At 45.2% G+C, this 72,089-nt stretch overlaps 1 long non-coding RNA gene across 1 annotated transcript; it reads right to left on the bottom strand.

Annotated features, from left to right (window-relative positions):
• Positions 1 to 29,290: 29,290 nt before the first annotated feature.
• LOC142496070 (uncharacterized) lies at positions 29,291 to 33,513 on the bottom strand. Its single transcript, XR_012801895.1, has 3 exons — positions 33,378 to 33,513; positions 31,515 to 32,012; positions 29,291 to 29,431 (listed from the first exon to the last, which is right to left on the bottom strand). It is a non-coding gene; the product is annotated as an uncharacterized LOC142496070 (long non-coding RNA).
• Positions 33,514 to 72,089: the final 38,576 nt, after the last annotated feature.

The following is a 72,089-nucleotide window of genomic DNA, read 5'->3' on the forward strand; positions in this document are numbered from 1 at the left end:
TGTCCATTTTAGGGACCTTTGCCAAGGGGAAAATTGGGACAGCTTGCGAGCTGTGTATTAACCCTTGTCCGTATACAGGCATGTGCTTACAGGTGTGCCATACGTGACAGACTGGATTGCACATTTAAGGGAGATGGGGTCAAACTATCCTTCTGTCTCCACCTGTAATGGTAACATGACTCTGAGGTGTAAGGACAGGTTAATCAAGTCCTGGGTTTCAGGTTTATTTCAAAACAGGAAAGCCAAGGATGCAAATCCAAATAGGCTTTAGGAAGGTGTCCTAATATTAACACTAACTAGAGTAATACAATTATTGAGCACAAGACTGGCTCAAACTATCCTCTCTGTGCTGCGAGTCCTGTACAGTGGCAGCCGCCTTTATCCTAATGCGGCCGTAGCGGCGCAACTCTGATAACCGCGGGCAGATGCAGTATATTTTTTTTTACGGAATATGTTCCGGTATTTTAGCGCTCGTAATATTATCGTATTATTAGCGCTGTCTGCAATATTGCAATACCATCTAAAAACTCAGGTGGGCGTTCGCGAGCTGTTGTCTTCAAAGCCTAATACTGTAGCAGTTCAACCTACGTCAGTACACAGTCTGCATGTGCGCGCGCAGTAATTGTAAATTTGCATATTTATACATGCATGTACAGTGCTGTATGTCTCATTTGAACATTGTTGAAACGCATAGGCGTGTACTGTAACAGTATCACATTTCGGCGTACTGTATATCCCCTCGCTCGACCCCGCACACACACCGGCTAATGTACTGAACTGCAGGGTATTTCAACTTCTTATCTACAGTACACCTCTCCCCTACCATTCCTTTGAATGGATGGCTTTCTGTCTTCAATCACATTCCTGTCATCACATTCCTGCATGTATAACGTGCAGTGCAGTGCAGAGCCTGGTTTGATTTATTCTTCTGTGTTGATTATTAATGCTCATTGTGGGAAAAAAAGTTCAAGACTGACCAAAAAAGCAGTAGCTTGTGTGATTTTTATGTATTTGGGGGTGTGGGAATCAAATTATTATGGTGACCTGACTGTTGAAAATATGTCATGTCTTTGAACTACAGTACAGCTAATCCTTCATGCAGCTGTACCCTGTACCCCCCTCCCCCACGCACACACACAAGGCTCGCACAAGGATTTGAACCTCTTATCGACAGACACCTCTCCAGAGCCATTCCATTTCTAAAGCTTGCCATTGTGTTTTTAATCTTCCGTCCCTAGCCAAGCATCACCTCTCTGCACCTGCGTGTAATCCTCTTTGGGATGGGAGCTACAGTACATAGCTGATGATTACTGCGCATGCATCTGTAAGTTCACCACTGCTTGCTTGCAAAGTTCAAGAGTGAGTGACCAAAAACAAAAATATTTTTTTTTCTCTTCTTTTTTTATTTTTATTTTCTCCACAAGCCTGCCTAAACCATCTTGATATTATGATTTTCAATCTGTGCTGTAGCTTGTGTGATTTTTATGTATTTGGGGGTGTGGGGATCAAATTATTATGATGACCTGAGCATCACCTCTCTGCGCCTGCGTATAATCCTCTTTGGGAAGGGAGCTAGCTGATGATTACTGCGCATTCGCCTATAACTTCACCACTGCTTGCTTGCAAATTTAAAGAGTGACCAAAAAAAAAATATTTTTTTTTCTCGTCATTTTTATTTTCTCAACATGTGCCTGCCTAAACCATCTTGATATTACAATATTCAATTGGTGCTGTAGCTTGTGTGGTTTTTATGTATTTGGGTGTGTGTTTGATCAAATTATTATGATGACCTGACTCTTGAAAATATGTCATGTCTTTGAACTACAGTACAGCTAATCCTTCATGCAGCTTTACCCCCCTCCCTCCCCCCCGCAGACACACAGAAGGCTCGCCCAAGGATTTCCACCTCTTATCGACACCTCTCTCAAACCATTCGTTAATTTTCCTATTGTTGGCTTTCCCTTATGTTAATCTGATTATGTAACCAATTATTAAAAAGGTTACCAATTCTTAAAACTGTATGTCTTCATGAAGAATCCCCCCCACACACATTCACAGTGAATTTAAAGTTCAAAGAAATAAAATCTTGATGTAATTAAATATACGACGACAAAAGAAACAGCGCAAAAAACCTCATAGTGTAGTATATAAAAAATTATATTGTGATAAAACAGGTGAGTATTGCACGTACATCAGTTTAAAATTATACTAGCAGTACATGTATATGGACATGTTAAAAAATCAGCAACAGATGGTGGGTAACGGTCACCAGATGGAGTCTCTTCTCCTCTCACGTCTCCCTTGGATACTCTCTGCACAGCTCAGACCGCCGTGATGTAGGGCAGGGTAGGACTGTAAAGCTACTGTCGCCACTTGATGACGTCATTGACGCGCGCTCAAAGTGGATGCCGTACATGCAGACAGACACCTGAAAGCCAGTGAGTGAGAGCCTGCTTTCCCGCAACAGCTGCCATGAGTACGCCGTGGGACAGCCGAATTTCATCGGGTTGCTGTGTCCACGCCGTGGGGCTGCTGCCCTACACCACGGCGGTCTGAGCTGTGCAGAGAGTATCCAAGGGAGACGTGAGAGGAGAAGAGACTCCATCTGGTGACCGTTACCCACCATCTGTTGCTGATTGGTAACATGTCCATATACATGTACTGCTGGTATAATTTTAAACTGATGTACGTGCAATACTCACCTGTTTTATCACAATATAATTTTTTATATACTACACTATGAGGTTTTTTGCGCTGTTTCTTTTGTCGTTGTTCCTTTAGCCTTGGTCTGTGGAGCCATTCCACGAATCCAGCAGCATACCCTCACACTTAAAGTAACAGGTTTATATTTAAATTGTATCACTGAATATTCACTGTTTAAGCACATATTCACAATTATTAGAGCGCCGTTCACCCTTTGTTTGTAATTAAATATGTATTTTATTTTATCAGGAAAGAAAAATACAAATAATCATTGAGAGAGGGGGGGTTTGTGGGAATCATGACTGTAGATTCACTATTGAAGTATGCAGAAGAGAAATAACAAAATAGTACAGCACAGTTGAAAATTGAGGCCGGTGGATAATCATGAATAATGCACATTGATAATAATAAAATCAAATTTTCCATCTTCATCTTCTTCCTCATTCTGTGTAGATCATTGAGAGAGGGGAGGTTTTGTGTAAATCATGACTGCACTTTAGATACACTTTACTGTACACACAGTTCACACAATGTACACATGATACCCCCCTCCCCCTTTCCATCCTTTATTCTCTGAAAAGACAATAAAAGAAAAAATTAGTGCAGTTATGTGCATATTATGGCATAGTGTACTGTATAGCTACTCCATATTGGACTACAGTATGCAGATAGTACTGTCAAACTAGTCTATACTGGAACTTCTGTATACTGTAACTTCTGTTAAATACTTTGTAATCAGATGGCTAGTGCTGCTCTCTCAGGAAAGAAAAAATGTGTGCCATACTTACCTGTATCATACAGTACTTGGTGTGCCTGTACGTACCATACTACAGTACAGTACCATACCATACTACCTTCCTGATGCTTGCCCATTACGCTCGATCACAATGGGCAGCACAGTAGCAATATGGTCAATATATTTATTGCATCGTTCCACGGTGAGTACATCGTTCCAAAAACTCATTATGCCTTGCGCCAACTCATCCTTTTTGGAGGGTTTCACGACTTTTCGGATATGATCCTTCAGCTGATGCCAGACCATTTCGATAGGATTGAAGTCTGGCGATCTGTCATTGGAGGGGGAAAAAAAGGACAATTAGTTAAAGAGATACACAGTAAAAACAGTGGGAAAAAATGAGACACGGTTACCGCACTTACTCTGCTGGCGTCTTCACCCAGTTGATAACGCAATCAAGAATATGCGCTGTTTACGCGGTATGCTTCGGATCGTTGTCCTGGTAGAAACAGTGACCATCTGGGAACTCGCGTGTGATGTATTCCACAATCTCAGGCACAATTTGCTCTTGGAAAAAAGCTTTATTCATGATTCCTATAACAAGAAAAGAAAAGTGCTCAAAAAACTACACACTAGTACAGTACAGTGCATAAGGCAAAAGCGTGTGACTTATTTTACCTTCAAAGATGACAATGCATCCTGGTCCACGCCTAGAGATGGCACCCCACACATGCATCTTCACTGGGTGTTTTGGACGCGGCTCCATAGATATGCGACCTTTTTTGTGGAATGCAAAGATGGCAAATCTCTCCACCGATACAGTAGACTCGTCAGTGAAGATGCAATCCTGGAAAGTTTCTCCACTGTCGATCCATGCCTGGGCCTGGACCACTCTCTTGATCTTGTTAACGTCCCTTATCATAGGGTATGCTCTGTAATGACAAGGGATAATTTTATAGGTACAGTACAGTTTCTTAAACAACACTTTAACCTCCTGTACTGTCCAGTACTAACCTCACACGTCAATATTTCAATCCAATTCTGCGTCTCATCTTCTTTATGCTGGTCTCGGATACAGTGTGATTGTGATTTTGCAGCAGAGTGTATTTGACCCTTAAGGCACTCTTCTCATCATTCTCTTCACTTATTTTGTCGACCAGAAGAGTTGTCTCCCTACAGTGTAAAGAAAAACAACAACCCTGTAAGTTACAGTGCAGTAGGCCACAAGTACAGCAGGCCACAAGTACAGCACATCATTTACAGTAAACAATATAAGATAGATATAATGTATGATGTATCCAGGTCCCCTGTCGGTGCGGGGGCGGGCGCGAGTACAGCGCGTCTCCCCGTTGATGTGGCCGGGTTGCCAGGGACGCGAGCGGGCCGGTTGCCGGGGACGCGAGCGGGACGGTTGCCGGGGAAGCGATCGGGCCGTGATCGCGTCGCGAGGGTCCCGGCGGCTCGCGGAGCAGGGCGCCGCCATTATTAGCACTATTGCGCATGCGCAGGAGCTGTATAGCGTGGCAGGACACAGAGAGGTCGCGCATGCACAGGGAAGAGCAGTCCACCCCCAGGGTGCACAGGGGCAGAGCCACATGACCCCAGTGAGCCAATAGGGCTACAGCATCTCCCTGCAAGGAGATTGATAAATTTTCGCGGGCTTGCAGGCCCTTTGGCAGTTGGTGACCGGAGCAGCTAAGGGAAGGAGGTAGGGTGCAGGAGTCAGTGACTCCCTGCACTAGGCCAGCAGTCCCCTAGGCCCCAGATAGCCCTGAGTCACAGTAGCTGAGTTTTATAGGGACAGGCCCTAGGTTAGGGACAGGCCCTAGGTTAGGGACCCTGCCCCATTAGCTATTTGTTAGTTAGGGACACAGCGGATGCTGCGTTTCCTGCTGAGAGACTTGGGTTCAAGTCTCTGTCACTAAAGAGAGCTGGACTATCTTCAGGGTGGGATTGGCCCCGACGGATCACCACGCAGGAGTATCCAGGATATCGTGTAGGAGCTCGTCTGATCCTTTGCGAAGCCCGTTGCAGGCCCGAGCACTGGAGTGCTCGGCAGGTAATCTGTAACATCAAGTGCACCAACAAATCCTATTACCAGACATAGTGGCTGCGCAGTCACACACACATTTATATGACTTGGTTGTGCGGGACATTGTGTGGGGTTACTGGACACGGGGTGGGATCATTTGGGTAAGTGTTGGCGTCCGCCATGGCACGTGAAGTGTTGGCGTCCGCCGTAGTGCGTGGAGTGTTGGCGTCCGCCGTGGCGCAAGAGTGTTAGCATCCTGCGAGACGCAGTAGTTAGTGTCTCCTCTAGGGAGGGACACCTGTTGATGTTACAAGCACGTACGTTCTTATGCTCGCAAGTAAAGTCATTGATTGGTTACATACGTTGTGCTGGTTATTTATATGTGTCCTGCGAGGAACCATTCCTGCTCTGCTGGGAACCATCGCAGGTGGAGGCTCTGCACCGTGTACAGGGTTACTCTTAATATAATTGCCCCAGGTTCCCCGTGGCGGAAGCTAAGCCCTCATGTGAGCCAACAGGTAATGCACCACACCTGGTAACACTGAGTTCCCCGCACCCACACTATATCTGCGATTGGGTGGGGTGGAATATCCGTTACATTTGGAGGCGCTGCTGAGATTTCACTGGGGTGCCCTATTTACTTGTATCAAATTGTCCGATTTAAACCGCCATCATGTCCGTGCCGTCAAAGCAGGACATCCATGCTTGGGCCTTAGCGCATCAAGTATCCCCAAGACGCGCGCTTGCAGTGACGGGAGTAGCAAATGATACGGACTTATCCACAGTGTGCACACAAGTAAGAAATTACACGGGGTTAACCACCGCCCGTGTGGTAGACTATAAACTGGATGCTGGAGGCCGGGGGGTTACTTATCTCCTGATCACCATGCGTGACATATGCTTAGAGACTGTTCCCCAGGTATTAAACCTACCCGAGGCCGCCGCAGAGGACTGCCTCATGATCTATCCTGACACCCAGGCTTCCGAAGAAGCGTCCACCAGTACTGGACCACACACAAGCCAGCGAGTGACCAGTACGCCTCACAGGGTAGACCCCCCTAAGGTCTCTTTCACCCCGAGCGGGTTAGGAGGTGTCGCCAGCTGGACGAGGAGCCCACCCACATCACCTACCCCTGATAGACGGCCTGGCAGGCCCCCAACCATGCCTAGCGTAGGAACTGGGACCAGTAGTCAGACCCTTAGTGGAGATATTTCCGTGAACACGATAGCCTCCCAACTAGTAGAAGCTGTAACCATTTCGGCCCAAGCACAGAACTACCGGAAACTCAAGGCCTTTTCTGGGATTTTGCCGATGCCGGCGGGAGAAGAAGGGATTGAGGCATGGAGGGACCATACGCTTCAAGCAATAGCGGAGTGGTCGTGCTCCGAAGCCAGCGAAAGACAGAGGCTGGTCGAGTGCCTCCGAGGCCCAGCCGCCCGGCTGGTACGGACGCACCGAGACGTGGAAGGAGAAGTTACTGCACAGGAACTAGTAGAAATGCTAGTTCAGTCCTTTACCCGAAAAGATGACGAGGATGAGCCAATGGCTCAGTTCAAAGCTCTTCGCCAAAAAGAAGGACAGGATTTATCTGCTTTCGTTTGCGATCTACAGCTGTCACTGGGGACCCTCCTGAACAAAAATATAATTTCCGCCGCCGAAGCGGACCGATACCGACTCAAACAGCTACTCAAGGGGTTGTTGCCTGATCACAACATAGCTATAATGATGTGGGCCGCACCGATCGCTGTAGTACCCCCTAAATACGTGGACTTAATGGAGTACATCAGAGAACATGAAGTGCAGCGACATTTCCATGAATCCAAAAAGACCAAAGCTTCCATCAAGGGTGACTCCGCAGTTCCCGCTGAACCAACGGGTAAGAAATCTTCCACCCTGAAGGAGGAAGTGACTCACCAGTCGCCTGCCAGGGAAGGCCATGCTGCCGAGAGGTCTTCTTCCACGTACAAGGTTCGCCCGGAACGTCGCGATGTAGTTTGCTATACCTGCGGGAAGAAGGGCCACTTCTCCAACAATTGTCCGGAAAGGGAGGACCCTCCAGAGGAAAAACCTCCCGATAGAAGAAACCCAGCCCGGTCAATGGTATGCCGAGTACAAACGGCCGAGTCTGATTCCGAACCCCCTCCTAGAACCCCAGAGGGCCCGCCTGACGCCGGCTCCGGTGATGCCGTATCCCCAAGGGAAGCTTACAGTCAAGTAGGCCCCGCGGCCATCATGCGGGTGGTAGTGGAAGGGATCTATGCATCGGCCCTAGTGGACATGAGATCACAAGTGACCATTATATATCGCAAGTTCTATGACCAGCACCTTAGACACTGTCCCCTAAGTTCGGCCGAACATATGAAGGTTAGGGGGTTAAGTAATGAAGACTACCCCATCGATGGGATTGCAAGGGTGCAACTGCAAATACTTCAACTGAACACCGGCAATACACACCCCATGCATGTAGCGGCCATGGTATGCCCGGAGCCCCAAGATCAGTGCAAGTATCCAATCATCTTGGGAACCAACACTGATATAGTGCAAGCGGTAATCCGAGCATATCTGAAAGAGACTAACGAGTGGCCACTAGCTCCCTTCCTACAAGAAGAGTGCTATCGGGTATATGCCCTGGAGAGTCACGGGGACCTCTACAATCGTCAACGCGGACTGACGATCATATTACCAGGGGGAGTGCAACGGATGGCCGTCTGGTGCTGTTATCCCGAACGAGATGGGAGCGATCAGCTTTTCTCTCTGGAAAGTACCCCTGAGGAAGAAACTCGGAGAGGGTATAGGGTACTACTCGAAGTGAGGGAGTGGACGACTAAGATCCCTCTACGAACCCATGTGTATGTGCAGAATCTCTCCCCCTTTCCGATGGAATTTGATGTCGACCAGAAGTTGGGTTGCATATATCCTGTCAGCCCTGTAGAAACCACGCCCCAGGTGAAGGCGGCGGCCGTGAATGAGCGGTTAGTCGATCTGGATTTCAACTTCGGCGAGTCGACGCTGCCCACCAAGTGGAAAGAACGGCTGACAACCCAGTTGAATCAATGACGACGTGTTCTCCACGAGTGAGATGGATGTGGGGTGCAGTCGCAGCGCCCAACATACCATTCGACTGAGTGATGCCACCCCGTTCCAGGAACGCTCTCGTCGCATCGCCCCGCGGGATGTGGACGATGTGAGGAACGTCATTCAAGACATGGAAACCACTGGGATTATGACGGAGTCTCGGGGGCCCTACGCGTCACCCATAGTGGTGGTGCGGAAAAAGAATGGGTCCGTACGACTGTGTGTCGACTATCGAACTCTGAACAATCGTACGATACCGGATCAGTACAACCTTCCTCGCATTGAAGAGATCCTGAATGCTCTGAATGGAAGCCAATGGTTCAGCGTGCTCGATCTACTATCAGGTACCTATGAATGCAGATGATCAGGAGAAAACAGCCTTCGTCTGCCCCTTTGGGTTTTACCAATTTACATGTATGCCCCAAGGTATATGTGGGGCCCCTGCAACCTTCCAACGACTGATGGAGAATACTATCAGGGACATGAGCTCTCGGGAGTATCTCGTCTACCTGGACGACATCATTGTCTTCGGAAGAACTCTGGAGGAGCATGAAGAAAGGCTGCTTAAAGGAATCGACCGTCTTGGGAAGGAAGGGCTGAAATTGTCCCTAGACAAGTGCCGGTTTTGTCACACTTCAGTGACCTACGTGGGACACATCGTGTCGACTCAAGGGATTGCCACCGACCCAGCCAAAGTAGAAGCGGTCGTGAACTGGCCGCGTTAAGAGAATGTCACAGAACTACGATCCTTCCTGGGGTTCTGTGGGTATTATCGTCGCTTCGTGGAAGGGTACTCTAGTAGAGCAAACCCCCTGAACAACCTGTTGAAGATATACCCCGAAGAGACCGGAAGGAAGGCCGTATCGGCTCGCCAACCGTTTGGTGATAAATGGACGTCGGAGTTTGAACAGTCCTTCCTGAAATTGAAGAAATGTCTGACCGAGGCGCCGGTGCTGGCATATGCTGATCCCGAACAACCATACGTTCTGCATGTGGATGCCAGTCTCAATGGACTGGGTGCCGTCCTGCACCAGAAGCACCTCAAAGGCCTTCGGCCGGTCACCTATATCAGTCGCCGTCTGACACCCAGTGAACAGAGATACCCCGTCCACAAGTTGGAGTTCCTGGCTCTCAAGTGGGTGATCACCGAGAAGCTCCACGATTACCTTTACGGGGTAACGTTTGAGGTAAGGACGGATAACAATCCCCTCACATACATCAATACGTCGGCCAAATTAGATGCAGCAGGACACCGATGGCTGGCCGCTCTGAACAATTACAGCTTCTCCCTGAAGTATAAGCCGGGACCATTGAATGTCGGGGCTGACGCCCTCTTCCGAAGGCCAGGGCTACTTGCTACTCAAGATGACGAGGAATGGGAAGAACTCCCAGGACCCGGAGTGCGAGCTATGTGTAGCACTGTCGCCATCGTTAACGACCAAGCGGCCTTCTCAGAATTACGAGTGGCAGATTCATTGGGATGCCAGTCGCAGGCTGTCCCAGCCGCATACTGCAACCCAAAGGGGATGAAAATAACGCACGACAAGGTGCTACGGTGGAAAGATCTGGTAGACTACCAAATACGAGATCCTGTCGTCAGTATCATTAGGCAAGCCGTTGAAAAGAAGAACCCAGCCTTTCTGAAGCGTGCTCCCAATGACTTGGTGGCCTTGCTCATGCGGGAAGTGGACAAATTCAAAATAGACAATTGCTTACTCTATCGGGTGGTGCAATACCACAACCACCCGGATAGGCGACAACTAGTCCTCCCTAAGAACTTGCAATACATGGTGTTGAAGTCCCTACATGATGAGCATGGACATCTCGGAATAGAGAAGACCTTTGGGTTAGTCAGAGACCGTTTTTTCTGGCCCAAGATGTGAGAGGCCGTTGAACGCCACTGTCGCCGTTGTACTAGGTGTATACAGCGCAATACCCTGCCCACCAGAGCAGCCCCTATGGGCCATCTGAAGAGTTCTGGCCCAATGGACTTGTGTGTATGGACTTTCTGTGCATTGAGCCCGATAGCCGGGGAATATGCAACGTGCTGGTCATCACGGACCATTACACCCGGCCTTCCCCACGGAAGATCAGAAAGCCATCACAGTGGCAAAAATATTATGGGAGAAGTACTTCGTGCACTACGGTCTTCCCAACCGCCTTCACTCCGACCAAGGGCGGGACTTCGAGAGCACCTTGATCAGAGAACTGCTCAAAATGTTGAACATCGCCAAGTCACGAATGACCTCGTATCACCCCGAAGGAGATGCACTGTCCGAACGCTTTAATCGAACCTTACTGGACATGCTCGGAACACTACAGAGTGCTCAGAAAACTGAATGGAGTAGAAACGTGGAGGCCCTGGTGCATGCCTACAATTGCACCAGACACGAGTCAACTGGATTCTCCCCATACTTCCTCATGTTTGGGCGAGAGGCGAGGCTGCCAGTGGACGTACGTCTTAGAGTTTCGACGGATGGGATACACAATGCTACCCATTTCAAATACGTGCAAAGACTTAAAAACAGTTTACAGCAGGCCTATCAACAGGCTGAGAAGTCTACAGCTAAGCTGAATGCTGGAAATAAAAGGCGATACGATCATAAGGTCAAATATCGGGAACTTCGTCCTGGGGACGCTGTGTTACTTAGAAATCTGTGAGTCCCGGGAAAACACAAATTAGCTGACCGATGGAGACATGGGGTATATGAAATAGAATCTCAGATGCCTGGCCTCCCGGTATATCGCATCAAAGACACTGAAGGCCGGGTAAAGGTATGGCACTGTAATCATCTTCTCCCCATTCCACAAGTGGGAGATGAGGACGCAGAGATACTGGCCACACCGCTCAACGGTGAGTCCGACTTATCAGAGCTGGGTCAAGAGACTGTCCATAACGAGACCCACTCTGAAACTCCTGAAGTTCCTATGGAAGTACCCTCTCAAAGGGACTACTTCACAGAAGGGGCATCTCCTGGAGGAGCTACGGGTAAAGGGCCACAAAGGCCAATGCCTACTAAGGTGGCACCAACAGGCCAGCCTTTGTATGCACAGAGCCCGTGCTTTGTGCCTAACAGAGACTGTTCAGAGACATTTCTCCCCTCAAGGGAAGAGGCTGAGCCTCAGGACTGTGTTTATTACTCCCCCGAGGGAGTTGCAGAAGAACAGCTCCGTAGGAGCCAAAGAGTCAGGTATCCTCCAAATCGGGTAACCTCTGATCAAATTGGGGCACCCCATTATGAGGCTCAGCAGTGGTCTCGTAGCAGAATGCAGTCCGTACACTGCACAATACACTGCACTGTACTGTATACTGTAGGCAAGCTCAGTACATCACAAGAGTATTAAACCAATACATGCTGTATGGGTATAGAATACACATATGTACCGGAATACATGTAGAATAAATGCATACTTTTTATTTTTCGGGTTTATTATACAGTATATATATAAAAAAGTATTGTATATGGTCTGAAAACAACAGCATACTGTTTCAGGTTTTCTATGAAGCTCTCAGTTACAGTATTCTATCCTAATCAATAACAACGGCCACTAAACTGATGACTCCGGTGCGTGTTTTTTTTTACACAAAGCGATATTATCCATCGAAATCCCTCCATTTGCCGTTTTCCGCATGTGAAGATAAAGTTTTCTTATCTGAGGAAAAACAAAAGTACAAGTTTTACTGTAAGGGACAGTCAGTCCCCTAAAGAAGTTCCCACAGTCAGTCCCACCAATAATTTCCTCGGGGAACGTTCTCCTGTTCACATGCCTACCGTCGATGTGATGACACGCATATGCGTTTCAAGAAGGTTCCAATGCGCATGCGTCTAGCTTTGCACCAATTGTTCAGTATCTACTGTAGAAGCTGCTCAGCCAATGATATTGCTTACAGGAGAATCGCTTGACTGTGCATTGATGTTGATATTTCAAAAACAGAATAAAATACGGCAACATTACTCACCATAGACTTTGCCAATCAGCTGGCGCCGAGCCACTACCAGTCCCGTATTCTTGATTCTACACGTAGTTGACAGGTGACAACAGGACTACTACACCTGTAGTCAGCTGATGAGGCTGGAAATCGCTTTGGTACATGCAAGCTTGCTGGAATCTGTACGAGAAATCCGGCTCAGGCTGCAGATATCCGGGTGGGGACAGACAGCAAGGGTTGCCGGTCACCAGGTTTTCACTGACGGTCGGACCGTTATTGGAAGCCAGTGCTGGTGCAGGCGCATTGCTTGCCTGCGACTGACGTTTCTTAGTTGGTTTTAACATGACCTATCGCCTTTTGAAGTCTCCATGATCAAAGATACATTTGCTACACACCAATACCCTCTTTTAACGTACCGTGTGCGGGATCAAACGAAAAAAACACGGATCGATACATAACTTTTTCCTTATTGCACGCTTCCACACATGAGCATCTGGTGAAAATTTGTAAAAGTCATAGTTTTCGCTAAAATAATGATAAATTTGACCAACTGTTGCCATCTTATCATCTGTTGCATTAATCGCGGCCCATATTAAATAAGCGTACGTTATGTCGGGTTTTTGGAACACGGACCGCTGTGGCGCACTTATGTTGGGACTCGCAGGACAATAAAACAATACCAGACACTGCGCATGTATTTTTTAATATGAAAAGCCTAAATTGATACATTATTGTAACTTCTTCAGTACCAAGGTCAATTTACAATGGGCCACTGTCACTGTGGTATTTTTTTCAAACACCTGCAAGTCGACACATTACTGAAGCGCATGCGCATTACAACTCATGAATATCTGCCATCTGGCGGATACGCGAAGAATTGCAACCAATTAAATCTGAACCATTATCAATAAAAACATCAATAAACACATCAACCTGCGGGTGACTCCGGCATGAATGCAACATGAATGCGGCATGAACGCGGGGAAGTGCGTGGCATTCGGAAAAAATCCCTGAAAAAGATCGGAGAATAAAAGGGGCTGCGGCTGTAGTTGTAGGTTTTTGCCCAAGACCACTTTACAAATTCTCTGGCAGCAAATCTATATATATATATATATATATATAAAAGTGAAATCTGGTTTGTCTGTGGGTCTGCCACGCCTCTCACTCTCAGCCTCCCGCTCTCATTGGCCTGCGGGGTTGGGTGACGTCACAGCCAGGGCTTCGTAGGCTATGAGACTCACACCAAGTACCAATAGGTCTGTCGTGCGCATCAGTGCAATTGACCAGGTCTAGATGCTTCAGACACTGGAGCCATGCGAGGGAGTTATGCCAGGCCACGGAAGTAACCGGTGCAGGGAGAGGGGTGTGATACTTCACCTGCTTTCCTCCGGTTTGGGGCCCACTCTCCTCGTTAGCTCCTGCGTGCCGCCGTCAAAGGGTATCAGGAAACTGGAAGGAAAACGGCGCTACTGCGCATGTCCGGAAAAAAGCTCCCAGAGTAATCTTCACACAACTTTATTAAACACACACAGGGCTACACCAGCATCTCCCCCTCTATGCGTTTCACCCTACACAGAGGGCTTCGTTTCGGAGTGGGGAGAGGTGGTGACAGCCTCTTAAATAGCCTAAAAGCCCGCGAAAGCGGATTAAAAGATTTTAACCACTTCAGTACTAAACAGTTTTTTCAGGAGTCTCATTACAAATAAATCCTCATATATGCATTGTTCCCTTAGGACATCTCTAGGTACATAACATGCCAACCCAGGGAATAGTCAGATAATAAACATACATAAAGATAAGACTGTTTGGCTGCATACTGAAGGTGTATAAATGCATTTAAAATGCTAGAAACAACACTGCAAGAAAAAACATTATCCCCATTCCTCCTACATGAAACCAAACTAGTATAAATCCATTATTTAAACATATAAGGACTTCATGATCTACATAAACCATAGTTATTCAACTCTATGCTGTTTGGCCAAGGAGTGCTGGGAAGGGTTTGCAAGCAAGCAAAAAAGGGGGGGGGGGGGGAAGGGAAGGAGGGGGGGGGTGTACTGTGAATTTACTGTTATCCTTCGCTTTGTCTTTTGTGTTTGTCCGGTCTCCCTCCCCCCCCACCCTCCCCCCCTCCTTCCCTTCCCCCCTCCCCCCCCCCCTTTTTTGCTTGCTTGCAAACCCTTCCCAGCACTCCTTGGCCAAACAGCATAGAGTTGAATAACTATGGTTTATGTAGATCATGAAGTCCTTATATGTTTAAATAATGGATTTATACTAGTTTGGTTTCATGTAGGAGGAATGGGGATAATGTTTTTTCTTGCAGTGTTGTTTCTAGCATTTTAAATGCATTTATACACCTTCAGTATACAGCCAAACACGAACACGACCGCCACTGACCGGGGTTAGGTGGCTGAACGGACACGCGTGCCGCCGGGAACATTTTCGGGACCAAGGTGAAGGGGGGGGGGGGGGGGGACAAGTGCCGGGAATGGAGTGCCGCACCCGCCCACTCTGCTTTTCTCCCGCGGACCACCCACTCCCTAACTCCCATCGCCACCCACCCACTGCCTCCCACTCACTCACCCACTGCCTTCGTCCCACCCACTCACCGTATCCCACCCACCGCCTCCCACCCACCCACTCACCGCCTCCCACCCACCGCCTCCCACCCACTCACCGCCTCCCACCCACCGCCTCCCACCCACTCACCGCCTCCCACCCAGTCACTGCCTCCCTCCCACCCAGTCACTGCCTCGCACCCACCGCCTCCCAGCCACCCAGTCGGAAAATTAAATCCCGGGCAACGCCGGGTATCTCAGCTAGTGGTTTCATAAAAATAGATTCAATCTTGTAATAATAAAACATATAGCCATTCAACACCATAGATTTAAGATAATTACACATCATTCTACTCCATACCCTCCAATTGCACCTATTTAGCAGGTACACTACACTTTTGAGTTATGTAAGACCAGGTTTACCTATTAATCCTTTGAGTGCCAGAGGGACTACAGTCCGGAAAAAGAGTTCTCTTCCATTTCCCTATATTTCAGATCGCGTCCTGAGCTCCATGAGAACACAGGACACGATCAAAGCTGGGAAAATAAGCACTCTTTGGTCAAGACATAGCCACTACGTCATGGGAAACCCAGAGTGCCAGATCCCATGGCGTAGTGACTACGTCTTCGGGCACCCAAAGCAGTGGTGGGATTCAGCCGGTTTGCACCGGTTCATGCGAACCTGTTCTTAGGATTTCTGAACCGGTGCTTAACAGGCAGCGGCGAGAGATGGTATGCGGCAGCGGGCTTAATGTATTATCCGGTAATAGAATCACTTGAGTGAGAGTCAGAGCAGGACTGCAGGGGAGGTGCAGCATCTAGCAGTCTGACCCGGAACTTTCTGTCTTCTGCTATAGAGCGCTCCTCACCACATGCAGTTCTCTCCTGCTCTGACTCAAGATATTCTACTACAGTACTAGCTAATTCTTTTAGCTGGGGGAGCCCTCCCCGTGACTGTGTCCTCCCAGGTAGGCATGGAGTAGGACTGAGAGAGATGTGAGGGAGGCTGGGAGAGACGTGGGGGGGGCAGCGTAAGATGTTAGGGGGGCTGGGAGAACCGTGTGGGGGGCCTGGGAGAGCCGTGAGGGGGGCTGGGGGAGACGTGATTGGGGCTGGGAGAGATGTGAGGGGGTTGGGAGATATATGAGGGGGCTGGGAGAGATGTGAGGGGGGCTGGGAGAGATGTGAGGGGGGCTGGGAGATATATGAGGGGGGCTGTGAGAGATGTGAAAGGGTTTGGGGGAGATTTGAGGGTTTGCGGGAGATGTGAGGGGGGCTCTGGTCTCTTCCCTCCCCTCCCCCCGTGCAGTCCTGTTCAACGGAATAAAACGTTAAAAAAAAAAAAAAAAAAAACACAAAACACCCCCCCCCGATGAGAGAGCCTGTAGCTAAAAAAAAAATGAATCCCACCACTGACCCAAAAGGTAAGCTGCATAGGTTAAGGGACTTCCATAGGACTTGCTTAGGAGTGCCTCCCTACAGTACAGTACAGGCATACCCCACTTTAAGTACACTCACTTTAAGTACACTCGCGAGTAAGTACATATCGCCCAATAGGCAAACGGCAGCTCACGCATGCGCCTGTCAGCACGTCCTGAACAGCAATACCGGCTCCCTACCTGTACCGAAGCTGTGCGCAAGCAGGGAGACTATAGAGCCTGTTACAGATGCGTTATTTACATCAGTTAAGCACGTATATAACGATTGCAGTACAGTACATGCATCGATAAGTGGGAATAGGTAGTGCTTCACTTTAAGTACATTTTCGCTTTACATACATGCTCCGGTCCCATTGCGTACGTTAATGCGGGGTATGCCTGTACTGTACAAGTAGAGGAACTACAATAGAACTTATTTTTTATGTACAAAAATGTTGGCGGGTCTATCTATGAAGTTTCAGTTACATCCAGCTTTTATTCCCATCATCAATGGCTTCCTACACCTCCATTTATTTATACAAATAAAATATAAATTCCATTAAGTCTCACTTGGTCTAGAACCCCCAAAATGTTACTTATTTGGTCCATGGACGCTTCATTACATTGTGAGCTGCAGCAAATGTGAAAATACATGCACCCTACAGTAAAGGGGTAAACGTAATATTAATTTCCCAGCTAGCACTACAAATCTCATTCACTTAAAATCTTACTGTCCTAAAAATAAAGTTTTAACATTTTTGAATCTTTTTTTTTTTTTCCCTCGCGCAAGTGTTGCTGGGAGTTGTAGTCTCCTCTCCCCGCTGTTTCCTTGTCTGCCTGCACGTAGACCCGCAGCGAGCACAAAATCTGATCAATCCGGAGGCTGGAGCGGTGGTTCCCGTCCCCTGAAAGCACCCACTCCCAAAGTAACTCCAGAAGCAGCGCGGTGTGCATTTTGGGCTCTGTTGCGCGCGGGTGCCGGCAGCTCCTGGGTCAGGGTTCGGTCCTAGCCTCTCTGAGTTGCTTTGCATAGGAGCAGCGAAGCTCTTTACTGGTGTGTGTGTGATGCGTAAAAGTTCTGGTGGTCACACTGGCTGGCGCTCTGTAGTCTCGGTTCAGCCACTGACTGTAGGTTTGCAGCATGTTGACACTAGCAAGCTGCCAGGAAGATCTTTTAATCGGTTGAATTCATCCTTCTGTCTTCAAGGTTTGATTTACTTTGATAATGGATGTGCATACATATGTATTTACTTTCACTGGTGTGCAATGTTCTGGAAAAGGAATCAAATGCATTGGAAGGACTTCTTGTGTTGACTCTTTCGCTGCCAGCGGGGTAATGTGTGCGTGTCTTGCCTCTCTGGTAGTGAATGTGTTCATTTAGTTAGAAGACTAATGTACCAAAACTGTGGTTTAGCTTTGCTATGTTGATGTGATTGACATGATTTTGATCCTGTGGCATGTTGTAGGTGGGTATTGTAAGTAGGCTGATTCCTCGGTTCTTGACAGGTATTTTCTAAACTGGCTTAATCTCTGTGCTGCTGACCCCCACTTTTAACATATCCCAGTTCCTCTTGTGTCATGGTTGCTGATGCCATCACAACATAATGGTAGTAGTTTCATCCAATGGCTTGAGATCCATCCCCATTTGGATTGGTGGATTGTTTGTGTATAAAGTGACAGCGAGGAGAGAATATGACGACATAGTAGGGAATTTCTCAGATTGCTCAAGATCTTAATTCGCTTAAATGGATTTGGAAGCTTTGGTGGTTTTACATGTGGCATTGGTCACTTGTGTGTTTTCATCTGACTTCTCATGACCCGTGATTGTAGCTTTAATGCTGAACCACGGAACCAACTTCCTCTTTTGGTGGCTTCATTATGTGACAATCCTAGTCTTTTGTGAAATGAAAACGTGCAGCCATTAGTGACCGTATTGGTAATTTCAGTCCTAAAGTTTGGGTAATTGTTCTTTTGTGTGGCAATAGTGCATTGCAGAAGTTCACTGTAGTGTCAGATAATTCAACTAAACGACACTATTGCAGAATTCCTTTGATTTATATTTACCTGTAATGTTAAAACAGTCAAATAATACATTGGATGCAAACCAGAGAACAGACGTGTGTGTGACAGGAGGAAGCTTTATATCACTGTACTAGAGCATATGAGTTTGTCAATTGGGTTGGGCTTAGAAAACAAATGCACTGAGAACCCTCAACAGGGATTTGCTGAGGACTAATGTTGTAATGTGTTAGTCATCCATTATCTGCCTCTTTTCACAGGTTCCCACTGAAGACGGGTGTTGGCATGATGCTGGGTAATTGTGAGTGATCTGTAACTTGTAGTTGCAGAGCACCAGGGTGCAAGCCCCTTGCGGGGGGGGGGGGGGGGGAAGTCAAGCATCTCAACTTGCACTGTGCTGGAACATCTTTCCCGCACGGAAGTACAACGTTATCCTAAAGAAAAAACTGTGTTCAATCAGGAGGATGTTTCTTTCCAGCAAATCCTAGATCCCAGAGTTGCATCGTCCACCTTCCATCGCTTCACCTCCTGAAGACGGATGGGCTGTCAACTGCTGTAGGATGCCTGTGGGGCTCGCAGTAATGAAGTAGTGGGCTGATACAGCAGCCTAATTGCCAGGATTACAACGCTGCCTTTTATTTGCCACCGTAATAAGGCAAGGAACAGCAGGGTGAACATGGCCAGCCTCATTAGCAGCTTGATCCTACTATTTCTTATTTTCCAAGACAGCTGTTACTGTTTCAGGAGCCCTAGATCTGTCTTTAAGAGGTGAGGAAAGTTTAAGCTTATGTGAGTGGATATAGATATAGATTTTTTTTTTAAGTAGTCCACTTTATTTGAGACACAGATGTAATTGTTTTGCCCTCAAGTCTTTTTGGTGATATTGATTTTTTTCTTAATTTGTGTGTGTACAGTATGTGTGTGTGTATGTGTGTATGTGTGTGTGTATGTGTGTATATATATATATATAATTTTTTTTATTATTATAAACGTGTTGGGTATATGATCAGTTGCTGCTCACTGCTGTGCTTCTGTATGATGAAATCCGCACATTTAGATGAATACATTTGTCCTCTGATGGTGTTTAAAAATGAGCTGTGATTGCTAGGAAAACATAAATGTATCAGTCTCTATAATTATTACATTAAATATTTATACGCACATATATTATTCACTACAATATTCTCTGATTATTCCATTTCGTATGCATCTTTCTCTTCCAAAGGCCTGTATTATTTCTGAAAAGCTTTGTTATTTAAGGAAGTATTATTTTTTACAGCCACTATACTCATGTCTATTTTGTACAGTGTATTAATAGATCGAGAGTATAGATGATCTACAACAAATTTAAGCAAATGCATGCCAGTTAAGAATTGGTTGGTCATGAGTTCCTAATGTCAACAGATTTCATGCAACAATGCAAACTTCTTGCCAGTTTATATTTACCCATTGAATTTCAATTCCCAACATATTTGGCGCAGAATGCAATTCTGTAATATTGTTTTATTTATTAATGCCATTTCTACATATATTAGCATAGAAAATATCTGTACCCCTGAGAAACTGAGAAACCAGTTTATTTAGATAAAGCAATTGCTTTAATTGTCTGATTCACTGGTCCATCGTGATCTAGCAACCATACGCTTACTTCAAATCCTCTCTCTGTCCCTTAAAAAAAAAAAATATTATATTATATATATATATATATATATATATATATATATATATATATATATATATATATATAGCAAATGGCAATATTACTGTGTAATTTGCATGTCATTATATATATAATTTATCATTCTATAAATAAAAGTTCTGGCAGAGCAGGAAATGAAAACCGGAGTAGAAATGCTAGAGAAGATTACTTTAGATGCAGAAAGCAGGTATTGTTTGAACAAACATAAATGACAGACATCCTGTGATAGATCCTGATGTTCCATGAACAGCTCTGTTTTATTTATTATGCTTATGTAAATAATATTCTAGTCATGTGCTCATATTAAAATGTTTTATGATGCAAGATCTTTACTCATGCTCCTTTTAGGTTCATCATTAAATCACAAAATGGGTTTAAACTGATGTGAAGGGGTCAACTCATGTCTATGTTGGCATAACTAATTACTTTAATAAGGCATTAAATCATCTACAATGATTAGTCAAGACAATTATAAGATGTGAAAGCATCATAGAATCCCAAATCTAACATTGGTGTGCGTCTTTCTAATTCCATTGAGCTCCATGCTGAAAATGAACAGTTTGGCTGTCCAAGCTTCTTCTACAGCATTCTGGAAAGTGAAAGATACTGCTGCAAACTTCACTGCGTATTACAAAAAGTATCAATGAGTGTGAACTGTTTGCAGCTGTCATATTGCCTCTAGTCTAGGTTTAGGAGCCTAATCAAACCTATTCCTATTCTTCTGGATCCCGTTACCAAGATGGTTTAATGATTTATTTGTAATAAGATAAATAAATAAATAAATACAGCTATCTTTTATATATTGTCCTATTATCTACTTATATCACAGCCTCTACCTCTGTCACAGCTCACAGCCTTCATTGTCTATGCACTTAGAATTTCCAGTTTTAGTCCTTTTTACTAACTAATACTGTACTTCACTTTCTAAATGTTGTCTTCTCAGCATGTGTACGGTTTGCTACTTATATCTGAAGAAAAGATATTGAACTCGTCTTAATTACTTGATTTGTAGTTACAAAATAGAGCTCATTACTGTGACTTGTAGGCATGTAGAACAGAGTTCATGATGGAATAAAAAAAAGAAACTTAAAATGTTTATTTTTCATTATTTTTTTTTATTGAAGGTATAAGGAACCATCCAGATCTCTTTCCAATGACTGCTTGGGAACAACACGGCCAGTAATGTCTCCAGGCTCGTCAGATTATACACTGGATATACGAATGCCAGGGGTAACACCAGCAGAGGTGAGGAGTAATTGTTGTTCATATTGTGCTATGATATTGGGGGAAAGAGAACACCTGTGAAACAATGAACGGGATAAGGTCTCCGGTATGGTTAGCACAAAAATAAATGCAGATATACAACTTTGGTAAGGATGGGCGCAATTACTTCTATTACTTTCTTACCACTTCATTGCAGCAGTTTTCTATCAGTGTGTTAACATTTTTGTCAGAAATGACTAACAAATAAAATATGTATTCACAAAGAGAAATTATTGTTGAAAAATAATCAGACATTTTTTGTATCATGTGCTTTTCCACAACTGTATTGTATAGTCTACAAAGGTATAGTTCAATTTCTTGCAATTTTTTGTTGCAATTGAGCAATCCATGCAATATCCTGTGTTAAAAAATAAAAAAAAACCATTTCTTTAGTATTAAATTATGCTTACTAAAAAACAATTTTTGAATTCACTTGTTAATGCCATTTTTAGTGAGTTTTAATATAATGAGCATCCTTTGATTTCTATAGCGGGTTTTAGCACACATCCCCAGCAGTGCAAGATTTTTTTGTAACACTTTCCTGTGTGTGATCATTTGTTACCAATATCACCAACAGTTTGAGCTGTAAACTGTAACAATAGATAATGTTATCTTGGTAATAAAAGGATACATTGTAGCTGCTGAGTTACACGGACTGAAGGATTGATTGAAACTGAAAGGCAGCTGTTTAGTGAACCCTGGGAAGCAGGATTTTGCTGATCAATCATGGGAGAACCAATCAATCATTCATTTAGGTCATTTGTTTTCAATAAAGGTAATGAAAGTGTCCATATATTTATTTATTTAAAGTACTGTTTGGATTGCCTCTTTAAATCTTAATCATGTAATCATTCATTTAGATGATTTCTTGCCTTACAGGAATCCTTGTTTTTAATTGTTGTGTCCAGCCTTTTAGAAGCACTAATGTTCCATTTTCAGTCTGTTTTCCTGTTATACGTCTGAATTAAATTAGCTCTAAATAACTAGCCTCTCATTACCCCTTCTGCAATAATATATTCAGTAGGAAAGTTTCGAGCACTACATTTCATGGTGAATTGTTTTTCAGACTGCTCGGCGGGAAGTAAAAGCAGCAAGATGTGAAATCTTATATGGATTTTTAAAATAAATCAGTTCTAATAATACTAAATGTATTATTAGAATTATTTTTCAATTCTTAATACCATTTTTAATGAGTTTTTAACGCATCCTTTGATTTTCTATAGCGAGTTTAGCCCACCTCCCAAGCAGTGCAAGATTTGTGATAATTTGTTGCCAATGTTCCCAGCAGTTTGATCTGTAAATTGTAACAATAGATAATGTTACCTTGGTAATATAAGGATACATTGTAGCTGCTGAGTTACACTGACTGAAGCAGCCATTATGTTGGCCAAAAAATCCAGGATTTTATAACAGGTGCATAAGCTTATAGGGGTTCATGTTAAACTGGGCAAGAGGCAAAAAGTGACTCAATGGGAGTGCTCATTTGCATGTCATTACCCAGAATCCCTAGCTGCAATGGAAGCACTGTATGCGAATAAATAATTGGGAAAAGCTGGGCTGCAGTGGTATTCTTATTTGCTATACAAAAAGTAATAAATATGGCAGGCCACTGGTTTGCCTCAAAAGGGCTGCAGATTGTTCGCTCACCACTGCGGCCTGGTTTAACAATGATTGCTTTGGATATCCATACATGACATGTGGATACTTACCTCCGTAGGTCATGCCGGTAAGCAGTCCCGGCTGGGCGAGCAATATGGCAGGTTAAAGATCCAGCATAACACAAGCCAATAGGAAGCGGCTTTCTTTTGGCCAGCATGATGGGGGATGTTTAAACATGCACAAGATCTCGGCAGCATCTAGGGAGGTAAGTATCTCGGGAAGCCAGGGGTCCCTGGAGCGGAAATGACCAGAGACCCTCTGCTTCCCACTTTTTTTTTTGGTGCAAAATACCTTATGCCCTCATGTCAACAGACACCCCCTTATACATATTATTTCTATTGGTTAATTTTTCTCCCAAGAGGGAGTACACAAAATGGTCTAAACGCACGGCAGAATTAGTGATTCCGCAGTTAATCTATTCTTTTTTCCCCCCTATTTTTAGTTTGCTGCCATAGTAACAATAGCTGCACATCTTAGCCAATACATTCCTTTTGTCCTCCATATACTGTATATTTTGTATCCAATTGGCATTGCCCTTGTTTATTTCTAGTTAGTTACTATTTTAGCATGTTTTCGATCATTTACACCCAGTCATGTTTCCCAGTAAAGGTCCATGTCCCTGCATTGCGAAAAAGAAAAAAAAAAGAGAGATGTGTCTGAGTTTTGCAATACAATCTTTGTGTGTTCAGGCTGCTTCCGGCTCTTCCATTCCCTTTGGAAAACATGCTGTTTTTACAATGTTTTGGATATTGCTTGTAGTAGCTACATTTCTGATGAGAACTCCAGACAACCGTACTCTCTAGGAGCTCTCAATCAAACCTAAATCTTATACTATATTAGTGAAAGCACTGTATGCATGCCTGCCTGTCTCGATGTCCGGTGTCCCTAGGGGAAATCTCATTGGTCCCTTGGGCCGCCCGCCCCCGCACACCTCTCATTGGCCTGAGGCGGAGTGACGGGCCACACACACACACACACACACACACACTCTCCACCCTCCTCAACGCACACACACACACACACACACACACACACACACACACACTCCACCCTCCTCAACACCCCCCCCTTAACACACACACTCCACCCTCCTTAACGGCTGCCCGGCCTTGACCCCCCCACCCCCCGCCCTTCCCGGCGGCTGGCCCGCAACAACGGAACCCCCCCTATCACCACTCCGCGGGACCTCAACATAACCCTCTCTCCCGGTGCTCCCTCCCACAGACTGCTCCCCCCCCCCCAGAGCACGCTCTCGCCGCTCTCACCTTCAGGCCTAGAGGCCGCGCCTCCAGCTCACCATCCCTGCGAGCGCTGCTCCGGCTCTCTCAGTCGGGAGCTGTACGGGCCAGCTACCCACAGCACCTCCTCACCTGAGCGTCTCAGCTCCGCCTCGCCGGGGGGAATGGAGCCCGCCGAGGAACCCGAGGAGGAGCGTGGCCCGGTGCGAGGTAAGTAACCGCAGGGGAAGGGATCTTTCACCCCCCCCCCGGCCCTTCACCCCCCCCCGGCCCGGCTTCACCCCCCCGGCTTCACCCGGCCCGGCGCTTCACCCCCCCCCCCGGCCTGGCCCTTCACCCGGCCCGGCCCTTCACCCCCCCCCGGCCCGGCCCTTCACCCCTCCCCTCCCCTTCACCCCTCCCCTCCCCCCCCAGCCAGACCTTCACCCCCCCGGCCCTTCACCCCCCCCCGGACCTGCCCTTCACCCCCTCCCGGACCTGCCCTTCACCCCTCCCCCCCCGGCCATGCCCTTCACCCCCCCCCCCCGGCCATGCCCTTCACCCCCCCCCGGCCATGCCCTTCACCCCCCCCCCCGCTCATGCCCTTCACCCCCTCCGGCCCTGCCCTTCACCCCCTCCGGCCCTGCCCTTCACCCCCTCCGGCCCTGCCCTTCGCCCCCTCCGGCCCTGCCCTTCGCCCCCATCCCCACCCTCCTTGCTCTTCGCCCCCATCCCCACCCTCCCTGCCCTTCGCCCCCATCCCCACCCTCCCTGCCCTTCGCCCCCATCCCCACCCCCACCCTCCCTGCCCTTCGCCCCTGCCCTTCGCTCCCACCCTCCCTGCCCTTCGCCCCCACCCTCCCTGCCCTTCGCCTAAAACCCTCCCTGCCCTTCGCCCCCACCCTCCCTGCCCTTCGCCCCCTCTCTCCCTGCCCTTTGCCCCCTCTCTCCCTGCCCTTTGCCCCCTCGCCCCCTCTCTCCCTGCCCTTTGCCCCCTCGCCCCCTCTCTCCCTGCCCTTTGCCCCCTCGCCCCCTCTCTCCCTGCCCTTTGCCCCCTCGCCCCCTCTCTCCCTGCCCTTTGCCCCCTCGCCCCCTCTCTCCCTGCCCTTTGCCCCCTCGCCCCCTCTCTCCCTGCCCTTCGCCTAAAACCCTCCCTGCCCTTCGCCTAAAACCCTCCCTGCCCTTCGCCCCCACCCTCCCTGCCCTTCGCCCCCACCCTCCCTGCCCTTCGCCCCCACCCTCCCTGCCCTTCGCCCCCACCCTCCCTGCCCTTCGCCCCCACCCTCCCTGCCCTTCGCCCCCTCTCTCCCTGCCCTTCGCCCCCTCTCTCCCTGCCCTTCGCCCCCTCTCTCCCTGCCCTTTGCCCCCTCGCCTCCTCTCTCCCTGCCCTTTGCCCCCTCGCCCCCTCTCTCCCTGCCCTTTGCCCCCTCGCCCCCTCTCTCCCTGCCCTTTGCCCCCTCGCCCCCTCTCTCCCTGCCCTTTGCCCCCTCGCCCCCTCTCTCCCTGCCCTTTGCCCCCTCGCCCCCTCTCTCCCTGCCCTTTGCCCCCTTGCCCCCCTCCCTGCCCTTTGCCCCCTCGCCCCCCTCCCTGCCCTTCACCCCCTTCGCCCCCCTCCCTGCCCTTCGCCCCCCTCCCTGCCCTTCCCCGCCTCTCCACGCCCCCCGCCACAGCAATCACGGGCAATGCCGGGTTTATCAGCTAGTGAATGTTATTTTTACAAATGCAAACACCTTCCAACTCCACTTTCTTAGACAAAATACAAAGTACATAGTTCAGGCACAAAACTCTAATAACTTATTGATTAAAGGGAGGCTTCCTCAGATAAACAGAAAGCAATAAATTGTCTGTCTTATTTATTTTATTCTTGCACTAACCCCACTGGAATTTTTTTTAATGTGATATAGTTACATAGTTACATAGTTACATAGTAGACGAGGTTGAAAAAAGACTTCCGTCCATCAAATTCAACCTATGCTAAATTTAGACAACAGATATTTTATCATATACAGTATCCAGAGGAAGGCAAACAAAAAAACCCCAGAGTCACATCATCCAATGATATCTCATAAGGGGACAAATTAATTCCTTCCTGACTCCAAGAATTGCCAATCGGATTAATCCCTGGATCAACATCCTTCCCATGTATACTTATTTAGTATATCTAAAAAGATGTCCAACCTTTTTTTGAACAAATCTATTGTATCTGCCATCACAGTCTCCATGGGTAATGAATTCCCCATTTTAACTGCCCTTACTGTAAAGAACCCTTTCCTTTGTTACTGGTGAAATCTCCATCCCTCCAACCTTAAGGGATGGCCCCGAGTCCTTAGTACTGCCCGTGGGATGAATAGTTCTTTTGAAAGCTCCTTGTATTGTCCCTGAATATATTTGTTTATAGTTAGCATATCCCCTCTTATACGCCTCTTTTCTAATGTAAATAAATCTAATTTAGCTAGCCTCTCATAAGTTAGATTGTCCATCCCCTTTATTAATTTGGTGGCTCTTCTCTGCACTCTCTCTAGTTCCATAATGTCTTTTCTTAGGATTGGTGCCCAAAATTGTACTCCAGATTCAAGGTGTGGTCTTACTAATGATTTGTAAAGGGGCATAATTATGTTTACTTCCCTTCCATCATCTAAGAAAATCTAATACACACACACACACACACACACACACACATACACACACACACACACACACACACACGTGTCTTAGGCAGGTCTGCAACCCTGCCATTCAACATTATCACCCAGCATACAGTGTTTCCACAGCAGCAAGGGATTCTGGGGAATGACATGCAAATGAGCACACATATATAAATAATGCTAGAGAGGGTTCTGAAGAATTAAATGCTGAAATAATCTTGCACACACTAGTAGAAGGAAGCTAGGTAACAACGAATTATATGATTGCCGAAAATGCATGCACTTATAGAAGAATTAGTAATCTAATTAGATAACCTGTCCAAGATTTTCATCTAATTAAAAACAGAAAGAGAAATCATGAATCAGAGCTAATCAAAAGTGTACGTGTTGGTTCAATAACAATAACCTAAAGAACAAAATGCTGCTGGCCAAGTGAGGTATCATCCAAGAAGCATTAATGAGCTAAACGTGCCTGCAGACTAACAATATTGGAGATAACTTGCTATCAGCTTCTGTATAACTTCAAGAAGAGAAACTTGTTCATCATGTGCCACTGCTGCACAGAGGGGGTTGTTTGATCCAATTAATATGCTACTATGTGCAGCCTACTATGGTCTTGCACTTATTTCGTTGTGCGATAGCTGAAGGTCTATAGGTAAACTTACACGCCTCCAGATTTCTTTCCACATTAATGGAAACCCCTATTATTTTCTCAATAGGAAAAAAAAATTCCATCTGCAACAATGAGTCATCATCACCTACTGCAGCATAACAACAGGCTTCTCCATCTCAGCCTCTGCATCCCTTCAGAGGGAAAGGACCATCTCTTATTGACACACACACACACCCATTTGTTTTCTTCTTATTTGTATATGTAAAGCCTGTGACAATGTATAATTCTACATTCTACGCTGGCAATTGTTTGGTGCACCTGTTATAAAATCCTGGATTTTTTGGCCAACATAATGGCTGCTTCAGTCAGTGTAACTCAGCAGCTACAATGTATCCTTATATTACCAAGGTAACATTATCTATTGTTACAATTTACAGATCAAACTGCTGGGAACATTGGCAACAAATTATCACAAATCTTGCACTGCTTGGGAGGTGGGCTAAACTCGCTATAGAAAATCAAAGGATGCGTTAAAAACTCATTAAAAATGGTATTAAGAATTGAAAAATAATTCTAATAATACATTTAGTATTATTAGAACTGATTTATTTTAAAAATCCATATAAGATTTCACATCTTGCTGCTTTTACTTCCCGCCGAGCAGTCTGAAAAACAATTCACCATGAAATGTAGTGCTCGAAACTTTCCTACTGAATATATTATTGCAGAAGGGGTAATGAGAGGCTAGTTATTTAGAGCTAATTTAATTCAGACGTATAACAGGAAAACAGACTGAAAATGGAACATTAGTGCTTCTAAAAGGCTGGGCACAACAATTAAAAACAAGGATTCCTGTAAGGCAAGAAATCATCTAAATGAATGATTACATGATTAAGATTTAAAGAGGCAATCCAAACAGTACTTTAAATAAATAAATATATGGACACTTTCATTACCTTTATTGAAAACAAATTACCTAAATGAATGATTGATTGGTTCTCCCATGATTGATCAGCAAAATCCTGCTTCCCAGGGTTCACTAAACAGCTGCCTTTCAGTTTCAATCAATCCTTCAGTCCGTGTTACTCAGCAGCTACAATGTATCCTTTAATTACCAAGATAACATTATCTATTGTTACAGTTTACAGCTCAAACTGCTGGTGATATTGGTAACAAATGATCACACACAGGAAAGTGTTACAAAAAAATCTTGCACTGCTGGGGATGTGTGCTAAAACCCGCTATAGAAATCAAAGGATGCTCATTATATTAAAACTCACTAAAAATGGCATTAACAAGTGAATTCAAAAATAGTTTTTTAGTAAGCATAATTTAATACTAAAGAAATGTTTTTTTTTTATTTTTTAACACAGGATATTGCATGGATTGCAACAAAAAATTGCAAGAAATTGAACTATACCTTTGTAGACTATACAATACAGTTGTGGAAAAGCACATGATACAAAAAATGTCTGATTATTTTTCAACAATAATTTCTCTTTGTGAATACATATTGTATTTGTTAGTCATTTCTGACAAAAATGTTAACACACTGATAGAAAACTGCTGCAATGAAGTGGTAAGAAAGTAATAGAAGTAATTGCGCCCATCCTTACCAAAGTTGTAAATCTGCATTTATTTTTGTGCTAACCATACCGGAGACCTTATCCCGTTCATTGTTTCACAGGTGTTCTCTTTCCCCCAATATCATAGCACAATATGAACAACAATTACTCCTCACCTCTGCTGGTGTTACCCCTGGCATTCGTATATCCAGTGTATAATCTGACGAGCCTGGAGACATTACAGGCCGTGTTGTTCCCAAGCAGTCATTGGAAAGAGATCTGGATGGTTCCTTATATCTTCAATAAAAATATAATGAAAAAAAAACATTTTAAGTTTCTTTTTTTTATTCCATCATGAACTCTGTTCTACATGCCTACAAGTCACAGTAATGAGCTCTATTTTGTAACTACAAATCAAGTAATTAAGACAAGTTCAATATCTTTTCTTCAGATATAAGTAGCAAACCGTACACATGCTGAGAAGACAACACATTTAGAAAGTGAAGTACAGTATTAGTTAGTAAAAAGGACTAAAACTGGAAATTCTAAGTGCATAGACAATGAAGGCTGTGAGCTGTGACAGAGGTAGAGGCTGTGATATAAGTAGATAATAGGACAGTATATAAAAGATAGCTGTATTTATTTATTTATCTTACTACAAATAAATCATTAAACCATCTTGGTAACGGGATCCAGAAGAATAGGAATAGGTTTGATTAGGCTCCTAAACCTAGACTAGAGGCAATATGACAGCTGCAAACAGTTCACACTCATTGATACTTTTTGTAATACGCAGTGAAGTTTGCAGCAGTATCTTTCACTTTCCAGAATGCTGTAGAAGAAGCTTGGACAGCCAAACTGTTCATTTTCAGCATGGAGCTCAATGGAATTAGAAAGACGCACACCAATGTTAGATTTGGGATTCTATGATGCTTTCACATCTTATAATTGTCTTGACTAATCATTGTAGATGATTTAATGCCTTATTAAAGTAATTAGTTATGCCAACATAGACATGAGTTGACCCCTTCACATCAGTTTAAACCCATTTTGTGATTTAATGATGAACCTAGAAGGAGCATGAGTAAAGATCTTGCATCATAAAACATTTTAATATGAGCACATGACTAGAATATTATTTACATAAGCATAATAAATAAAACAGAGCTGTTCATGGAACATCAGGATCTATCACAGGATGTCTGTCATTTATGTTTGTTCAAACAATACCTGCTTTCTGCATCTAAAGTAATCTTCTCTAGCATTTCTACTCCGGTTTTCATTTCCTGCTCATGTGTGTGTTTTTCCAATCTAATAAATCTGCCAGAACTTTTATTTATAGAATGATAAATTATATATATAATGACATGCAAATTACACAGTAATATTGCCATTTGAGATATATATATATATATATATATGTATATATATATATATATATATTTTTTTTTTTTTAAGGTACAGGGACAGAGAGAGGATTTGAAGTAAGCGTATGGTTGCTAGATCACGATGGACCAGTGAATCAGACAATTAAAGCAATTGCTTTATCTAAATAAACTGGTTTCTCAGTTTCTCAGGGGTACAGATATTTTCTATGCTAATATATGTAGAAATGGCATTAATAAATAAAACAATATTACAGAATTGCATTCTGCGCCAAATATGTTGGGAATTGAAATTCAATGGGTAAATATAAACTGGCAAGAAGTTTGCATTGTTGCATGAAATCTGTTGACATTAGGAACTCATGACCAACCAATTCTTAACTGGCATGCATTTACGCAAATTTGTTGTAGATCATCTATACTCTCGATCTATTAATACACTGTACAAAATAGACATGAGTATAGTGGCTGTAAAAATAATACTTCCTTAAATAACAAAGCTTTTCAGAAATAATACAGGCCTTTGGAAGAGAAAGATGCATACGAAATGGAATAATCAGAGAATATTGTAGTGAATAATATATGTGCGTATAAATATTTAATGTAATAATTATAGAGACTGATACATTTATGTTTTCCTAGCAATCACAGCTCATTTTTAAACACCATCAGAGGACAAATGTATTCATGTAAATGTGCGGATTTCATCGTACAGAAAGAAGCACAGCAGTGAGCAGCAACTGATCATATACCCAACACGTTTATAATAATAATACATTTTTTTTTTTATATATATATATATATATATATATATACACACATATATTATACATACATACATACACACACACATACACACACAAATTAAGAAAAAAATCAATATCACAAAAAAGACTTGAGGACAAAACAATTACATCTGTGTGTCAAATAAAGTGGACTACTTAAAAAAAAAATCTATATCTATATCCACTCACATAAGCTTAAACTTTCCTCACCTCTTAAAGACAGATCTAGGGCTCCTGAAACAGTAACAGCTGTCTTGGAAAATAAGAAATAGTAGGATCAAGCTGCTAATGAGGCTGGCCATGTTCACCCTGATGTTCCTTGCCTTATTACGGTGGCAAATAAAAGGCAGCGTTGTAATCCTGGCAATTAGGCTGCTGTATCAGCCCACTACTTCATTACTGCGAGCCCCACAGGCATCCTACAGCTGTTGACAGCCCATCCGTCTTCAGGAGGTGAAGCGCTGGAAGGTGGACGATGCAACTCTGGGATCTAGGATTTGCTGGAAAGAAACATCCTCCTGATTGAACACAGTTTTTTCTTTAGGATAACGTTGTACTTCCGTGCGGGAAAGATGTTCCAGCACAGTGCAAGTTGAGATGCTTGACTTCCCCCCCGCAAGGGGCTTGCACCCTGGTGCTCTGCAACTACAAGTTACAGATCACTCACAATTACCCAGCATCATGCCAACACCCGTCTTCAGTGAGAACCTGTGAAAAGAGGCAGATAATGGATGACTAACACATTACAACATTAGTCCTCAGCAAATCCCTGTTGAGGGTTCTCAGTGCATTTGTTTTCTAAGCCCAACCCAATTGACAAACTCATATGCTCTAGTACAGTGATATAAAGCTTCCTCCTGTCACACACACACACGTCTGTTCTCTGGTTTGCATCCAATGTATTATTTGACTGTTTTAACATTACAGGTAAATATAAATCAAAGGAATTCTGCAATAGTGTCGTTTAGTTGAATTATCTGACACTACAGTGAACTTCTGCAATGCACTATTGCCACACAAAAGAACAATTACCCAAACTTTAGGACTGAAATTACCAATACGGTCACTAATGGCTGCACGTTTTCATTTCACAAAAGACTAGGATTGTCACATAATGAAGCCACCAAAAGAGGGAGTTGGTTCTGTGGTTCAGCATTAAAGCTACAATCACGGGTCATGAGAAGTCAGATGAAAACACACAAGTGACAAATGCCACATGTAAAACCTCCAAAGCTTCCAAATCCATTTAAGTGAATTAAGATCTTGAACAATCTGAGAAATTCCCTACTATGTCGTCATATTCTCTCCTCGCTGTCACTTTATACACAAACAATCCACCAATCCAAATGGGGATGGATCTCAAGCCATTGGATGAAACTACTACAGTACCATTATGTTGTGATGGCATCAGCAACCATGACACAAGAGGAACTGGGATATGTTAAAAGTGGGGGTCAGCAGCACAGAGATTAAGCCAGTTTAGAAAATACCTGTCAAGAACCGAGGAATCAGCCTACTTCTTACAATACCCACCTACAACATGCCACAGGATCAAAATCATGTCAATCACATCAACATAGCAAAGCTAAACCACAGTTTTGGTACATTAGTCTTCTAACTAAATGAACACATTCACTACCAGAGAGGCAAGACACGCACACATTACCCCGCTGGCAGCGAAAGAGTCAACACAAGAAGTCCTTCCAATGCATTTGATTCCTTTTCCAGAACATTGCACACCAGTGAAAGTAAATACATATGTATGCACATCCATTATCAAAGTAAATCAAACCTTGAAGACAGAAGGATGAATTCAACCGATTAAAAGATCTTCCTGGCAGCTTGCTAGTGTCAACATGCTGCAAACCTACAGTCAGTGGCTGAACCGAGACTACAGAGCGCCAGCCAGTGTGACCACCAGAACTTTTACGCATCACACACACACCAGTAAAGAGCTTCGCTGCTCCTATGCAAAGCAACTCAGAGAGGCTAGGACCGAACCCTGACCCAGGAGCTGCCGGCACCCGCGCGCAACAGAGCCCAAAATGCACACCGCGCTGCTTCTGGAGTTACTTTGGGAGTGGGTGCTTCCAGGGGACGGGAACCACCGCTCCAGCCTCCGGATTGATCTGATTTTGTGCTCGCTGCGGGTCTACGTGCAGGCAGACAAGGAAACAGCGGGGAGAGGAGACTACAACTCCCAGCAACACTTGCGCGAGGGGGAAAAAAAAAAAAAAAAAAGATTCAAAAATGTTAAAACTTTATTTTTAGGACAGTTAGATTTTAAGTGAATGAGATTTGTAGTGCTAGCTGGGAAATTAATATTACGTTTACCCCTTTACTGTAGGGTGCATGTATTTTCACATTTGCTGCAGCTCACAATGTAATGAAGCGTCCATGGACCAAATAAGTAACATTTTGGGGGTTCTAGACCAAGTGAGACTTAATGGAATTTATATTTTATTTGTATAAATAAATGGAGGTGTAGGAAGCCATTGATGATGGGAATAAAAGCTGGATGTAACTGAAACTTCATAGATAGACCCGCCAACATTTTTGTACTTAAAAAATAAGTTCTATTGTAGTTCCTCTACTTGTACAGTACTGTAGGGAGGCACTCCTAAGCAAGTCCTATGGAAGTCCCTTAACCTATGCAGCTTACCTTTTGGGTCAGTGGTGGGATTCATTTTTTTTTTTAGCAACAGGCTCTCTCTCATTGGGGCGGGGTGTTTTGTGTTTTTTTTTTTAACGTTTTATTCCGTTGAACAGGACTGCACGGGGGGGAGGGGAGGGAAGAGACCAGAGCCCCCCTCAAATCTCCCCCAAACCCTTTCACATCTCTCACAGCCCCCCTCATATATCTCCCAGCCCCCCTCACATCTCTCCCAGCACCCCTCACATCTCTCCCAGCCCCCTCATATATCTCCCAACCCCCTCACATCTCTCCCAGCCCCAATCACATCTCCCCCTGCCCCCCTCACGGCTCTCCCAGGCCCCCTACACGGTTCTCCCAGCCCCCCTAACATCTTACGCTGCCCCCCCCACGTCTCTCCCAGCCTCCCTCACATCTCTCTCAGTCCTACTCCATGCCTACCTGGGAGGACACAGTCACGGGGAGGGCTCCCCCGGCTTAAAGAATTAGCTAGTACTGTAGTAGAATATCTTGAGTCAGAGCAGGAGAGAACTGCATGTGGTGAGGAGCGCTCTATAGCAGCAGACAGAAAGTTCCGGGTCAGACTGCTAGATGCTGCACCTCCCCTGCAGTCCTGCTCTGACTCTCACTCAAGTGATTCTATTACCGGATAATACATTAAGCCCGCTGCCGCATACCATCTCTCGCCGCTGCCTGTTAAGCACCGGTTCAGAAATCCTAAGAACAGGTTCGCATGAACCGGTGCAAACCGGCTGAATCCCACCACTGCTTTGGGTGCCCGAAGAAGTAGTCACTACGCCATGGGATCTGGCACTCTGGGTTTCCCATGACTTAGTGGCTATGTCTTGACCAAAGAGTGCTTATTTTCCCAGCTTTGATCGTGTCCTGTGTTCTCATGGAGCTCAGGACGCGATCTGAAATATAGGTAAATGGAAGAGAACTCTTTTTCCGGACTGTAGCCCCTCTGGCACTCAAAGGATTAATAGGTAAACCTGGTCTTACATAACTCAAAAGTGTAGTGTACCTGCTAAATAGGTACAATTGGAGGGTATGGAGTAGAATGATGTGTAATTGTCTTAAATCTATGTTGTTGAATGGCTATATGTTTTATTATTACAAGAATGAATCTATTTTTATGAAACCACTAGCTGATATACCCGGCGTTGCCCGGGATTTAATTTTCCGACTGGGTGGCTGGCAGGCGGTGGTTGCGAGGCAGTGACTGGGTGGGTGGGAGTGACTGGGTGGGAGGGAGGCAGTGACTGGGTGGGTGGGAGGCGGTGAGTGGGTGGGAGGCGGTGAGTGGGTAGGTGGGAGGCGGTGAGTGGGTGGGTGGGAGGCGGTGGGTGGGAGGCGGTGAGTGGGTGGGACGAAGGCAGTGGGTGAGTGAGTGGGAGGCAGTGGGTGGGTGGCGATGGGAGTTAGGGAGTGGGTGGTCCGCGGGAGAAAAGCAGAGTGGGCGGGTGCGGCGCTCCGTTCCCGGCACTTGTCCCCCCCCCTCACCTTGGTCCCGAAAATGTTCCCGGCAGCACGCGTGTCCGTTCAGCCACCTAGCCCCGGTCAGTGGCGGTCGTGTTCCCCCCCCCCCACACCCCTCGGTCCCGCGGGGTGTGGAGGAGAACAGTGGTGAGTGATGTGGGCTTAGTGGCGCTTGTTCCCCCCCTCACCTCTGCCCCCTGGCGCGAAGGGCCTGTGGCGGGCGTGTAGCTGTACGCGACTCATTGGAGGCGCGTGCAGGAGGGTGTGCAGGAGGGTGTCTTGGCAGCGGTGGCTCACTGCTGTTGTCGCGCTGACCTCTGTCCCCCCCTCACCTCTGTCCCTCTGACTAACCCAAAGGTCTTCTCTATTCCGAGATGTCCATGCTCATCATGTAGGGACTTCAACACCATGTATTGCAAGTTCTTAGAGAGGACTAGTTGTCGCCTATCCGGGTGGTTGTGGTATTGCACCACCCGATAGAGTAAGCAATTGTCTATTTTGAATTTGTCCACTTCCCGCATGAATATACGTAAAGATTGACGCTCATACACGTGTATGGACTCACAAGCTGTATATCAACATATAGATAGATGGGAACTTCAATAAATCATTCCATCATTGTATAATGCAGAGTTAAGGGGGGACATATACATGGGACCTAGCGGTCAGTCAGCACGACTACCGCAGATATGGTTTACCCTGCTTACCCCCCTTAACATATACACTTCCCTAAATAGGGACCAAGGTAACATTAAATGAGGGCTAATGCCCATTACCTTTCCATTAAGTGTATAGGAATACGAAATCCATCCAGGTGAAGTTCCACTGCGTGCAGTCCTGATAGAAGGAACCAGAATGTAGAGAAGCAAGGAGCACAGCTGGGTTGAAAATCTGCAGGAAGGGTCCTGTAGAAAAAATTAATGAAGGGCACAACTCCGTTCTAAAACTGAGGGTGGTTTATTGAATAAGTGCACAGGGACAGAAACACAGCCCACACACCTTAAAGGTATCCCAAAGGGCCAATTCATTCGCTTACGACGTAATTGTTCCAACGAGGAAGACTATAATGAACGTGTAAAAGAACTGTTTGATCGTTTTGTACAACGGGGCTACAAACCAGATGATTTAAAAAGGGCCATTCAGGAGGTCTCGTCTACCAATAGATCAGAACTATTCCACCGCTCTAAAAGAGGCTTAAGATTTAATGACACACCCCTGTTTATTACCTCATTTAGCTCCCAAGCTGAACAAGTCAGATTTATTCTTAAAAAACATTGGTCGGTACTCTCCTTGGACCCCATATTAAAACAATATATTACTGCAGGTCCAAATGTTGTTTATAGGAAGGCCAAGACGGTTGCGAATTCTCTTACCCCAAGTCTCTTTTCCTCTAAAAAGGTACATTGCAATACAGTTCCTAGTGGTTCTTTCCCCTGTGGGAAATGCAAAATTTGTGGATACATTAATAAATCAAACAAATGTGTATCCAGTCAAACTGGAAAATCTCATGCCACTAGATCATTTATCAACTGCAACTCCACATATATTGTCTACCTCATCACTTGCGGGTGCGGTGGCCAATATGTTGGAAGAACCATTAGGAACCTCAAAGTGCGAATTATGGAGCATATCCGATTGATCTCTAAAGGGAACCTGGACCACCCTGTCCCCAAACATTTCACCAACTGCAGCAAAGGTGGATTAAAAAACTTTAAATTTCAAGGTATTGAGTCCATTCAGCTGTCACCCAGAGGGGGTGATAGAGTCAAGAAGCTTGACCAACGTGAGGCATTCTGGATCTTCACATTAAGAACCAGGATGCCTCACGGCATGAATATCGATTGGGACCTCTCCCACTTTTTATAGTGGAGGAGGGTTCTTTATGATGCTAATATACATCGATCATTTGTTTAAATATTAATATATGTCTTGATGGGGGAATCCATGTTCCATGTCCTTCTGCACCAGCTATATATGGGTCATGAATAAGAGAAAATAAATATGCAAAAAAAAATATATTCTTTTAATTGATAATAAAATAAAAAAGTTTTTTCTTCCATATAAAATTACCTTACACAGTCAATCACATAAAATCAGTCTATATTTGGACTTCAAAAGTACAATTCAAGTTTATGGATTAGATATGGCTTGATAGTAGTATAGTTATCATATTATGGTACTCTTTGTAGGTACACTTATACTACTTATATACTAAGATTATAATATAGTCCCATTCAACATGATTAAAGTCCAATTATAGTTCTTGGATTGCTAAAACATCCTCTTCTTTTTTTTTCTTTATTTATCATAGGTTATCAAATGTGAGCACTTCTCTTTTTTATTGTACTCCTATGCTGAACTATCATTGCGGTTTTTGCAATGTTCAGCTCTGGGCTAAATGTGTTTGTCTCCTTTTTTTTAACTAATAAAGTTGTTGTGTAAAAAAATGTAAAAAAATGTATTTGTTAACCCCCTTCCGCCTCTATCCGATAGGAGCCCAGCTGGCATGCGTTCCACGGTGGAAACGGACGCATCTCAGTGACGTGGTCTCTACTCTCCAGGACTTGTGCCAGAGGGGGGGCGGTGTCACGGAGATGCGACGCGTCACTGGCGCGCATGCGCAGTGTACTCAATCGGGCGATTTTGGCGCGAACTGGGGCTATTAAAGGTAAGGAGGTTGTGTTATGTGATACACCTTGATAAAGTCCCGTGGGACGAAACATGTCGGTGTGTGGGCTGTGTTTCTGTCCCTGTGCACTTATTCAATAAACCACCCTCAGTTTTAGAACGGAGTTGTGCCCTTCATTCATTTTTTCTACAGGACCCTTCCTGCAGATTTTCAACCCAGCTGTGCTCCTTGCTTCTCTACATTCCACTTCCCGCATGAGCAAGGCCACCAAGTCATTGGGAGCACGCTTCAGAAAGGCTGGGTTCTTCTTTTCAATGGCTTGCCTAATGATACTGATGACAGGATCTCGTATTTGGTAGTCTACCAGATCTTTCCACCGTAGCACCTTGTCGTGCGTTATTTTCATCCCCTTTGGGTTGCAGTAAGCGGCTGGGACAGCCTGCGACTGGCATCCCAATGATTCTGCCACTCGTAATTCTGAGAAGGCCACTTGGTCGTTAACGATGGCGACAGTGCTACACATAGCTCGCACTCCGGGTCCTGGGAGTTCTTCCCATTCCTCGTCATCTTGAGTAGCAAGTAGCCCTGGCCTTCGGAAGAGGGCGTCAGCCCCGACATTCAATGGTCCCGGCTTATACTTCAGGGAGAAGCTGTAATTGTTCAGAGCGGCCAGCCATCGGTGTCCTGCTGCATCTAATTTGGCTGACGTATTGATGTATGTGAGGGGATTGTTATCCGTCCTTACCTCAAACGTTACCCCGTAAAGGTAATCGTGGAGCTTCTCGGTGATCGCCCACTTGAGAGCCAGGAACTCCAACTTGTGGACGGGGTATCTCTGTTCACTGGGTGTCAGACTGCGACTGATATAGGTGACCGGCCGAAGGCCTTCGGGGTGCTTCTGGTGCAGGACGGCACCCAGTCCATTGAGACTGGCATCCACATGCAGAACGTATGGTTGTTCGGGATCAGCATACGCCAGCACCGGCGCTTCGGTCAGACATTTCTTCAATTTCAGGAAGGACTGTTCAAACTCCGACGTCCATTTATCACCAAACGGTTGGCGAGCCGATACGGCCTTCCTTCCGGTCTCTTCGGGGTATATCTTCAACAGGTTGTTCAGGGGGTTTGCTCTACTAGAGTACCCTTCCACGAAGCGACGATTATACCCACAGAACCCCAGGAAGGATCATAGTTCTGTGACATTCTCTTGACGCGGCCAGTTCACGACCGCTTCTACTTTGGCTGGGTCGGTGGCAATCCCTTGAGCCGACACGATGTGTCCCACGTAGGTCACTGAAGTGTAACAAAACCGGCACATGTCTAGGGACAATTTCAGCCCTTCCTTCCCAAGACGGTCGATTCCTTTAAGCAGCCTTTCTTCATGCTCCTCCAGAGTTCTTCCGAAGACAATGATGTCGTCCAGGTAGACGAGACACTCCCGAGAGCTCATGTCCCCGATAGTCTTCTCCATCAGTCGTTGGAAGGTTGCAGGGGCCCCACATATACCTTGGGGCATACGTGTAAATTGGTAAAACCTAAGGGGGCAGACGAAGGCTGTTTTCTCCTGATCATCTGCATTCATAGGTACCTGATAGTACCCAGATCGTAGATCGAGCACGCTGAACCATTGGCTTCCATTCAGAGCATTCAGGATCTCTTCAATGCGAGGAAGGTTGTACTGATCCGGTATCGTACGATTGTTCAGAGTTCGATAGTCGACACACAGTCGTACGGACCCATTCTTTTTCCGCACCACCACTATGGGTGACGCGTAGGGCCCCCGAGACTTCGTCATAATCCCAGCGGTTTCCATGTCTTGAAGGACGTTCCTCACATCGTCCACATCCCGCGGGGCGATGCGACGAGAGCGTTCCCGGAACGGGGTGGCATCACTCAGTCGAATGGTATGTTGGGCGCTGCGACTGCACCCCACATCCATCTCACTCGTGGAGAACACATGTCGTCATTGATTCAACTGGGTTGTCAGCCGTTCTTTCCACTTGGTGGGCAGCGTCGACTCGCCGAAGTTGAAATCCAGATCGACTAACCGCTCATTCACGGCCGCCGCCTTCACCTGGGGCGTGGTTTCTACAGGGCTGACCGGATATATGCAACCCAACTTCTGGTCGACATCAAATTCCATCGGAAAGGGGGAGAGATTCTGCACATACACATGGGTTCGTAGAGGGATCTTAGTCATCCACTCCCTCACTTCGGGTAGTACCCTATACCCTCTCCGAGTTTCTTCCTCAGGGGTACTTTCCAGAGAGAAAAGCTGATCGCTCCCATCTCGTTCGGGATAACAGCACCAGACGGCCATCCGTTGCACTCCCCCTGGTAATATGATCGTCAGTCCGCGTTGACGATTGTAGAGGTCCCCGTGACGCTCCAGGGCATATACCCGATAGCACTCTTCTCGTAGGACGGGAGCTAGTGGCCACTCGTTAGTCTCTTTCAGATACGCTCGGATTACCGCTTGCACTATATCAGTGTTGGTTCCCAAGATGATTGGATACTTGCACTGATCTTGGGGCTCCGGGCATACCATGGTCGCTACATGCATGGGGTGTGTATTGCCGGTGTTCAGTTGAAGTATTTGCAGTTGCACCCTTGCAATCCCATCGATGGGGTAGTCTTCATTACTTAACCCCCTAACCTTCATATGTTCGGCCAAACTTAGGGGACAGTGTCTAAGGTGCTGGTCATAGAACTTGCGATATATAATGGTCACTTGTGATCCCATGTCCAATAGGGCCGATGCATAGATCCCTTCCACTACCACCCACACGATGGCCGCGGGGCCTACTTGACTGTAAGCTTCCCTTGGGGATACGGCATCACCGGAGCCGGCGTCAGGCGGACCCTCTGGGGTTCTAGGAGGGGGTTCGGAATCAGACTCGGCCGTTTGTACTCGGCATACCATTGATCGGGCTGGGTTTCTTCTATCGGGAGGTTTTTCCTCTGGAGGGTCCTCCCTTTCCGGACAATTGTTGGAGAAGTGGCCCTTCTTCCCGCAGGTATAGCAAACTACATCGCGACGTTCCGGGCGAACCTTGTACGTGGAAGAGGACCTCTCGGCAGCACGGCCTTCCCTGGCAGGCGACTGGTGAGTCACTCCCTCCTTCGGGTGGAAGATTTCTTACCCGTTGGTTCAGCGGGAACTGCGGAGTCAACCTTGATGGAAGCTTTGGTCTTTTTGGATTCATGGAAATATCGCTGCACTTCATGTTCTCTGATGTACTCCATTAAGTCCACGTATTTAGGGGGTACTACAGCGATCGGTGCGGCCCACATCATTATAGCTATGTTGTGATCAGGCAACGACCCCTTGAGTAGCTGTTTGAGTCGGTATCGGTCCGCTTCGGCGGCGGAAATTATATTTTTGTTCAGGAGGGTCCCCAGTGACAGCTGTAGATCGCAAACGAAAGCAGATAAATCCTGTCCTTCTTTTTGGCGAAGAGCTTTGAACTGAGCCATTGGCTCATCCTCGTCATCTTTTCGGGTAAAGGACTGAACTAGCATTTCTACTAGTTCCTGTGCAGTAACTTCTCCTTCCACGTCTCGGTGCGTCCGTACCAGCCGGGCGGCTGGGCCTCGGAGGCACTCGACCAGCCTCTGTCTTTCGCTGGCTTCAGAGCACGACCACTCCGCTATTGCTTGAAGCGTATGGTCCCTCCATGCCTCGATCCCTTCTTCTCCCGCCGGCGTCGGCAAAATCCCAGAAAAGGCCTTGAGTTTCCGGTAGTTCTGTGCTTGGGCCGAAATGGTTACAGCTTCTACTAGTTGGGAGGCTATCGTGTTCACGGAAAGATCTCCTCTAAGGGTCTGACAACTGGTCCCAGTTCCTATGCTAGGCATGGTTGGGGGCCCGCCAGGCCATCTATCAGGGGTAGGTGATGTGGGTGGGCTCCTCGCCCAGCTGGCGACACCTCCTAACCCGCTCGGGGTGAAAGAGACCTTAGGGGGGTCTAACCTGTGAGGCGTTCTGGTCACTCGCTGGCTTGTGTGTGGTCCAGTACTGGTGGACGCTTCTTCGGAAGCCTGGGTGTCAGGATAGATCATGAGGCAGTCCTCTGCGGCGGGCTCGGGTAGGTTTAATACCTGGGGAAAAGTCTCTAAGCATATGTCGCGCATGGTGACCAGGAGATAGGTAACCCCCCGGCCTCCAGCATCCAGTTTATAGTCTACCACCCGGGCGGGGGTTAACCCCGGGCAATTTCTTACTTGTGTGCACACTGTGGATAAGTCCGTATCATTTGCTACTCCTGTCACTGCAAGCGCGCGTCTTGGGGATACTTGATGCGCTAAGGCCCAAGCATGGACGTCCTGCTTTGACGGCACGGACATGATGGCGGTTTAAATCGGACAATTTGATACAAGTAAATAGGGCACCCCAGTGAAATCTCAGCAGCGCCTCCAAATGTAACGGATATTCCACCCCACCCAATCGCAGATATAGTGTGGGTGCGGGGAACTCAGTGTTACCAGGTGTGGTGCGTTACCTGTTGGCTCACAGGAGGGCTGAGCTTCCGCCACGGGGAACCTGGGGCAATTATATTAAGAGTAACCCTGTACTCGGTGCAGCGCCTCCACCTGCGATGGTTCCTAGCAGAGCAGGAATGGTTCCTCGCAGGACACATATAAATTACCAGCACAACGTATGTAACCAATCAATGACTTTACTTGCGAGCATAAGAACGTACGTGCTTGTAACATCAACAGGTGTCCCTCCCTAGAGGAGACACTAACTACTGCGTCTCGCAGGATGCTAACACTCTTGCGCCACGGCGGACGCCAACACTCCACGCACTACGGCGGACGCCAACACTTCACGTGCCATGGCGGACGCCAACACTTACCCAAATGATCCCACCCCGTGTCCAGTAACCCCACACAATGTCCCGCACAACCAAGTCATATAAATGTGTGTGTGACTGCGCAGCCACTATGTCTGGTAATAGGATTTGTTGGTGCACTTGATGTTACAGATTACCTGCCGAGCACTCCAGTGCTCGGGCCTGCAACGGGCTTCGGAAAGGATCAGACGAGCTCCTACACGATATCTTGGATACTCCCGCGTGGTGATCCGTCAGGGCCAATCCCACCCTGAAGATAGTCCAGCTCTCTTTAGTGACAGAGTCTTGAACCCAAGTCTCTCAGCAGGAAACGCAGCATCCACTGTGTCCCTAACTAACAAATAGCTAATGGGGCAGGGTCCCTAACCTAGGGCCTGTCCCTACAAAACTCAGCTACTGTGACTCAGGGCTATCTGGGGCCTAGGGGACTGCTGGCCTAGTGCAGGGAGTCACTGACTCCTGCACCCTACCTCCTTCCCTTAGCTGCTCCGGTCACCAACTGCCAAAGGGCCTGCAAGCCCGCGAAAATGTATCAATCTCCTTGCAGGGAGATGCTGTAGCCCTATTGGCTCACTGGGGTCATGTGGCTCTGCCCCTGTGCAACCTGGGGGTGGACTGCTCTTCCCTGTGCATGCGCGACCTCTCTGTGTCCTGCCACGCTATACAGCTCCTGCGCATGCGCAATAGTGCTAACAATGGTGGCGCCCTGCTCCGCGAGCCGCCGGGACCCTCGCGACGCGATCACGGCCCTAGCAACGGCCCGATCGCTTCCCCGGCAACTGTCCCGCTCGCGTCCCTGGCAACCCGGCCACATCAATGGGGAGACGCGCTGTACTCGCACCCGCCCCCGCACCGACAGGGGACCTGGCTACATCATACATTATATCTATCTATTATTGTTTACTGTAAATGATGTGCTGTACTTGTGGCCTGCTGTACTTGTGGCCTACTGCACTGTAACTTACAGGGTTGTTGTTTTTCTTTACACTGTAGGGAGACAACTCTTCTGGTCGACAAAATAAGTGAAGAGAATGATGAGAAGAGTGCCTTAAGGGTCAAATACACTCTGCTGCAAAATCACAATCACACTGTATCCGAGACCAGCATAAAGAAGATGAGACGCAGAATTGGATTGAAATATTGACGTGTGAGGTTAGTACTGGACAGTACAGGAGGTTAAAGTGTTGTTTAAGAAACTGTACTGTACCTATAAAATTATCCCTTGTCATTACAGAGCATACCCTATGATAAGGGACGTTAACAAGATAAAGAGAGTGGTACAGGCCCAGGCATGGATCGACAGTGGAGAAACTTTCCAGGATTGCATCTTCACTGACGAGTCTACTGTATCGGTGGAGAGATTTGCCATCTTTGCATTCCACAAAAAATGTCGCATATCTATGGAGCCGCGACCAAAACACCCAGTGAAGATGCATGTGTGGGGTGCCATCTCTAGGCGTGGACCAGGATGCATTGTCATCTTTGAAGGTAAAATAAGTCACAAGCTTTTGCCTTATGCACTGTACTGTACTAGTGTGTAGTTTTTTGAGCACTTTTCTTTTCTTGTTATAGGAATCATGAATAAAGCTTTTTTCCAAGAGCAAATTGTGCCTGAGATTATGGAATACATCACACGCGAGTTCCCAGATGGTCACCGTTTCTACCAGGACAACGATCCGAAGCACACCGCGTCAACAGCGCATATTCTTGAGTGCGTTATCAACTGGGTGAAGACGCCAGCAGAGTAAGTGCGGTAACCGTGTCTCATTTTTTCCCACTGTTTTTACTGTGTATCTCTTTAACTAATTGTCCTTTTTTTCCCCCTCCAATGACAGATCGCCAGACTTCAATCCTATCGAAATGGTCTGGCATCATCTGAAGGATCATATCCGAAACGTCGTGAAACCCTCCAAAAAGGATGAGTTGGCGCAAGGCATAATGAGTTTTTGGAACGATGTACTCACCGTGGAACGATGCAATAAATATATTGACCATATTGCTACTGTGTTGCCCATTGTGATCGAGCGTAATGGGCAAGCATCAGGAAGGTAGAATGGTATGGTACTGTACTGTAGTATGGTACGTACAGGCACACCAAGTACTGTATGATACAGGTAAGTATGGCACACATTTTTTCTTTCCTGAGAGAGCAGCACTAGCCATCTGATTACAAAGTATTTAACAGAAGTTACAGTATACAGAAGTTCCAGTATAGACTAGTTTGACAGTACTATCTGCATACTGTAGTCCAATATGGAGTAGCTATACAGTACACTATGCCATAATATGCACATAACTGCACTAATTTTTTCTTTTATTGTCCTTTCAGAGAATAACGGATGGAAAGGGGGAGGGGGTATCATGTGTACATTGTGTGAACTGTGTGTACAGTAAAGTGTATCTAAAGTGCAGTCATGATTTACACAAAACCTCCCCTCTCTCAATGATCTACACAGAATGAGGAAGAAGATGAAGATGGAAAATGTGTTTTTATTATTATCAATGTGCATTATTCATGATTATCCACCAGCCTCAATTTTCAACTGTGCTGTACTATTTTGTTATTTCTCTTCTGCATACTTCAATAGTGAATCTACAGTCATGATTCCCACAAACCCCCACCCCTCTCTCAATGATTATTTGTATTTTTCTTTCCTGATAAAATAAAATACATATTTAATTACAAACAAAGGGTGAACGGCGCTCTAATAATTGTGAATATGTGCTTAAACAGTGAATATTCAGTGATACAATTTAAATATAAACCTGTTACTTTAAGTGTGAGGGTATGCTGCTGGATTCGTGGAATGGCTCCACAGACCAAGGCTAAAGGAACAACGACAAAAGAAACAGCGCAAAAAACCTCATAGTGTAGTATATAAAAAATTATATTGTGATAAAACAGGTGAGTAATGCACGTACATCAGTTTAAAATTATACTAGCAGTACATGTATATGGACATGTTACCAATTAGCAACAGATGGTGGGTAACGGTCACCAGATGGAGTCTCTTCTCCTCTCACGTCTCCCTTGGATACTCTCTGCACAGCTCAGACCGCCGTGGTGTAGGGCAGCAGCCCCACGGCGTGGACACAGCAACCCGATGAAATTCGGCTGTCCCACGGCGTACTCATGGCAGCTGTTGCGGGAAAGCAGGCTCTCACTCACTGGCTTTCAGGTGTCTGTCTGCATGTACGGCATCCACTTTGAGCGCGCGTCAATGACGTCATCAAGTGGCGACAGTAGCTTTACAGTCCTACCCTGCCCTACATCACGGCGGTCTGAGCTGTGCAGAGAGTATCCAAGGGAGACGTGAGAGGAGAAGAGACTCCATCTGGTGACCGTTACCCACCATCTGTTGCTGATTTTTTAACATGTCCATATACATGTACTGCTAGTATAATTTTAAACTGATGTACGTGCAATACTCACCTGTTTTATCACAATATAATTTTTTATATACTACACTATGAGGTTTTTTGCGCTGTTTCTTTTGTCGTCGTATATTTAATTACATCAAGATTTTATTTCTTTGAACTTTAAATTCACTGTGAATGTGTGTGGGGGGGATTCTTCATGAAGACATACAGTTTTAAGAATTGGTAACCTTTTTAATAATTGGTTACATAATCAGATTAACATAAGGGAAAGCCAACAATAGGAAAATTAACGAATGGTTTGAGAGAGGTGTCGATAAGAGGTGGAAATCCTTGGGCGAGCCTTCTGTGTGTCTGCGGGGGGGAGGGAGGGGGGTAAAGCTGCATGAAGGATTAGCTGTACTGTAGTTCAAAGACATGACATATTTTCAAGAGTCAGGTCATCATAATAATTTGATCAAACACACACCCAAATACATAAAAACCACACAAGCTACAGCACCAATTGAATATTGTAATATCAAGATGGTTTAGGCAGGCACATGTTGAGAAAATAAAAATGACGAGAAAAAAAAATATTTTTTTTTTGGTCACTCTTTAAATTTGCAAGCAAGCAGTGGTGAAGTTATAGGCGAATGCGCAGTAATCATCAGCTAGCTCCCTTCCCAAAGAGGATTATACGCAGGCGCAGAGAGGTGATGCTCAGGTCATCATAATAATTTGATCCCCACACCCCCAAATACATAAAAATCACACAAGCTACAGCACAGATTGAAAATCATAATATCAAGATGGTTTAGGCAGGCTTGTGGAGAAAATAAAAATAAAAAAAGAAGAGAAAAAAAAATATTTTTGTTTTTGGTCACTCACTCTTGAACTTTGCAAGCAAGCAGTGGTGAACTTACAGATGCATGCGCAGTAATCATCAGCTATGTACTGTAGCTCCCATCCCAAAGAGGATTACACGCAGGTGCAGAGAGGTGATGCTTGGCTAGGGACGGACGATTAAAAACACAATGGCAAGCTTTAGAAATGGAATGGCTCTGGAGAGGTGTCTGTCGATAAGAGGTTCAAATCCTTGTGCGAGCCTTGTGTGTGTGCGTGGGGGAGGGGGGTACAGGGTACAGCTGCATGAAGGATTAGCTGTACTGTAGTTCAAAGACATGACATATTTTCAACAGTCAGGTCACCATAATAATTTGATTCCCACACCCCCAAATACATAAAAATCACACAAGCTACTGCTTTTTTGGTCAGTCTTGAACTTTTTTTCCCACAATGAGCATTAATAATCAACACAGAAGAATAAATCAAACCAGGCTCTGCACTGCACTGCACGTTATACATGCAGGAATGTGATGACAGGAATGTGATTGAAGACAGAAAGCCATCCATTCAAAGGAATGGTAGGGGAGAGGTGTACTGTAGATAAGAAGTTGAAATACCCTGCAGTGCAGTACATTAGCCGGTGTGTGTGCGGGGTCGAGCGAGGGGATATACAGTACGCCGAAATGTGATACTGTTACAGTACACGCCTATGCGTTTCAACAATGTTCAAATGAGACATACAGCACTGTACATGCATGTATAAATATGCAAATTTACAATTACTGCGCGCGCACATGCAGACTGTGTACTGACGTAGGTTGAACTGCTACAGTATTAGGCTTTGAAGACAACAGCTCGCGAACGCCCACCTGAGTTTTTAGATGGTATTGCAATATTGCAGACAGCGCTAATAATACGATAATATTACGAGCGCTAAAATACCGGAACATATTCCGTAAAAAAAAATATACTGCATCTGCCCGCGGTTATCAGAGTTGCGCCGCTACGGCCGCATTAGGATAAAGGCGGCCGCCACTGTACAGGACTCGCAGCACAGAGAGGATAGTTTGAGCCAGTCTTGTGCTCAATAATTGTATTACTCTAGTTAGTGTTAATATTAGGACACCTTCCTAAAGCCTATTTGGATTTGCATCCTTGGCTTTCCTGTTTTGAAATAAACCTGAAACCCAGGACTTGATTAACCTGTCCTTACACCTCAGAGTCATGTTACCATTACAGGTGGAGACAGAAGGATAGTTTGACCCCATCTCCCTTAAATGTGCAATCCAGTCTGTCACGTATGGCACACCTGTAAGCACATGCCTGTATACGGACAAGGGTTAATACACAGCTCGCAAGCTGTCCCAATTTTCCCCTTGGCAAAGGTCCCTAAAATGGACAATATCTCCCCTAAATCCGTCCCCATATACCACCTGTCATGAACAGCACACAAGTGAGTACGTGATTCAGATATGCACCCAAGGTTAATACACACGGCTACTCTAGCCAACTCGCATTTCTCCTCCGCAAAGGTACCTCCAATGAGTTAATATTAACCAATTACTCAATTGCAATAATATCTATACGCTTCCACCACCCAAGAGATGCAAAAAATATGTAATTAATAAATCTGCCAGGGTCTCAGGTCTTTGTTTTTGATAGAAAAAAACTATGCACTTAATACACAAAAATCTGTTGTAGCAAAATGTGTCCGAATATGTAAATACTCCCTCCAGAGCATGCAAAAGTTCATTCAGAGCCCAAAGCATCACTTATTAAATGTTTTAATATATATCAAAATACAGTGCTTAGATTACGGAAAAGGGAATTACATGAACATACAATTACAATAAATGCAGAACAGTTTCTCAAAATAAAAGGTTTAAACATAAACCAGAAAACCCTATATATTACCATATGTTATAGGTTTTCTCTCAGAGAAGTCGACGGCGCAAAAGAGAGACTCACATGTTTGGTCCAAACACACCTCTGTTGAAATCTGATTCTCATAATCTTTGCTAAAACTTAAGTATAATTTTTTTCCCATTGAAACAACATAAGCCCACCCCCTGTCATAAATAGGCTGTGAGATTGAAAGTTTTATGACAGAGTAAAAAAGCTCTTACACAAATGACGTTTGAATCCTGCCTCAATATATAGCATCACTCATAACTTCCCTCTTCTAATAGTTAGACACACGCGAGTCACATTAACATATTTGGGCGCTACACGTATGAATGCACACTATCTCCCCCCATTCCCCCCATCCTTTCTCTCCCCCCCAATTTCCTTCATTCTCTCTCCACCCCTTTCCCTCCATTCTCTCTCCCCACTTCCCTCCATTCTCTCTCCTCACTTCCCCTCCCCTTCTCTCCCTCCTCTCCCTCCCCCCATTCCCTCCATTCTCTCTCCGCACATCTGATACTGTCTCTCACCTCCATTCTGTGTCTCTCTTTCCCCATTCTCTGTCTGTCACTCTCTCCATTCTGTGTGTCTTGTCTCTCTCTCACCATTCTCTTTGTCTGTCACTCTCTCTCCTCATTCTGGACCCTACCTGTCACTGAGGAGCAGGGGGGAGGGAGCCATCTTGTGCCCTGGCGGTAGACACTGGAAGATCTCAATTACTTCCGGGTCTTACTGCTGGGGCTCCTCTGCAGGTAACCCTGCCCCCACCCTCTACAACTGCAGCCAGACCTGGCCTCTGCCCTTCTCCTGCTCTCCTCCCCGCAGGCATCCTCCTGCTCTCTGCTAGGAGGTAAGGGGGGCATTGGAGGTAAGGGGGAGCATGGGAGGTAAGGGGGGGCCCATCGGAGGTAAAGGGGAGGCATCGGAGGTAAGGGGGGGCATTGGAGGTAAAGGGGAGGAAATGGAGTCATGGGGCACTACTTACTTACTTGCTCCGTGCATGATCGAAAAGAAAAGGACGGGCTTCACTGCGCAAGCTCATATAGAGCCTGACTGCGCACCCAAAAAATTCCTGGCAGCACGCCAACACACGTCAGACCAATCAGATAGGGTGATTTTTTTTCCCGGCACGAGCAGGCAAATTGAAAGAGAATTGCATGTGCTGCTTGGACTGCAAAGACGGATCACCAGTGAGGAAAATCCAGTTGCCTGTTGCGACCGTGCGACTGGATTTGTTGAGGGCTGACAATAAAAATACGGATGCCTAACTCCCTGGTATCTCTCCTGGATCTGAAGGCAAAAGCACATGTATGTCCCTTTTATAACCTTGGTAGGGGTAAAACCCCATCCTCAGTTATTGGGCAGAATACATTGGATATAATTGCTGCACGAGGATCACACCGTTATCATATGACCCTTTTGGCAGTTTTCTACAACCAGCCAGTACTGGTTATACTGACCTTTAAAAGGCAACAATTACACCCTACACTGCCAGGGCTAACATGCAGGTATTTCAAAATTTTAGCAAGGGTGCTACATGTATATAAGGAGGAGGGACTATTCTAGAAGGTTTTAGGTTCCAGGAGGACATTAGGAGTGGAGTCTCAGGGAGAGTAGGTAAGTAATGTTTATAAAGTAATAGTATAGACCAGGCCCCCCTGTTTATTATGTTGTAGATAGGGACATGTAAGAGTTGTGTGCAGAGGTACATATAATGGAGACCGATTTGGGTGAAATTATATCTTGGCTTTATTGAACCTGTTCCTTTATCCAGGCAAAACATACAAAAACAACAAAATAACAAACCCGTATCCCTTTGTAAGGGCTACCTTACTTTCCCAGACCCTATCTGAAGGACTGGATGGATATTCCCATTAACAGCCTATCACCCTAAATTCTCAGGAAGTACCTTAAGCAGGTGGCCCTTCATGTCATCTCTGGCAGGTTCCTGGGTCCTCTGTGTACAGGAAATATAGGTCTCTGGATGTCTGGGTGTCTTCATTTCAGCACAGCCTTTGTGCTCAAGACAGTGTATGTGAGCAGGCTTCCCTGCTCTCCTGTCAGCCCAAATGTGAGATAAGGAATCTCTCTCCTGTGTCTCACATGGGGCTTTTTACAGAGCTCTTATTAGTCCAGGTGGAGACTGGTTAATTGAGTGGCTGCAATCAACTACATCTCAGCTGGATTCTCAGAGCTCAGAGGCTGCTTTATTTAAACAGGGATAAGTCCCTGCTACATACCTCCCTTGTTTGTGGGAAGCTCGCCACAGCTAAAGCCCATTCTTCCACTCTCACTCGAGATATCTCTGCTGCTCGAATGAGAGTGGACGGAGGAAGAGAATCCTTAGTCTGGCAGGGATTGGAGCCCTTTCTCCAGGTCAGCAATGTCTCCTTAAAAAGGTGCTTGAGCTCAGCACTCTTCAGTCGCTTCAGTCGTTTCCCAAGCACAGTCTTTCTTCTGACCACTTGGTCATGTATTTTTCCCTGCGCCGGGCGATCCTTTCTACTCTAAGTTTAGGGTGACCACCTGCATCAGGTTCTGTAGCCATATTCACAGGTGGTTCAAGCTAGGCAGAGTTTTTATCCATACCGATTGACTCCCGTGGCATCTCAGTTTGGTAGTTACCTAGGGTTGTACCTGTAGAGGTCTGAACACCGATACAGTTCTGCCTCAATCTATCCAAATATTGCACCTCTCTAGCAGTTATTTTCATTGTGAGAATTATGACTTGGGCCACAGGCCACAGTAGCATGACTATTGATATTGCGCTTCAGTCGTGATTAGTTTCTTATTCCTGACTTGTGTGGAAAACTGATGACATTACGAGTGCACTTTTGGCAACGCACAGCTTGCTTGGTTGTGATGTAGAACCTATATCTGGATTGAATCACTCCAGCAGCTGCCTTCATTTTTTTGTAGTATCTTTGCTGCAGACACTTCCTAACATTTGACTGGAGTAAGATTACACACTGCTTCAAATGTTCATAATTGTTTCATTGACGTTGCATTCTCCATATGGTTTGGAGAAGGCAGGCTGCTTTATTCTGGCGATTAAGCCAAAGAGTTTTCATTCCTCTTTAGGCAGCCTGTATGGTGAGCGCTGCAGAGCGTTTGCGCAGATACATTTCTCTTTCCAACCTTGCTTGGACAAGAGCTTTCTAGTACTTCTGAATTACTCTGCTGCTTTTCTCCCTTTTTAAGAACATAGAAGGTAATGAACTATACAAATCACATTAATCCTTTGCTCCAAAAAAACCCTGAAAAGAACAGGTGAATAGATCTAAATGAGGTTTTCACCTGTGTCTCAAGATAGAAGTGCAGGCCATTGGATCTGAGTGTATACATATAAAACAATGTCTCTATATAAAAAACATGAATCTCTAGCTTCTGAGGTTACTATGGTAACCTTTAGACAACATTGGGCTCTGGGGAGAGCATCATTTAAACCTCCCGACACCTGATATTTCAAACGCTTATATACATCCTGAACGAAGCATTAGACTTTCAAACTAAATGCAGATATGGAAAGAGCAATACGAGTAAATAAAAATAAAATGTCAATCAGCACGTAGAGCCACTCTGTAAGCCTGTAATAGGCTAGTAGGAAATATCACTGGTATTGCACTGATCATTCTAGTAGTGCATCAAAAATAAACATTTTTGAGGCACTTTGCATGTGCAATTTGTTGATACATAAGTCTTTAAATTCAGAAAAAGTGTTTCTGCCATAATAAGAGTCAACATGTTAAAGAAAATATATCATCAGACAAAAAGAAAGCAAAATAAAATGACTCATAACATCGGCAAGAAAAAGCTACTAGAGAATATCAGTGTTTCAATGCCATCTTGTAAGACTGCACATTGTCAATTTGAATAAGCCTTTGTGGGAAACAAATATCTCTCTGTACTCCTTTTAATTAGTGTGTAATATCTAACAACAACCATTTTTTGCTGGATTATATAGTTAATATCCTCTTGGGGAAAAATAGTCGTAACAAAAAAAAGTTATACTTCCCACAGCAAAAAAAGAAAGATAGCTGTTTATTTAATTGCATATTCTGTCAATAAAACATAATTGATAGAAAGGTATCTAGCAATTGTTTGGCAATAAAATTCTTACTCTATGCATGTACAAGCAGTCCTCGGTTATCCGACACAATGCGTTACTAAAAATGGCGTTGGATAGCGAAACATTGTAAAGCGAAACACGTTTTCCCATAGGAACACTGTTTAAATGAATGGTTCCGTTCCTGAAGGCATTTTTAATGCTAAAATACACAAATATATTACACAGACAATAAGATATGCAGCATAAACATAAATTATATAGTGTATATACTGTATTATATATATAATATAACATAATATATAATATAAAAATATAATATATTATATAGTATAATATAGTATAATATATATTATATACACAAATAGCTTTGCAAAGCGTCATAACAGCGTTGGATAAGCCGTTTTGGTGTTGTAAAAATGAACATAGGTATGCATTGCATAGCATTGGATAAGCCATTCGTTGTAAAGCGAAGCGTTGTAAAACGAGGACTGCCTGTACTATATGTATATCTTTATTTATATTGCGCCATACGTGTACATATCAGTTCACAGTAGTAATAGACGCAACTAAATAATATGCATAATGAGAAAAACTGCTTCAAACATAAAAGTAATAGTAGGAAAAGGAGTCCCTGCTCCAAAGAGCTTACAATCTAAGTGATTGTGGTTTACTTAGTGTCTGATGATAGTGAGAGTCTGATAATGAGAAGTGATCTGTATCCAGCTGGCGAGAGCAACCCCGAGTGGGGATAATGGGACCATATTCATTCTCATTTTCCATTCGTTTGGCTCCAGTCATACATATCTCCTACTATTTATCTTATTTGGCCAACCTGAAACATATTTAGGAATAAAATAAAGACCTTTGTGGTCTCATAAGCTCTAGCACATTGTGACAGGGCCTTCCCCCTATCTAAAAGGCTTAAAAATAAAGCCTGTCTTTAGCTGATGAGTCCAGCAGCGAGCTGGTTAATGTCAGCAGGAGTTAATTGACCAGTCTCCACCTGGCTCATCAAGCATGCTTAAAAGCCTGCTGCACAGACAGAGATAATCTGTGCTGCTAGAGAGATCCCAGGGAAACACCGGTCCCTGGAACCCGCCAGAGGGAGCACCGCACAGACACCACCACAGACCCTGGACTGACGTGGAGAACACTCTACCTACAAGTACCTCTCTTTGCACTTGTGTCAAATGTTGGTAAGAGGCTTAGGGCCTCATGCAGTAAGCGGCGGAAAGGCACTTCTCGCCACTTTTCCGTCTAAAAAGCCTACCGTATTCAGAAAGGGGCCAGAAAGTGGCGAGATTCAAAAAACCCGCCAGTTTTGCTGGCGGTTTTTTTTTTCCGCCGGTGGCGGGCCGATAAGGCACTTTCCGCCTAAAAATCCAACTTTTTCAGCCACCCTGTATTCTAGTAGAGGCGAGTAGCTAAGCGGAGCTATTCGCCTCTCTAGAATACCGTTTCGCTGGTGGATCAGCCACGCAAGAAAAATATGGCAAGTTGCTGCTCAGAGGCAGCGGATGAGTGGCGGATTGGCACTTAGAAAAAATTCAGGCCTTTTTCCTGGCTGGGATTGATGCCGGGGAATCTCCGGAGCTGATACCATTAATATCAGCACCGGACCCCCCCGGCATGCATCCGAGGCAGGAAAAATGCATTTAAAGCCCACTTCATTACCTTAGCGGTTAACCGCTAAGGCAATGAAGGGGTTAAAGAGCCGTGCCAGGTTTATTGTGGGTAGTGGGGGTGGGTGAAGGGGGTATTTGGCCCTTGTTGTTTGTTTAGGGCTTGCGGGGGGGTTGCGGGTGCACTTAACCCCTTCACGACCGTAGCGGTTAATACCGCTACGGTCATGAAGGGGTTAAGGCCTCCCGCTACCCACCCGCAAGCCCTAAACAAACACCGTTGGGGCTAATACCCCCTTCACCCACCCCCACTACCCACAATAAAAAAAATAAACACACCAGCCCCACACTAACTAAATAAATAAATATATATATATATATATATATATATATATATATATATATATATATAAATATATGACCCCAACAACACCTATACCCCCCTAACATACAGTATAGTCATGGGCACAATGACTATTATCCACAAATGGATAATAGTGCAGTTGTCCATTTAAAATACATACACAACAATAAAGACATTAAATACATATAGCACTCACCCATGTGCGGCTGCCACGATGAAGGCCATCCTCATCTTCCTCATGCCCATGCCCCATTCGCTTCTGCAAAACAGACACAAGAATTAAAACATCCAATGTAATGTCCCCTAACCCCTTAATCACCATAGCGGTTATTAACCGCTACAGTCATTAAGGGGTTAACCCACCATCACCCACATACCCTCCCCCACTAACCCCCCCAACCACCCTCACCCACTACCCACAGGGGAGACCTACCAAATACCCTTGGGGCCAATACCCCCTCCCCCAGCACATACAGTACAATAATGTGCCAAATAACTATTATCCACATAGGGATAATACATTATTTGGCCATTATTAAACACATTAAATACCGTAATAAAGTAAAGAAAATTCTACTAACCTCATCAATAAGAAGGCTCCGTCGCCAGCATCATCCTTGGGGTCCGTTGCCAAAATAATAAATAGCCAATACATCTCTATTACATTCACATACCAATGAACCCCTTAATCACCTTTTCGGGTACTGACCTCAAAGGTAATTAAGGGGTGAAGCCATCCTGCAATGGCAACACAACTTATGCATAACATCCTCAATGAATTAAAAACCAATTTCCTACACAAATCTCATGTAATCATTCAATCTGAAGCCTCAAATGCCACTTAAAACATAGCATTTACAGTGTATACATGTAGCATAACATGTAAACTACATGTACAGTACACGCTGCAAATCAATGTTAACAATACAGTAATCCAACTCAAATAGCCTGACATCACAGGAAGTATATTATGTCATCAAATAAAGTCACCATCAATGAATTAACAGACATGAATTACATCCCTAAACAATTAAAATACCATCCATACCAATTACACAATTAACTATAGCTATCGTAACAGAGAACAAGTTCAAAACATACAAAAAAGGACACCAACAATTACAATATACTATAGCAAGGCTCTCCATAACCTACAGTACAGCATAAAGCCCAAAACTTACATCTCTCTAATAATAAAATACATTTAACACACATCTATGCATAGCAGCATAGCCACAATCATTTACAATACAGAAAATCAAGCTTTAACAACACTATCATTTCTTACCCTGTATGTATATATCTCTCTAGACATACATACATACATACATACAGTGGCAAGAAATAATATGCATAAAAAAAAATGAAGACATGAAAAAGCAAAAAAAACCACATTAACATTAAATACATTTCTTTATTTAACTTACCATTACTTCAAAATGCTGCAAAATGCTGCAATTGCCTTTAAGATGACGTCATGAAAAGACACATGGCCGGACTCACATGGTACGGCAGCCAATCAGAGCGTGGGAAGTCTATCCCTACTCTGATTGGTTCAAGTACCATGTGACAGAGGCTTTCAATGACGTCACATCCTTTCTCCCCCAAGCCTCTGTCACATGGTACTTGAACCAATCAGAGTAGGGATAGACTTCCCACGCTCTGATTGGCTGCCGTACCATATGAGTCCGGCCATGTGTCTTTTCATGACGTCATCTTAAAGGCAATTGCAGCAAAGCCATTCTGATTGGCTGTGCTGTCATTGCCTTTAAGTGACGTCATCATTTTTTTTACATCGGCCAAAACACATGGTTTTCACGGCCCAATCAGGGCCGTGGGAACCATATGATGAAAATGTGACGTCATAGGCCTTTAAAAGCCTATGTCATCTCATTTTGAAGCCAGACGCCGAGGAGGAAGGACCTCCTCTGAAGAAAGAAGACCAGGGCGTGGCCCCGGACGGCAAGAAGACCCCGGAAGAAGGTAGAAGAATACAGATGAAGATGGATTACAACTAGAAGACCCCTGGATTGTCCTGTTTTATTATTTTAATGTTTATTATTTTATGGTTTTTTATTTTATGGCTTCCTGTTCGTGGATTGGTTCGTGAGTAAGCTGATCAATGGGAGTCGGTGGGGGCAAGTAATGGTAAGTTAAATAAAGAAATGTATTTAATGTTAATGTGTTTTTTTTTGCTTTTTCATGTCTTCATTTTTTTTTATGCATATCATTTCTTGCCACTGTATGTATGTATGTATGTATGTATGTATGTATGTATGTATGTATGTATGTCTAGAGATATATATACATACAGGGTAAGAAATGATAGTGTTGTTAAAGCTTGATTTTCTGTATTGTAAATGATTGTGGCTATGCTGCTATGCATAGATGTGTGTTAAATGTATTTTATTATTAGAGAGATGTAAGTTTTGGGCTTTATGCTGTACTGTAGGTTATGGAGAGCCTTGCTATAGTATATTGTAATTGTTGGTGTCCTTTTTTGTATGTTTTGAACTTGTTCTCTGTTAAGATATCTATAGTTAATTGTGTAATTGGTATGGATGGTATTTTAATTGTTTAGGGATGTAATTCATGTCTGTTAATTCATTGATGGTGACTTTATTTGATGACATAATATACTTCCTGTGATGTCAGGCTATTTGAGTTGGATTACTGTATTGTTAACATTGATTTGCAGCGTGTACATGTAGTTTACATGTTATGCTACATGTATACACTGTAAATGCTATGTTTTAAGTGGCATTTGAGGCTTCAGATTGAATGATTACATGAGATTTGTGTAGGAAATTGGTTTTTAATTCATTGAGGATGTTATGCATAAGTGGTGTTGCCATTGCAGGATGGCTTCACCCCTTAATTACCTTTGAGGTCAGTACCCGAAAAGGTGATTAAGGGGTTCATTGGTATGTGAATGTAAAAGAGATGTATTGGCTATTTATTATTTTGGCAACGGACCCCAAGGATGATGCTGGCGACGGAGCCTTCTTATTGATGAGGTTAGTAGAATTTTCTTTACTTTATTACGGTATTTAATGTGTTTAATAATGGCCAAATAATGTATTATCCCTATGTGGATAATAGTTATTTGGCACATTATTGTACTGTATGTGCTGGGGGAGGGGGTATTGGCCCCAAGGGTATTTGGTAGGACTCCCCTGTGGGTAGTGGGTGAGGGTGGTTGGGGGGGTTAGTGGGGGAGGGTATGTGGGTGATGGTGGGTTAACCCCTTAATGACTGTAGCGGTTAATAACCGCTATGGTGATTAAGGGGTTAGGGGACATTACATTGGATGTTTTAATTCTTGTGTCTGTTTTGCAGAAGCGGGTGGGGCATGGGCATGATGAAGATGAGGATGGCCTTCATCGTGGCAGCCGCACATGGGTGAGTGCTATATGTATTTAATGTCTTTATTGTTGTGTATGTATTTTAAATGGACAACTGCACTATTATCCATTTGTGGATAATAGTAATGTTGCCCATTACTGTATTGTATGTTGTGTATTGATGCTATGTTTATTGGGGGCATTTGTCCCCAATAAACATGCTATTATGCGTTAACCCTTCATTACCTTAGCGGCTATCCGCTATGGTAATGAAGCAGCATTAATGTATTTTAATAATATTGTGTGGGAGCAGGGGGCCCCCTGAGCTGAACCGCATTTATTTGTGGCTCAGAGACCCCCTGCTTCCCGAGTTACAGGCCCCGGTTTGGGGCATCGGTTACAGTGTGGACGCCATGTTTGTTGCGGGCACATAGCGTATTGGACGCTATAAACATGGCGGCTACACTGCCCATCCGATCACACATACCGGGGCCTGTAACTCGGGAAGCAGGGTGTCCCTGGTCCACAAAGTGATGCGGTTCAGCTCGGGGGACCCCCTGCTCACTGTACAGTATTATTAAATAAATATTCATGCTGCTTCGTTACCGTAGCAGATACCCTGTAAGGTAAGGAACGAGTCTTTATTGATATGTGTGTTTTACTCATAGTGTAGATGTGCAGAGGGTCTCCGGAGCTGAAGCGCTTTTGTTTTAGGTCCGGGGACCCCCTGCTCCCTGAGATACAGGCCCCTTTAGGGGGTGCCGGTATACCTCTGCTTTGTTTACATGCCGGGGTCACGTGATCGGGACCTTTAAATGCAGAGGGATACCGGCACCTCATAAAGGGAGCTGTATCTTGGGGAGCAGGGGGTCCCCCGACCTGAAACCAATGCGTTTCAGCTCCGGAGACCCCCTGCACATGTACACTATGAATAAAAGTTGTTTTAAAAATAATTTTTATTGTGCTGATGTTTGCGCCGAGAGAGCAGCAGTCTCTCTCGGCTGCAAACACAACTCGGCAGGGGACGGCTTCTCGGCAGTTTCTCGCCAGGCAGCCGTCCCGCCACCGGTTACACGCCATTTCATCAAATGGTGGTGGCTAATTCATTCGCCAGGGATTCGCTCCTTACAGCATACAGACAGTTTAACTCGCCAAAAACATGGCTAATTGCTAAACTGGCGAATGCATTTTTTCGCCGCTTACTGCATGATACCCTTAGCCTTCCAGCCCTCAGATAGGGAATGCTGAAATGTTATTCAGTCCCCATACATGGGGTTAGGCCTGGTTGTTGTTTTCTGTTCTAATGTGTTTACTGATATGAAGCTGTTTTCTGTTTAAAGCTGCTGGCTAATCAAGCCTACATTTATTTTCTCCTAAAATCATCTCTGGTGTTTTACCCTCTGCACACATCTCCTACACACATCAACATCTGCAAACGATTAATGCCAACTTGTACAGAATCCAGAGTCTATAGATGCATCGGGTATAGGTGCAACTAATCATTTTAAATCATTAACAGACATTTCAGTAGATGGACTTTATGATAGATAATGGTTAGTACACTTTAGTGAATAAACACTTTGGAGTCTAATTGAAAAATATAGCCACCTAAATATCAAGGCAAAAGTGATACCTTTCTGCGGGCAAAAAATATTTGTTAAGGAAATAAATCATTTGAAAGCAGAAAATATGTGTTCTTTCATACATATTGTGCAATTTGTTTTGCCCCTTAGTTGCACCACTTCTGGCTTGGGAAATGCTGAGGAATGAACCTCATGGTAGTGAATAACCTCTGAGTATGTATGTCAAAACATCTTTATTTTTTATCACCAAATATTTCAGAAAGATGTTAGAAATTATTATTACTTTGAACTAAAAGTTTTATTATAGAAGGTTAATGAACACACGCAGCATTTGTAAGCAGTCTGACTGATATTTATCATCAGCAGTCCCATACCCTTCAATAAAGTCTTACCAATAGAAGTCAGTATTTTCCATGAAATTTGTGTATTTTTTGGGCCCAGAAATCCCAAATCGTGTTGACTGGAGTCGACATACAGTAGAGTTTCATACTGTATCTCTGTTTTTCAGCAAAACATTATTGTGTTACCCTTTTTTGTGTAGGCCTACTGTAGCACAAAGACAGCAATGTTAAATGCATTTTTGCACAGCACCAATGCAGCACAATTTTGAAACTATTAGTCTGCCCTTACACATTTGCTAAAACTCCAAAAGTGCAAACATCACTTGTGATAAAAATATACAAAGAATGAATGCAGCATTACAGCTCAGGTTACTGATTTTGTAGTTGTAGGACATGCAGCTCTGCATACAGTTTCGCAAATATATAAAGTTACTGACCAAACAGCTTACAGTCTATATTTTTAATGCTTAAGGCACATCAACTCTATTTTGTCTTCAAGCCAAATCCATAGGGCCTGGCAAACCACCAGAGTTAACCCCGTTTTCAAAAGAGGTGACAAAAACATTGTCTCCAACTACACTTATCTCTATTCTAGCTATACTATGACTCTTTAACCTCTTCTTTTGGCCTTCAACAGTGGACTGCAGCCAGGACCCACAAGGATAGGCACTACCTAGACATGGTTTTCACTAAAACTTTTCTCTCTCTGATTTCTCCATCTCCCCCTTTCCTCTCTCTGACCATCACCTAATCTCATTTTCTCTTTCTCACTTCTCCCCTTCTCCATCTACCTCTCGTTTCTGTAGAAACCTGCGCTCTATTAACCAGCCTTTTTATTCCACTTTACGCTCCTCCCTCTCTTCTCTCAGTTCTGTTCCAGACCCTGACAACCTGGTCAGGAACTACAACTCTGCCTTATCCTCCTCTTTTGATCTACATGCCCTGCTTTCCCTATGCCATCCAAACCCTTCTATCCCCAGACCCTGGCTAAATTCCCACACGTGCACACTGCGTTCCTCAACTCGTTCTTCTGAACGCCTCTGGAGGAAATCTCACACTCTTGCAGATTTCCTTCACTACAAATTTATGCTATCCTGTTTCAACTCTGCCCTCTCAGGCTAAACAAACTACTTTTTTTCACTAATCAACATGCACAAGTCTAACCCATGCCGACTCTTCTCTGTCTTTGACCCTCTACTCAAACCACCCTCAGCTGCCTCTTCTTCCACCATCTCACCTCAGGACTTTGCTGACTATTTTAAGGAAAAGGTGAAATCCATACGTCATAACATATCCTCTGTTTCCTCCTCCCATCCTACACCGCTTCCTAACTTTCTTCCTGCCTTCCTTGACTCTTTACCCACTGTCTCAGAGGAGGATGGCCACTGCTGATCTCCTCTTCTTCCTCTACCACTTGCCCTCTTGCCCTCTTGACCCCATTCCCATCTCCTAAAACTTCTTATTCCTATTATAACCCCTACGCTCGCACATATTTTTAACTCCTACCTCTACCTCTGGTACTTTTCCCTCAAACATGCAACAGTTATACCATTACTCAAAAACAGCAAGCTTGACCCTACCTGTCTTACTATCGACCGGTCTCCCTCTTGCCTCTAAACTCCTTGAACGTCTTGTATTCTCTCGCTTTCTTCACTTTCTCAACACCCATTCTCTCTTAGAGCCTCTACAATCTGGCTTCCGCACTGCTCACTCGAATGAAACAGCCCTCACTAAAATAACTAATGATCTCCATGCTGCCAAAGACAGAGGTCATTACACTCTGCTCATATTACTCAACCTCTCTGCTGCATTTGGCACCGTGGACCACCCTCTTCTCCTTCACATTCTCCATACTCTTGGTATTCGTAACAAAGCTCTATCCTGGATCTCCTGTTATCTCTCCCATCGTACTTTCAGTGTCTCTTCTGCTAACACCTCCTCTATGGATCTCTCTGTGGGGGTACCCAAGGGCTCTGTCTTGGGACCTCTTCTCTTTTCTCTGTACACACTTTCTCTAGGTGACATAATCACATCTCTTGGGTTTAAATATCACCTCCATGCTGACGACACACAAATTTACTTTTCAACCCCCGACCTTACACCTACTGTACAGACCAAAGTTGCTGAATGTCTCTCTGCGATATCATCTTGGATGGCCCTCCGCCAACATAAACTTAACATGGCAAAAACAAAGCTCCTCGTACTTCCTCCCAAACCTGGCCCTACTACCTCCTTCCACATTACTGTTGGAAGTACTATCATTCACTCAGTAGCCCAAGCACGCTGCCTAGAGGTCACATTTGGCTCCTCTCTCAAATTCTCCTCTCACATTCAAAACGTTTCTAAAACCTGTCGCTTTTTCCTCCGCAATATTACAAAGATACGCCCTTTCCTCTGTTGCTCTACTGCTAAAACTCTGACTCAGGGCCATATTCTCTCCCATCTCGATTACTGTAACATCCTGCTGTCCAGCCTTACTGACTCATCTATCACCCCTACAATCTATCTTAAACGCTACTGCCAGAATCACTCTACTCTTTCCTAAATCTGTCTCAGCATCTCCCCGGCTGAAATCACTCTCCTGGCTTCCTATGAAATCCTGCATCTCACACTCAATTCTCCTCCTCCTCACTTTTAAAGCTTTACACTCTTCTGCCCCTCCTTACATCTCAGCCCTAATTTCTCGCTATGCAGCATCCCGACTCTTGCGTTCTGCTCAAGGATGTCTTCCTCTACCCCCTTTGTATTTAAAGCCCTCTCCCGTCTAAAACCTTTCTCACTGACTGCACCGCACCTCTGGAATGCCCTTCCACTCAATACCTGACTAGCACACTCTCTAAATCCTTTAAGACCCACCTCCAGACACACTTGCTTAAAGAAGCATATGAGTAGCACTGTGGCTAATACTATACACGATACATAAAGCTTGGCCCCCTGCAGACACACTTACAAGATTTCCCTCCTACTGTCTCTGTACATGCTTCCTACCTACCAATTATATTGTAAGCTCCTTGGAGCAGGGACTCCTCTTCCGAAATGTTACTTTTATGTCTGAAGCACTTCTTCCCATGACCTGTTATTTGTATTATTTGTTAGTTATATGATTGTCACATGTATTACTACTGTGAAGTGCTATGTACATTAATGGCGCTATATCAATAAAGACATACATACTGTATATACATACATATATACATATATACATACATACTGTCCAACATCATGGAAACATGCATTCATTCCCACTTAAGCAACTAGTATTAGAAGTCACATTTCCTTAGTCAATTCTAATCTGGCTTTCAACCAAATCGCTCCATAGTAACAACCCTCTTAAAAATATGAAATGAGATTCAGTGGGGAATGGAACATGGAGAGTTGAATGGTGCAATATTTCAACATATTTTAATATATATATGATACTTTGATACTGTTGACCATGCTATTATGTTAAACAAGTTGTCGTACTCTCGTATCGACAACATGCTTTTAACTGGTCTATCTCTTATTTATCAGGAATATCCCACTATGTGTCTGTAACCCTCTTTACCTGGCTCTAAAGGAGTTCACATCAGATTGACTATATACATAGGCCGTGCTCAGTCTCTCGGGCCTTTGCTGGGTGCTGGGTAAGTGCAGGCTGGGTATGGAGGCTTAAATATAACCAGGATAGGGGCCGGGAACTTGTACTGTATAACCAAAAAGGTGCTTATTGGACAGTCATCAATAATGCTTCTCAGACATTAAGATACTGGTTACTGTACAGAAACTCATGGCAAACAATATAATCCTGTATTTCATCCATTGGTAGCTCACTCCTATGCTATGGAGGTACTTAAACTTGTTACCCATAGTAAGGGATGAAGTGACTCTTGTATAGAGTCAATAATACCCCATATCGAATGGGCCTCTAAGGAATACACTCCGGGCTCCTTGACTAGTAACCCGCTACCATGTACTGCATATTTCTTCCTATAAGGAATCAGGGAACACGTCCTACACGGCGTGTTCCCTCCTTACCTGCTTCATCACAGCCCTCTGCGCTGGTTGCTGATCGTGTGCGCATCCTCGCTGTTTACAGAGCATGCGCGCACGCACAGCTTTTCTAGCCGTGCCACAGAGCCTAGCTCCGCCCCCCGGATGCGCCGCGCTTCTCCTGCGTGTGCTCACATGTTCACCATTCCCCATCTGCGTGGCAACTACTCTGAGTGCTCCTTGTCTCCTGCAGCCTATCCTGACATCCGCGAATGCCGCGCCTCCGTTCTGCCCCCAGCCTCATTGGTTCCTGTGTGCTACTTAAGACTTTCACTTCCTGAGTGCTGAGCATAACTCTTGTGACCTTGTGTTCCTGCATTTGTTTTGCCTTGCCTTGCTTTGCTTGTGCCTTGCTGTGTTCTCTGTTGCTTTCCTGCGTACCGACCTGGCTTGACTATAGGACCCCCTCTGGATAAAGACCCAGGCTTGTACCTGACTACCCGCACCTCTCCATCCCAGACTTCGGCTTACGGACAATCTACCACTCTCCTGGCTCCTACCCTAGACCACGGCACAACAGACATTGACCACCCCACTGGCTCCGCCCCGGACTCTGGCAAGTACTCATACTAACCCACTCTCTTCAACCCAGACCCGACGACGCTGACTATCCACCCTCCAGGCGTGCTCCCGCTGCTATGGGTGCTCAGTCTTGTACTTTCCCACCTCAGTACCTGGGTCCCGCCTTGTTCGTGGTGAGCTCAAGTGTTACACTTGCATACCTATGTAACAGAGTTCCGGCACCGTCTGGGAGATCTGCCTATTACAAGGTGTGTAGTGCTGATTACCTGCTGGTTCACAGGATGCTGAGCTTTTCGTCGGTGGTATGGGGAAGACAGTACAGGCTTTTGGGGTGATTTTAGTTCTTCTCTCGGTGGTTCAGCACCTCCATCTCTTGCAGGCTCCAGGAGTGTCGGAAAACCCTCTGATACTCCCTGATAGATTGTAGTCTCAGACAGGAATATATTTTTTAACTGGAACACTTTATTCTTTATCAACAGGGTATCAGGATACAACTGGTACAATCTTCTTCCCTTCTCAGGATGGTCCCTGGACTCAACCCCCAGGCATGGGCCCCAAGGGTCTGTCCTAACTCTTCCCCTATTCCCTGGTGGAGTATGAGGTATAGTCCTCACCCACTCCCCTAAGGTGACCAGGGCCCTGCGCACACTCTTCCGTGGGACACTCTCAGGGGACAACTAATTAAATGTACATGTTCAGCCCCTTAAGTACCCTGGGGGAGGGTCCAAGGTCTGAGCCCAGGATTGGGCAGAACACAGGCCTTGTCCCACCCCCTGTGTCACTCAAGGCAGCTGCTCACTGCAGGGGAAAACTCAGATTGGGCCTAACACTGCCTGCACTAATACCAGGATTTACATGTTAGGTAGGCAGATTACTAGCCAAAACCAGACATGGCTACATCTACTGCACCGACACACTTTATTCGAGCAAATACCCAGTATGTACCTGGCAGATACCTGGAATGCGCCGCTCCTCACCTCTGACAAGCCCCGTTGCGTTTGCCTTCCCAGCCTGGGTTCATGCCTGGCTGACGGGCGGCTGATCTGTTAAATGATAATGATTAGGATTTAATAGGCTGCAATGCTTCGCGTGTCTACCAGATGGCATAAATTCATGAATTGTAATGCAGTATATATATATATATACTGTGCAGTATTGCAGCCAGCGGGAATAAAATGCTTCAATCCCTGCCTGGAAAATAACCCAATGCACTCGGGCAGAAAACAGTCACAAACCTCAATACACCCGGGTATACCCGAATTCGTGGGACTAGCCGAGCTCGAATAAAGTGTGTCGCCAGTGTATTTGATCAGGATTGCACTAGGAACCATTTCGGTTGGGCCCATCCAAACATACTCCAGTTACTATGTCGAGAACTCCTATCAAGAGCATGCTTACTCCTTTTCAATAATTAGAACAATCTTTGACCCTTACCACTGGCACATACTTAATGGGTATACTGTATTTCTAACTGAAAACAACAAAACGTGACAGGACACTTCTTAATACACTTAGCTATACACATAAACCTATTTACAGGACTCACAGTTAGGATCTCAGTCAGAACTCTGAAGAACCTGCTTCTAGACTATAGGGTGGAGCTATGTACCCCCTGTACTCCCTTTAGTGACATCACAGGTCACAAGACATACAAAAAAGTGACAATCCCTTCTGCATAGTCATCGTACATCACATGATGGGGAGGGGCGTAACCAGAGTAGAGTGATCCCACAAAGTTAACCCATTTAGGCGATTAAACCCTTAACTGAAATAATAGTCCCCAATGGGGGGGCTACATGTCTATCTCAGGGTCTAACTCTAACCACTTGCATTTTACCTGTAGAATATGCAAAGGTCCTGTTCCAGGCCCCCTCTTTCTTCTGTCTTTATAAATGACCTTCCCACAGTTTGTAATCCAACTTCTTTACTTATTTATGCTTAAGATACTTCAGGTATATATATGCACACAGCTCCAGTCTCTCTATAAAATGTTCTGCAATCTGATTCCTTAATGGTTGAAAACTGGATAACATAAAACAAACACTGACAAAACAGTAAATATTGTACTTGGGACTAATGATAATTTATAAAGTTTCCCATGACAGAGCTGCTGATCAGAACTAACTTTAATACTAATCTTGGCTCAGTTATTAGTTTAAATATCTGGGCATGTGGCCAGACTCCCATCTAACATTTGGTTTGCGTATTGACATCCCGACATACAAAATGCATACCAAACAGGGTGTACTTTACAGAACTAAACCCTACCTAAGCCTATTGGTCAAAAAGCATATTGCACAGAAGATGCTAATGCCAATTCACTATGGTGCTATAGTGTATGGTAGATCACCCCAATTTCATGTAAGAACACTACACAATCTTTACAACTCATTATGCCATTTTTGACTTATGTAACTACCACACCCGCCATTGCTATATGTTAATTAGACTAGATTGGCTTTTTCTTACATGGACAAGTTGCCCAATTATTTGAGCAGGCTTCTCATTCCTACTCATTTAATCACACTCCGGAAACGTGCTCCAGGTTCTGGGTTCTCGCTGCGGTTGCAGGCCCCAGTTCCATTCTTTTCAGGTACCGTCATTAGCAGCGATCCCCATTCTCCGGGATCAACCTTCTCTCTTGTAACTCTGGGCGAGGCTCCAGCCGTCAGCATGGCTGTATCTCCTCCCGCCTCCACGTCGTGCCCGGGCACAAACGGCTCCACGGCCCACAAATAATGGATGCCACATTGGGGGCATTTCGCAGTGGTGATGGCTTCTCCGCCCGGCAGCCTGCACTGCATACACAGGCACAGCAGTACCTCTCTTCCATCCGCCTTCACCACCAGGAAGCCTCCTGGCAGTTGGTAGGGGTGTATTTCGATATTGTCCATGATACAATTGTAGTGGCGTTTGGCAAGGGAGACACATGGCACAGCAGTCTCTCCTGTTCACCAGCTCCTCGCAACTGCAGGGCAGGAAGCGCACATCCAGCTCCTACCTCAGTCAGCACCGTCTTCCATTGGCAGATGCAAGGGCCCCTCCCTCTGGTGGAGATTAGAGGAGGGTCCCACAGCTTCACGTCATGACCAGGAATTGGCTCTGAGCCTGTCACAGTACAGGAGGGCACGGCCATGGCTTTCGCGCCACTTCCCCCATCAGGGTGGGGTTCTCTCTTTTGCGCCTCTCCCGGCCAGGATTTTGCAAAAGTCTCTTCTGCACACAGCCCACGCGGTCTCCCAGGGAAGAGGGAGCCGCCATTTTGGATCACGCTGCAATCCACATTAGCAGCAGGGATAACTTGCGTAGTGATCACCGTCTGGCAATCAAATACTCCATCATTATTTTCACATGTAATCACAATGTCCTCACAGCTATCCTCCAGGGCTGCACCCTGGGCAATCAGGCAGGACAAGAACGGCGGGCCACAGCTTTCGCGCCACTCCACAGCAAATTGGCGAAAGTCATTTCTGTCCCTTGTACCTCTGTGGTACACACACCACGTGTGCTCTCTCCATCTGGCGCGATTCACCATCTTGGACTCTCCACACCGCGCGGGACATCATTACTTTCCGCCATCTTTACACTTCGATTGTGATCGCACATGGTGCTCCTCTCTGCTGGGCAGCCGCCATTTCCGATGCAATAAAGTATGCCAGTGCGCCTATACATGTATCTCATGTGTGTCTCAATCATGTATGCACTACCTCAGGCTAGGCTAACTCTCTCTCTGTATGCTGTACACGATATCCCCCAGTATGTGCTCCGTGGTTGGTAGTATGGTTACTGGCTAGAGTACTCTGGCTTCTCCATGCAGTACTTAGGGCGTCACCTACTGTTGGCTACACCTAGCGCAGACCCTCCCAGGAGTTCCTGACCCGCGTTAATCAGGCTACCCCTTAAGGCATCCTACGACTAGCTGCCTCAAAGTGACTACAACAGCTATAGCCCTGTCTCCAGATCTACCTTACTCCATATCAGGCCCTAGGGTGTGCTTTGTGAGTGACCATGGTACTCCTGACTACCCTAGGCTTCCGTCCTTCTGCAGCACATTACTGGTAGCATACATTTCCCGGTTTCCTAGTCAGCCTAGCAAAAGCCTGTCCTGATGATCTCAGCAGCGCCTACAATTGTAACGGTGTTTCCAGGGCCCTTCTGATCCTGATCCCTATGTGAGAAAACTGCCCCCCGTTACGTGTCATGTTATGTGGTGCACCTGCTGGCTCACAGGACTCCTGAGTCTCCCGCTTGATGGTAGTGGGGATTTCACCAGGACTGGCTCGTGAGGTAGTTCTGAGTTCTACTCACAGTTGGTACAGCGCCTCCATCTCTTCCAGGTCCCCACGATAGCAGGGAGGAGTATCTGGAAGAGAACCCCTGGGTGCAACTTCTCCCTGATTAACTCCAGTCTCAGGCAAGAAGGCTCTTTGAATCATGGGCATCTTTATTGACATCATCCACGGCAGACTGCCCATCATAGTGGCCGGTACTTAGCCGCACATCAGCATAGTTGCCCACCTCAAGGAAGTTCCCTCCTGACTCTGTAATAGAGACAGGGATATCTCTGCCACCTCTCCCCTAAGGGAGGGCCACCATCTGTGCCAGAGCCCTAACACAGTGTGGGGTCAGCTTGTCACACTGCAACTACTTGATCTGGAACTTTAGTCTCACAGAGCAGACACTTGCACTAGACACTTGACCCAGACATAACAGACTAACTTTAGGAAGTGATGCGTATTATATAGCTCCAGAAGGCCCACCCCTGTACATATTACACCTCACAAGGGGTTGAGGGCAAACCTCCATGATAACTTCTGGCAAACCTGCCCTCTTAACAGGGATTACTGCACAGAAGGAGAGAGGCATGTAACCCCAAAATTACACAGGGCTACACATATATACATATATACTGTGACGGTAGGCTCTCAAATAAAGGTTAAGCCCATTTTGGTTACTCCTGATCCGTGTATAAGGGTCCAAGAGAGTTAGCTCTTGGGCCCAGTAACACTGTACCATTCTGTTATACTGCCTGTAATAAAAGTATTTTTGGGGTTTTTCCCTTTCTGGGCATGCCAGCAAGCAGGGATTGCTAGAGTATGAGTTTCAAGGGGGGTTTTGCGGAGGAACCGTTGACACTGCCTGCACTGACAAGCTGAGAGTGGGTGCTTTTCCTATATCAGCATTGCCTGAACCATAGAACTGCTACTTTTGTTTCCCTTGCTAACAGTTACATTTACAACAAACAAGGAGCTTCTGTTAAATTTACTGCCTGGCGACAGAGAAGCCCAATGCTACATCCAACATGACAGAAATACACAGTAAAATACTTATATATTCTCTTGAAAAAGGGTCATTTAGTTTAACCCTTTGGCCAAAGCGTTGTAAGCTTGCGAGCCACGACAAGGCAGACACCCGTTCGCAAGTCCTAACACTACCAGATAAAATACTAATATACCTCTATTAGGATTAAGATTAAACTAAATGACCCTTTTTCAAGAGAATATATAAGTATTTTACTGTGTATTTCTGTCATGTTGGATGTAGCATTGGGCGTCTCTGTCGTCTGTTGTATACATATGCCATGCTCAATAGCACTCCATTTTGACACTTAAATACATACATATATTTTGTGGGGGCTCAGGGGTTCCCAAAAAGAGCTTGATGTGTTTTTGTGTTCTGTTAACTTTACTGCCTGCACTGACGAGCTGAGAGTGGGTGTTTTCCCTATCAGCATTTCCTTAACCACAGTACTGTACTGCTACTTGTGTTGCCTTTGCTAACAGCTGCATTCACAACCTCCCCTTGAAAACGCAAGTGCAATTCACCACTAGGGTACCCTGCTTCAGCACAGCCCAGAAAAGAGAAGGGGGCACAGGGATAAAACATATATTCTGGTAGCTAAGGGAATCCCTAGATTAAGGCGGTACCCCAACTAGTGCCAAGGTGACTCACAACCAGTATAGGGTTTTGGGTACCCCAACCATATATAAGGTTGATGGGGAACTCAGAGAGTCCAGACTGAGTCCAAGAGAAAGTGTGTGGGGAATAAAGCAGATAAAAATAAAACTACAACATTTTTCCTTTTCTATCCCCTGTTCCTCAAGGCTCAGAAGCGTAGTGAAATATACGCTATCAAATGTAATGGGCAGTCTTTAAAACATTGTTATAAAAGCACACTTATCAGTGTATACCCTTGGGTAATAAGTATAAAATAAACAAGTCAAAACCAATGTGGCTAAATAAACAGGTAGGGGAGGAAATGGACAGGAAGAAGAAGGCGTTTAGATTCTTTAAGTCAGAATGGACGGAGGCATCATATCAGAATTATAAGGAATGTAACAAAAATTGCAAAAGGGCAATCAAATTAGCAAAAATGGATAATGACTAAAGGATTGCAATAGAAAGTAAGGTCAACCCTAAAATGTTCTTTAAATACCTTAATAACAAAAAAATGAGAACAGTGTGAGATGGGTAGGCAAATTATTGGAGACAAGAAAAAGCAAAGGTTTTAAACAAATTCCTTGCCTCTGTGTTTACCAGGGAAGAATCAAATTCAATAGTAGTGCCGCAGGAGGAAGCCACAACCTCCATATTAATGAACAATTGGTTAACTGAGGAAGAAGTTCATAAGCGACTTGAAAAAATTAAAGTAAATAAGGCACCTGGCCCCGATGGCATAAATCCAAGAGTTCTCAAGGAGCTAAGCTCAGTAATAGTCAAACCATTATATTTAATATTCAAGGACTCTATTTTTACAGGCTCAGTGTAATGCCTGAATGCCCACAGACCTGGCCAGTCCCCAATACTGAGGTGGGTAAGGTTATAACACACACCCACAGCAGTGAGGGCGTGCCCGGAGTGTGGTATGATGCGTTGCCGGGCCTGGTGAGAAAAGGTTAACTTGATACTTGCTGTGTCTGGGGTGCCAGAAGTCCGAGGGTAGAGATCCGAGAGCCGTAGGTCAGGGGCAGGAGAGAGCAGCGTAGTAAGGTCCAAAGCCGAGTCCAGGGAGTAACGAGGTACACGAAGTCAACGAGAGCCAAGATCAAATCCACGGGTATCCAACGGGGGTAGGGACAGGAACTAGAGCTGTAATACAGAAGAGAGCCAGGCATAGACGACCGAACAACCGAAGCCACAAAAGAACTATGCAGAGGGAGGAAGGAGAGGGCAGACTGGG

This window comes from Ascaphus truei, chromosome 1 (assembly GCF_040206685.1).
Source record: "Ascaphus truei isolate aAscTru1 chromosome 1, aAscTru1.hap1, whole genome shotgun sequence".
NCBI lineage: Eukaryota > Metazoa > Chordata > Amphibia > Anura > Ascaphidae > Ascaphus > Ascaphus truei.